The sequence below is a fragment of the Schistocerca piceifrons genome, chromosome 9 (assembly GCF_021461385.2).
Source record: "Schistocerca piceifrons isolate TAMUIC-IGC-003096 chromosome 9, iqSchPice1.1, whole genome shotgun sequence".
Taxonomy (NCBI): Eukaryota; Metazoa; Arthropoda; class Insecta; order Orthoptera; family Acrididae; genus Schistocerca; species Schistocerca piceifrons.
In genome coordinates, this window is record NC_060146.1 from 157,272,955 (window position 1) to 157,345,043 (window position 72,089).

A 72,089-nucleotide genomic window follows, 5' to 3' on the forward strand; every position below is an offset into this window, starting at 1 on the left:
TCTTTCAGGGCAAAGACAACTCATCAAATTTGGTTTCAAGACGAGACACATCTCAGACGTTGCAAACGCTGAACATCTGGTAGAGTATTCGACTATGAACTGTGATGTCGTCATAGTCATGGTGGTCCAATCATCACGCATCTACTACTCCTGAAAATTTTTTGGAAGCTAGGAAGTTTGAAAGTTTGTCGAGTCTGAATGAGTAAAGTCTGATTAGATTTATCTCTCATAGACGTAAACAGATTCAGCTCTTACCGGAAACTGTTACGAACCAGTGCTTCAGAAAAACTCCTTCACTGCAGAAGAGTTATCAGATGCTCGTCTTTATTGGATAAAAACTGCAGCAAGAAAGATTCTCCTCGTGATAGGTTGTAACATTTGCGACATAGTGTTTAGAGTTACTTCTTTAGTCGTTGTTCTCCCTAACAGAGCCAGTTTCCTCTGACACCATAGCCAGAGCTTCTGATTTTCACTACAGTGATACCTGTGCTGCAGTGTATCCATGTCACAGATGTTGCATTTGTCGGTGTCTGTCAGTTTCACTCTGTGAAGCTTTTCCTCCGAGGCAGTTATTTAATTCATGACCCTGTACCAAGTGAATCTGACTTCCGTATCCAGAAACTTATTGTTTACGTTTTTCCATACTGTGGGCCACCGTATATGTGGATACTTGGTTTGCGTCCTCTTTCTTCTCACATTGTCATTCATACACTAATACAACTCTACAGTGGTTATATTTCCTAAAGTGTTGACCTGCATACGAAGGATGTGGCTGAGCTATTGAGGGATGTTAGCCACGTTGATAGGGGTCTGTAAACTAATCGGTCTGTAGACATTTATAAACGGGCTATGTGGGTGTTCGCGATAAAATTTGTGTGTCCTTCTGATCAAGAGCGCTCTGCATTTACTGCCGACATCAACCACTTAACGTCCTGCTTTACTGAGTGGCAGTGTCGTTACATTTATTCCTATTTCAAAGATTCCCCCTTGCCAAAGGTTCCACCCCACAGCCCCCATAGTTCTGCTTGCTATTTTGTCGATTATCGATAGGATGCGGCGTACATACTACATTTCTCATAACATTTTAGTTTTGATGAAATTTGCTTTTTCTATTAAAATTTTTAGCCAGCTGTTGTTCTGATGTAGGCACGCTCTTGTCACTGTTAAAATATTCTTCCAGGCTGCAGCCGTTCTTTTCAGAGCACAGTTGTGTGTGTGTGTGTGTGAAATCTTATGGGACTTAACTGCTAATGTCATCAGTCCCTAAGCTTACGCACTACTTAACCTAAATGATCCTAAGGACAAACACACACACCCATGCCCGAGGGAGGACTCGAACCTCCGCCGGGACCAGCCGCACAGTCCATGACTGCAGCGCCCTAGACCGCTCAGCTAATCCCGCGCGGCAGAGCACAATTATACATGGTTATATTAAGGGGTCTCAGGGTGTCAGTTCGATACTATTCTTCGCGCTCATGTATGACGAATCCTTTCCGTAGTGGTATTAATTCTTTCCTGTATACAGAGTCTTGATCCCGACGCTTGTTCAGACTCGTGTCCTACAACCTTCACGTCATTTAGGTCCTGTGCAGAATTAAGCGCTACATCCACGTTGTCGTCATATGCGATGCATTTGATGGGACTGCCATCTATATTTATTCCAGGGAGTTTTTGGTTATGTCTCCTCACTAGTGGCTCTGGCAAGAACAAAAAGCGTCAGGGACATTGAACAGCCTTGACGAACAGATTTCTCTATAGGAACTGGTTTTGTGAGATATTCACTTACGCTGATCTTCGATGTACATTCTGGAGTAGATTTTTGATCATTTTCACGTATTTGACCCCAAATCCTAGATGGGTGATTACTTCAAACAGGTAATAGTGTCTGATCCTGTCAAAGTCCTTGTTAAGATGTGGCGTCAAGTGCTATGTTCACTGACTGTGGACAGAAAAAGAGAGTTCCAAGCCACTTACAAAGATTTTATTACAAGTCTAATTGCAGATCAAAACGATTCTTCAGACACACATAGGCATCGTTCTACTAGCCACTTCTGAGGCCCACAATAAAGAAATTAAGTCAAAAAATTGTTCCAGTTCAAATACGAGTTACGCAAGACGGAAATTCGACATTGCCGTAAGAGTTAATCAACAAAACAGTTGCTCGAGTAAGCCTGAATGGGCACCGTTTGGGATGCTGATGGCGTGAAGACTTCCAGGGGGTCGCCGTGACGGCGCCTCGGCTGCTACCAGAAGCGGCTCACTCGATGTGAACACTTCCCGTGTCTCGGTGCCGACCTGTATCATACACCCGCTCCAAGATACATTGCTGACTACGTCCCGTCACGCGGTGTGCCGAAGAAAGTAGAACCGTAGATACCACGACCTCTGGTGGTGCACGTGAAGCCGCGTAGTGGCCGCCGATGAGAGGTTGCGTACACCGGGGGAGCGGCAAAGCTAACCCCTACTTGGTCCGGGACCCGCTTAACAGGTCCGTTCCGCGGGTGGCGGGTATTGCAGGCGCTCGGCGTAGACACGTTACTGACAAGGGGAGGCCGCCAATTGTGAAATTCAGATTCGATTCATACTGCGCATAATAAAAGCTCATGGTCAGAGGTGTAATGTGGCAAACTACCAAGATGCACTTCTCAGCCGTTGTCGAGAAAATCGACAGTTAAAAGAAACCTTTGCGGTGAAATACTGTCTACGATTAACAATTTTCTGCAGCGTCGTGCGTCGTGGCGCAGCGGAAAGCGCTCGGGTTCTAATCCGAAGGTCGCCGGAACGAATCTCGCCCCATGCAACGTTTTTTTTTTTTTAGTATTTGTTTTTTGTAATTCAAATATATATATATATATATATATATATATATATATATATATATATATATATATATATAATTCCCGGCAATCAGTTGCAACAATTATGCATATAATAAGTTGTTGAAAGTCGTTTGTCGTGGAAAAACTGGCGACTTCGAACATCATTATGTTTTCCGCAAACAAAGTTGTATTTCACAAATGTTATTAATTATCTTCATAATGTTATCCACGTATAGTTAACGGAAGACGTAGAAACGGTATTCCGAAACGAATACGTATAGCGTAAGTCAAACGTTCGAATTAGAATAGAGACACCACGAACACAAATTTGCTGTGGCAGGTATGAAATATAAACTCCGTTACTCGCTCGTTACACTTGAAGGACAGATGTTGAATGGGCCGAAACGAGCCGCCGCATAACAGCGTAGTTGCGTGCTAACTTCGAAAGAAGGTAGATGCGATCCCTAGCGCAACTTATAACGTCGTCGAAAATCAGTGCGGACGGGAGAGTTTTGGTACACCCTGTTAAAAAAACGGAAAAATGGAGGCTGTACAATTGGAGAGCGATCCGCCTTCACCAACATGCATAAGCAATTCATTAATAGTATATATATATATAATTCCCGGCAATCAGTTGCAACAATTATGCATATAATATATATATATATATATATATATATATATATATATACTATTAATGAATTGCTTATGCTTATATATATATATATATATATATATATATATATATATATATATATATATATATATAATTACAAAAAACTGATAATAAAAAAAAAGTTGCATGGCGCGAGATTCGATCCGGCAACCTTCGGATTACGAACCCGAGCGCTTACCGCTGCGCCACGACGCTGTCGGAAATTATTAATCGTCGAGAGTATTTCACAGCAACGGTTTCTTTTAACTGTCGATTTTCTCGACAACGGCAGAGAAGTGCATCTTGGTAGTTTGCCACATTACACCTTTGGCTATGAGCTTTTATTATGCGCAGTATGAATCGAATCTGAATTTCACAATTGGCGGCCTCCCCTTGTGAGAGATCTACTTCTTCACTTATGGCAGAGCATAGCCTTTGATATCTCTGTAGTCGGTCAAGCTTTTAAGAATCGTGCGCCCGGGAACCGCCGCTGTCTGACTAGTGCGTGTTATTTTATGAAGCACTTGTCTGATTCTTGCTGCCGTGATGCAGACTACAGTCTCGCAATTTGTGCTGAGCAAGGAATTTTGACGGATTTCGTTCAAGTCATTAGAGGGTTATGTTTAGGGACGAAGACTATGATGTCTTGCTGAAAACTATCATTGTGTCCTTCTTTAACTTCGTTACATGTTTGGAGGAAACACGTTTCCAAAAAGTATCAAAACTGTCTGTAAAATTCTATTGGAAGTCCATCCGCCCCAGGTGATTTATTTCCCTGCGTAGCTTCGATCGCTGTTCTGATTTCTTGTGGGGTTACCTCCGCCACATCCTGTGTGTCCAGTCTATCAGATGGGCTATTTTGCATCTGTACCAGTGTAACAGACTCTGCATTGGTGGGTTACAAGGCACGGAGCTTTTTGTAGCATTCTGCTACATACATCTTTATTTCTCCTGGATCATTCAACTAATTCTCTGTCTGGATCACGAATCAATCTGCGCTGTGCGTGACGCTTCTCTTTCCCAAGATGCTATACCAAAGACGCTACTTCTGCCACGCGGTGATGGTCTCCTGGTTCAAATGGCTCTGAGCACTATGGGACTCAACTGCTGTGGTCGTAAGTCCCCTAGTCCCCTAGAACCTAAGGACATCACACACATCCATGCCCGAGGCAGGATTCGAACCTGCGACCGTACCGATCGTGCGATTCAGACTGTAGCGCCTTTAACCGCTCGGCCACTCCGGCCGGCGATGGTCTCCTGAGTGGATTAAAATACACTCTATTGTTCCCTAACTTCGCTTTGACTTTTTTAATTTTTTTAACGGTTTCTGCAGTCTAATTAGTGCTGTCATATAGTTCCCGGATTCGACGGTTTCGTTCATAGCAGTATCTTTTTAGGCAGCTGGCTGTTTTGGGTTTCACAGCTTTATGCCACCACGGGCACCTTCTATTTCTGTATTGTGCTAGGGTAGTTTCGGCAGCATCTGCTGCAGGTATCCCATAGGTCTTCCACTTGCATTCTCAGACTATCGTCTTTAAGAACCGTTAAATTGAGTTTCCACGTATTTCTAATATGAAAGACATTTTGTCTGGTCATTTTCAGTAGACAGTGAGAAGCCAGGTGGTCAGAGAAATACACAGGCCATGTTTCAGCACCGCTAACATTTGCATTTAAGAATTGCATGACATAAATCCTATCAACTTTACTAGATGATGTCGAGTTGTGGAATGTAAGATATCGATATTCTCTGTTAATAAGTTCCTATGTATCAACCAATCGCATCTCTCATACTGTGCGATCAAACTCCCCAATTTTATTAAAATTCCGGACTTGATCTTTTGGCTTGAGCACGCAAGTAAAATCTCCGGCCAAAACTATTTGGTCTCTGGCCCTTCGTATTAAATAGAATAAGTCGCGGTCGTAAAAATGAGAACATCCCTGCCCATTTTGGTGTCTTGAAGAGGCGTAGATTTTTACAAATGTTATTCCGCTGATTAAACAAGACATTCTTCGGCCATTTTACATCCGTTGAATGTTAGATGCTATGATTCCATCTTTAATTAACATTGTGGAGCCAGATGCGCCACTTAACGTTGTATTTAAGATCGATTCATAACGCGTGATATTTATCTGTAGCCCACTGTCAACCTGTTGTAACATAGCGATATCAGCCTCTGCACAGTGTGTATAATTTTTTAGACTATCAACCTTCTGTTTCGACGTGATTTTAAGTATGTTTAAAGCAGCTATCTTATAAGATTGAAGACTTGACATTTAAGGCGACATGATCCAATTCACTAACGACTGCTTCAACTTCATAAACTTCATCAGTGAGTCATTAATTGGAAACTCGTGTTACGGTAATTTGAAAATGAAAACCTCAGCAGTCAAGACTGTATTTCTATCTCAGATCTTACAGTGGTTTCTGTATCAGCCACAAACATGAAATGGAAGAAATTTCAAATAAAATTATTTGTTTGAAATAGAATTTTTTATTTCTTTTTTATGTTCCAGCTCTCTAACTTCTGCGGAGTTCCTCTTCTCAGTGCTTTGTTGCTTATGCTGTTTATTTCTCAATCTTTTGCAATTGTTGTCTACTTCCGTTTCACTAGCAGTTTTGTATAGTTTCGGCTTCTCTTAACTCTGACGGTGTTGGTCACAGAAAACACCATATTAATTTTTTTTTAGATATTGTATTGTGTATTTCATAAATGAGATAATAATTTCATTTCAATTTAAAATGGAAAATGCCTCTTCTATGACATCTGTTTAATTGCTCCATTCCTCATGAGCTTAAAATAAAAATTATCTTATAAACTAGAGATTAACCCTCTTAAATCACAATTACAATTTCACCATGTTCTTCTGTATGTTGTACTGAGTGAGACTTTTTTCACTTATTTATGTATACACAGTTGATTGCTACATTTAATTTCATTGTAAGGAAGAGTTATGTGTCGGCCTTTTTTCCTCTTTTTTGCCATTTTGCCGTTTCTGGGTTCTGTAGTTCTGCATGAATATCATGGTGACTGTGGGGGTGCACGAAGTCTCCACTGTATTTCATCCTCAAGAGTTGCCCCTACCTTAGCATGCATCAATTCTCAGCTATTCAACATTAGTTTAGGCAGTTTCTGGAACAGAATTTTTAATATGTTATCCAAAATTTTTGAAACATTCTTGTCTCAAGTATATCTTGTGACACTCTCCCCGTACATATTCATCATATTCGCATAGTCGATCGTTCCTTCTTTTGTTTATGACACAATTTCCTAGTAACTGTAACATGGCATTATTTTAGGACCAAAAAGAATGTTGCAACGTTCTTAAAGGAAAATCTTCTTTGAAATTCATTGAATGAATGCCTGAACTGGGAATGCATACAAAACTGGAGTTATCACGTAGCGTATTGTAGCTACAGGTGGTGTACTTACTCTGTGTTAATGTTAGCAAAACCTTTATATGTACTGACTGGGCAATGAAACTCCCAATACCAATAAAGAAATACGGTCACTGCAAAATGCATTCCGCCCCTTAAGCACTGAGTCCACTGGCCCTGTTCAAAACTGACAACTTCAGTCCCTGTGCACATAACAAATAAATTAAATTGTCTTACCTCTAAAGCAGCAATGGTGGATTGCAATATATTCTGCTCTCTCATGAAGAAGAATGACATATACTAGCTACAGGCTCAGTGGTGTGCAATCCTGGCCGTATTACTTTGAAATGAACATGAAATTCCTTTGGCTGATAAATGAAAACATTTAAGAAAAATTCAATGTCTTTGAAACATATATGACCTGGACAGGGAGGTGGGATACTGAATTGGGTGAATTTCTAAAACTAACATTTTCACTAGTTAAATTGAATTCGAAGTATGGCTTTCCAAAACATCTGGCTATTGAAATTACATTACTCAGGAAAATTACAACCTTTTTCCTAATTGAGTCACGAACAGTGACATTTATACAGTAAGTATTATCTAAGCTCACTAAAAAAAAAAGCGTAAAGACAACTCATCAAGTTACATATACCTGCGTTAACAAATCTTAGGAGCATTACAAAAGGGAAATATCTAACTAGCCTTTACATCAAATCCGTTTAGGTACATTCTGGGGTTACTCAACAATTGCCAATTATCAGCCAACTCTTCTACACTAATGTGCAGGCAAAACGAGAGTCACAAATATTTAACATCTTTACCTTGCTTGTGGGAAGTCTTCTGCTTCCACATTTGTATTTCCAATAATACATGTACTCATAATTCCTACATTATAATCCAACACTTGGTGGCTTCACAGAGCACACCACAAAAATTGCCTACTCGATCCTCCATCGCTCACAGCCAACTACCCATTGCTATGAGCCAAGTTCTCTGTTAGTCCAACACTACAACCTTAGACCAGAAACAGAATCTTTGGCTCTGCGGTTGTGCACAGTCAGCGATCCACTTTATAGAGACCATCAGAGACATACATCACTTATAATTAATGGTTTCATTTCAGTTTACATTAGTGTCATTACAATATTGAGGCGCCACATATAAGTGTATGTCACTAGACTCATTTTGATGTTAAGTTATTTAAGTTGATTTCCTTTCTGTTGCTTCTCTTGAGGAATGTAGCACGTTTCTTCACTGTGTTCCACCTATCTCAAAAGCACTTACAAGTGAAATTATGAGTTAACATATCGATTGCATTGCATTTGGGACAAGTAGCAGTGTCACTTAAGCCTATTGCCTGCAGCTTCCCAATAGTACTAACTATATTATTTATAACTTGGTACTGTGCCACTTTAACATCCATAAAAAGTAATCTGTTAGTTATATCCCTCCATATGAATTTCCAGTTTTTGCTTGGATACTTGATCTCCACCTTATTTCGGTTATCTTTTGATTTCAGTGCATCCATAAGCTGTCTGCTGTCCCTTCTGTTTCTTTCCTCTATAATAATTTCTAAGTAACCTCAGTCTACGAAAATGTGCTAATGTGTTTGACCTTATAACTTTCTCTGTTTACATTTGCGGGTGATACTATACTTTCAGGTTTAACTATTTCGGAAAGCTCTGCTGTTATACTATCCTGATACTTATCAATCACATGAGTAGATGGCTTAATGAATAAGGCTGCACTTTTGCTATGAATGTCAATAAGACCGAGACCTCTGTATTCAGGTAGTAAAGTAGCTCTACTCGTTGCCACTCTAAAAATTTGCCCTTACCTGATATATCTGCAAATTTAACTGATGATACTTCTATTTCTGACGGAATAGGTAGCGTGTGTCCTACATATACTGGTCTAGACAGAACTGTTCAGCTCATAATTTCAATCTTTACCGTAATATTCAGATTAAGAGTTTTATATAGTGTTAAAGCCCATTTAATTTGGTTCAACATTATCCTCCAGTGGATGGTGACTGTATTAAGTGGGAATCTACAGAACATCACTCCTAATGATGTATGGTGGTCCACATTATTTGCCCATTCCAAGTGTGCATCCCTGAAGCCATTGAAGCATAAGAAGGAACTCTTCAAATCGTTTATTTGAGTACCTGTCGCACTTCAGTAGAGTCATACAGTTGTAAGTCATTGAATGTCTTCCTCACTTCTTATAACAACTCCTACATCCTCAGTATACACATTGGTGACTCGACTAGCCACAGAAATCTTAATGCCCTCCAATTCTCAGTAGCACTTCCAGTGCGGTTACATAAAGTAACATTGATAATGGGTCTCCTTGTGGGATGGCGTTGTTAATATCAGCCGGTCGGGTATATTGCCCATTTATTAATAGTCTTGTTTTGATTTCCTTCACAATGTTAGTTAAAGCGCTCACAAAATGTTTGATCGTTTACGTGTGCTTTAAGAATCGAAATTAACATACACCACATTTTTCACTTGAACACACAGCTTTTTTAGGTTAAGATCTAGGCCTCAGATTTCCGATACAGATTTTGTTTGTGTTGCAGATGATATGCTGCATATAGACATGAGACTAAAATGGTTAAACAGCCACAGAACGTTCATAATGTAACAATGAGTAACGTTCAATTAATTACTATTAAACTTCTAACTTGTTCGAAGCTTTTGGTTTCCAGTACAGTTGTGGTTTCTGGCCACATATTCCGAGACGTATCCCTGTTATTATATTTCTTATCCTCACGATGCCACAAACTCTCTCTTTTTAGTAGTCAACTTAAAATTTATCACAGTTCACTTTTCGTTTGCGGGAACAATTTGAAAAGATTGGTCATCTTCCGCCGATGCTGGAAGTCTGTGGAGTTCCTCAGTACAGGTGCCATTGTGAACGCAGCCTAATGTGAAATTAAATTCGGTTATACCTTTTTTTAATTTCAGAATGTATTACGTTACCGGGATTAGAAGTTTTCTTTAAGAACTGAAACCACAACAGCCGAGAAAGTGATTACATGAGTAGCGTTAGACAGTTATGGTTACCACTGCTGCTCATAGGGTAACATAATACAGACAGCTGACACTTTCTCCACTCCGTATAAAACCATGTTTTCCTCACCCCCTTTGCGGAATTTATTTGAACTTATCGCTGTGATGAAGGCACTTAGCAAGGCATTACAGGCATATCGACTGTCGGTATTGTGGTACTGCACACGATCGAAGTATAAATAAATACAGCAACCGCGGATAAACACGTTTTATTAACACTATATTATAGAACAGAACGGGCACATTTAAAGCAAGTCAATAACAAACTTCTGAAAGCCATCAGCCTCGGAGAGATGCTCGAGTTGGTAAGGTCGATAGTCGATATAATGTCAATCGAGCCATAACACAAATATACACTATGTTTACTTACGTAATGTTACATTACATACACTGATATTGGCAGTCAGCTGTGTTGACCGGCAATTGTTCAAAAATAGATGTTAAATTGTGTTGTGTGAAGTTGTTGTGGGAGAATCGTCGAACAGATCCGAAGCGAAATGAATACAATTCTTCGTGCCACCCGTATTTCGAGACAAATTATTTTCAAACCAGCTTATTTTGCCACAAAACCGGCATCACAACCAGATATTGAAAAACTCGTAAAAAACAATAAAGTAGTTGTTTTTATGAAAGGCATACCAGAAGAACCGCGGTGTGGTTTCAGCAACGCTGTCGTCCAGATTTTGAGGATGCATGGCGTGAAATATGATGCTCATGACGTGCTTCAGAATGAAGATTTAAGACAAGGTAATGTAAAAAAAAAAGTAGTAGTTTATTCACGCGAAGAAGGTTATATGATATGGATGAAAACAACTTTATCAATAAGAAGCCAGTTGAACTATAGGTTGTCACACAATAGCAGCTTTTGAGGACTGCAAATGTTGTGTGCATTAATAACCGTTTTCATTAGAGATATACTACTTGACAGTCATTGCCATACTCTTTTTCGCACTTAAGAGACAACGCATTAGTTTTTGACATAATATAAAAAAACCACTGTGTTTCCAGAAAGGTTCTTTTTCTGTAATTATTCTATCCACTTTGACGCTATATGAATTTCGTGTCAGTTTCAACAATCTCTGTTCCTTTTCAGTGTCAAGGCCTTGATCCAATCCAGGTTAATATACTGAGGAATGTAAAAGTTAGTGCTACATTTTCCATTAAATTTCATAAGGATAATGGGCAGTTCAGAGCAGTCACTCTATACTATTTCCCGAAACTGCTCACAGCACCTGTGTTTAAAGTATTCAGATACCATAACACAAAGAAGTAATTTCTGTTATGGGAGTAAAGGTGTAACATCATACATTTTACTGGTGACAGTGTAGTTACTTCTAGTACAAAAACACCTTCACTGGAATCAACTAACAGAGGAAGTCTGAAAGTAGGCTGCAGCAGCAGTGTGAGGTAACCTTGTGTTACACATTGTGTCAACAAATAATATGCAAAGAATATCAAACTGTTTCAAATACGAAGTTTTTCTCACCTCTCATCAGGTGTTAGTACCCTTTCATTAGCTGTGTGGTGCAGATGAACTGCAGAGGGAAAGTGCCCCTGTTCTAAACTTTAGCTGCTCAAAAACCGGTAGGCATATCTGTTGAATACCTATTCCTCTAAAGTGATGTTAAAGTAAGAATTACGCATCTGTAGGCACACCATGTGTCTTGTCATTTTCAAGTGTTCACGATGAAGGCTCTTATCTTTTGTTTAAGGTTCTTTTGTATAAGATAGGATTGAAATAATGTTTGTTTACAAACTCAGTCCTGCCACACAGAGAGCTGGAGTATCAGTTCTGACATTGGCAGAGAGGGGACAAGGGTTCAAAACATGTCCTGGCCATCTGGGATCTAGGATTCATGTGGTTTCACTGAACCGCTTGAGGCAAATCCTTTGAAAATGACATGGCTTGTCTCCTTCCCCAAACAGTGTTCATTCAGAGTGTTGTGTGCAGTTGCTAAATTATTTACCTGAGTCAGAATGTCTACTAATAAGTAAAGGTCAATGCCACATACTAAATAGATGCGAACTGCTATCAAGAGTTGCTTGGAAACCCACTGTGTACACAGCTTATAAAAAGAGTAACAATGTAAAAATAATGTCACATAAAACATGAAATGCTAGACGGTAGATAAAAACATAATTAACAGAACAATGCACCCAGTAATGAAACATTAAGGACAGAGTAGCACACCCAGTTGTTCATCTGATTACACTGATAGGTTGACCTTTTAACAGCACCACGTACTGAAACCGTTAGTTGTTTGACAAATGAAAAGTGCGACAGTGGACTAATTTTTTTTTTCTCCATGCGTTTGTTTTACCAAGGACTGTGGGACAACAGCTGTTGCTATATCTTTATGTAGTAGGGATGATACCTTTAGCTGTAATTGTTGGTCATATTTTGAGTCAGTTTCAGTGTTACATTACACCATCTTCCGGTCTCTCTGTGATACCCATGTTTGTGTAGATACTGGATAATCGTCATCGTGCATCTTATGGTGGGTACAAAATAGCTATGTCTATGGTGCTGAACATTCTTTTGTGCCACACTGTGCCAGCACATCGGCAATCTCAAATGTTCGACGTAGCGTACTTAGATTTTTTATATCCTCTATGAAATGTATGGCAATGATTACTCGGTATCCACATGATCATCTGTTACTGTAAAGAGAACTGAATATGGTATAATATAACACCGAAATTGATTGCATGTAACATAAAAACTATGAATACAGGCAAAACTGTCATCCCTGCACACAAAAAGAAACCATTCCCCCACCACCACGCACCCCCCCCCTCCCATCTCTCTGATAGTGTTGTTCAATATTCCAGCCTTAACTATCTCGGGAATATAATCTACAGCATGTTTCCTTTCTGCCTTGTATTATGACTATTACTTTTTCATAATATACTACTAAAGGAATCTTTGTTTCTGTCTTTGTTCTATCGAGGCTGCCATTCGTTCATTCGGCATGCTTTGTATACTCCATAAAGAAGAAAGCACTTCAGGTGTGTGGATCAAGTCAAGATATAGAATACAAAGAGACAGGCAAATCATCAAAATTTAATCTGTATACTGTACTGATTATAAATCAGCACTGTACTGTTTAATACTTGTGCCTGCTAAATTTAATCAACCAAATTGGAAAAGAAAGCTGCTGATACTATGTCTTTAGTTTACCAAATAACTGCCCCAGAATGAATTTCCGCTGTGCAGTGAAGTGTGTACTAATATGAAACTTCCTGGAAGATTAAAACTGTATGTTGGACTGGAACTTGAATCTGGAACCTTTGCCTTTCACGGGCAAGTGCTCTACCAATTGAGATACCCAAGTACAACTCACAACCCATGCTCACAGCTTTACTTCCACAAGTATCACATCTCATACCTTCCAGACTTTACAGAAACTTGATGCAAGTTGCATAGGAAAATTTCTGTGGAATTTGGGAGGTAAGAAACAGGTACAAGTGAGAGTAAAGCTGTGAGGATGGGTTGTGAATTGTGCTTGGGTAGCTGAGTTGGTAGACCACTTGCCTGCAAAAGGCAAAGGTTCCAGGTTTGAGTTCCAGTCTGGCACAGAGTTTTAATGTTTTAATAGGTGCTGTTTACTTACAGCCCGTAGCTCAATACATTTTCTTGATTCCAATATTATTTTTCAAAGAAAGTCTCTAAGTATTATGTAGATTGGATTAGGAAATGAGACAGTAAAAGTAGTGGATGAGCTTTGCTATTTGGGTAGAAAAATGACTTATGATGGCTAAAGTAGATAGGATATAAAATGTAGACTGGCAATAACAAAAGATTAACACTTCTGAAAAAGAGGAATTTGTCAACATTTTATATAAATTGAAGTGTCACGAAGCCTTTTGTGGAGTTGTTTTGTACTTTAGTCTTGTAGTGGGGGGAGAGAGAGAAAGAGAGAGAGAGAGAGAGGAGGTGGGGAAAGTTAAGGTTGTAAAGGGTGACCAATGGTTGAATGCAAAAAAGTAAGCAGCTTCAAAACAATGTAGGTTGTGGTAATTGTGCAAAGATGAAGGCACATACACAGGATAGAGTTGCATCAAACCAGTCTTCGAGTGGAAGACCACATCTCTAAATAAATACTGAGGCATGTTTACACTACATAGTTGCATACTGTCCAGCTTTGAGTGAACACTGCTGCTTGCCTTGCAGCTAACTGGATATTACAATCTTAGAATCTTGATATTAAAACAGTTTATGAAATGAGTGGCTAATGAAGTATACTTTTAATTTTCTTTTGAATGGATAGGTATCCCCAATTTCATTTTACCTATTTCATCTTCTACTGCCTTCACTACTTTGTCTCTCAAAGGTATCCTTTCATCTGCTATTATGTTTCTTTCCCTTGTTTCAGTCAGTCATTGCCTAATACTTCCTTTGAAACTATCAACTCTGGTTCTTTCTGTTTATCAGGGTCCCATCTCCTAAATTTCCTACCTTTATGCAATTTCCTTAGTTTCAATCTATAGTCATAACCAATGTCCGTACCTGTCCCTAGAAATGTTTTGTAATTCAAAATCTGGTTTCAAAATCATTGTTGTACTATTATATAATCTGCCTCAAACCTACTGGTGTCTCCAGTCCCTTTCATGTATGCAGCCTACCCTTGTGATTCTTAAGCCAAGTGTTAGTGATGACAAAATTATGCTCTGTGCAACATTTTATCTGGCGGCTTCCTCTTTCATTCCTTTCTCTCGTCTGTGCCTCCTACTATTTTTCCTTCTCATCCTTTCCCTGCTATCAAATTCCAATCTCCCCATCATTTAAAAATTGGTTTCTTCTGAATATTAGAGTAACTTCTTTTCTCTCATCATACATTCCCTTAATCTCTTCATCTGCAGAACTAGTTGGTAGAAACTTGGGGACTAGTGTAGCAGGGGATACAACCCGTCGGCTTTGGACAATGACGTCACAAGTCGCCAAACGAGAAGCGATTCTTCTTAGTGTTGTAGCTCCCTTCAGTAGCTGATAAGTGTTTTTTGGCTTTAAAAAAAAAAATCTCACGAGATAGAATGAACAGATCCACTTTATTAAGCAATCAGTAAAAAAACGAAACTGAAACATTACAGCAAAAGCGAAAATGGTAAACTGCTTTCTGGCGACTTGTGACGTCATTGTCCAAAGCCGACGGGTTGTATCCCCTGCTACACTAGACCCGAAACTTGTATTACTGTGGTAGGTATCAGCTCCATAGAACTGTCTTTACTGTGCTGTCTATAGTCGCTTAACCACATTTCTGTTTCATTGTTCATTATTAGACCTACTTTGCTTTTATATCTATACCATGCACAGAAGTCCTGTTCTTCATGCTACCACAATTCACTAATTCCCACTGTATGTAACTTCATCCTATCTATTCTAGCTTTTAAATTCTGTAATGTACCTACTTGCTTGATGGGGCAAATATTTTATGCATCTCCAGGATATTTTATCTGAACGGAGGCCATCACCATTTAACAATAAAGTAGCACTGCATACCCTCAGGAAAAGTAACAGCTCTGTAGTTTACACTCACTTTCAGCTATTTGCAGTACCAGCATTGTGAGGCTGTATGGGGTAATGTTACGACGCCAGAGCAGTCAGTCATCCAGGCTGTTGGTCCTGCAACAACTGAAAAGACTGCTACCAAGAATAGATGGTGGTGGTCTTCATGCTACTGTGCAAGCCTCTTCATCTCCAATCCGAATAACCACTGCAACCTACAGCCTTCTGAATCTGCTTGCCGTATTCATGTCTTGGTCTCACTCTGTCGGGTGATAGTAGGTCTTTATTGTTTGTTTGAAATTGGATAGTGTGAGTCTTTGTGGGATTAATAACCATTTGTAGACCTGCTTAGCTATCATGGGTATGTTGCAGCTGAGTTTGATTAGTATGCATGTATCGTTATCAAACATTACATTTTTGAACTGCCGTTTGAAGTTACTGGAAGTTCAGTTATGTGGGTTGAGTTGACCCGATATCGATCTCTGAGGCATTCCACATTGTGCAATCCTCCATCTGAGATTGGTTTCATGATTGTGGCTCAGTCTGTTAATGAGACAATTTCTGTTATGAATTTAAGGCTTCCCATGCAAGAAGTATTCCATTAATGACCATAATGCTTTACTTTGCCAAGTAGAAATCTGTGAACCACACAATCAAAGGCACACAGGATACATCAGCATGGTATATTTTCTTTAGTTGTGCTAGCGCTTCGTCTGTGAGATCTTGCTGCGCTCTTTGTGTAGAGACATCTCTACAAAAGGCCAAACTGAGAATTGGTTAACAAGTTCTGCTCAGTTAAATGAGTCAGTATTATATCATACCTTTCTGAAACACTTTTGAAAGGATTGGAAGGTGTGAATATGATAAAATAATAGGACCAGTGTTCTCACAGAGTAAGTATACATGCGTCAAAGATGAATGGCCAGTAGCTGTGAAGCGTAAGCCTTCTCAGTAAAATGTGGTATCTCTGGTGCCTGTAGACTAATCATTGTTGCCCTAGCCTGCATTTAGAACTGTTTATGACGTTTTTCTGAAGGAATGATAAGTATAATAATAGAGAAACAAAATTATCATGGAGTTTCACATGGAACTTGGAAAAACTATTACTGAAACCTATCTTTTGCTAAAAGACTTGTATAGTGAAGATTGTTTAATGCAAACATTATCTTTTGAGTGCTTCAAGCATTTCCAAAATGGCTGAGGAGATGTTAAAGATGGTTCACGTCTGGGACATCTTTCAACATTAAAAATAGATGAAAATATCAGAAAAGTAGGTAATCCGATTTGATCTGACCATCAGTTTAGTATTCAATAGAGAGTGCAAGGCAAATTTTACACAACCAATTTAACACGAGGACAGTATGTCCAAAACTGGTACTGAAAATTCTCAAAATCGAACAAAAATAAGCTCATCAAAATGTGATTAATCTTGATTGTCCACTAAGCACCAGTCCATGTATTAGAAGGGCCCAACTTCACCGAGAGTGAATAAAGGTCACATGAGCAAATGAAGATTCACAGATATATATATTCACAGAATTGTGTATCTTCACCTGATTCCTGAAGGCCTAACTATTAATCAGCATTACTGCCTTGAGGTTCTTGCTCAACTCCATGAGAAAAAAAGATCCAAAATGAGGAAGAACAAATCATGGGTTCTGCATAAAGACAACACTGGGCTTATACCTCATTGTCTGTTACGAGGTTTCTAGTGAATTACAGAATCCTCCCCAGTAAAAGGAACAAGATTTCATTCTGTTGAAACAGTGAAAGACAAAGCCCTATGCATCATCCACGATCTCTCAGAGGTAGACTTCCAACACTATTTGCATCACATGTAGCATTGTAGGGGTATAGGAGGGAAGTATATGGGGAGTGCCAACAACTAAATATTTATGTTTTTGAATTAAAATGTTTTACAGTAATACAACAGCTATTTTATAGCCATACCCCATAAATCTATAATTAGAGGTAGTTTGCTTATCTCCAGTTTTATAGATAGATGCTACTCCAGCATATTTAAGGCTGTCAGGAAATACATTCTGATTCATTGACTCATTATAAAGAAAACATCAGGATAATTCTGTCAAGTCAGCAGAAGATTTTAATATTCTACTAGAAACATCATCATACTGAACACATTACTACTTTTTAGTGACATAGTGAATTCTGTAAACATATTAGCCATTGTGTTCTTGGAATTAGTGTCTGATGGTGGTGCACACAATGTCTGTGTCTGTATTTGGTTGTTTAGTACTGGGTGCAGTGTTTGCAGCCAGATTTGAAAATGTCCACCGTTTCTGCCAGAGTTATTTCCTGGGGGCTCAGTTGCATTTGTGTCACTATTTCTGCATGTTGTATGTTTAATAATATTCCAAATTGCTTTTGCTTAATTCTTGGAGTGTATTATTTCTGAAGCCTAGTGTGTGAGTGTGGCATCCCAGCCCTATGAGTTCAAAGGCCCCCAGAACGCATGGACCCAGAAGACAGCTGCTAGGCAGTGCTCCTGATATCTTCTGGCACTGCTGTCACCACCTCAGCAGTAGGCATGGGCCACATTCCATGCGCCTACCTATTGGCACCCATGGCCGTGCTATAAAGCTAGCAGTGCAGCGGCTCAGACCTCAGTCATGTTCTGACTGCCCTCTCATATTAATTGTTGTTTTGGTTCCCGATATTACTACGCACCTAGGCTCTTCATTTTATCTCTCTCTGGACTTGTCATTCTGCAATGTTATCTCGGTTGTCTATCCATTGCTATTGTTGTCTTTCTGTATTTATTGGCAACTCACCATCGACACTCTCATTTGGTCAGCCAGTGCCTCCTGGCCCTGTCCAATTTTGGTTAATGGGTGCAAAACTCGTGGAACAGCAATAGCAGCAACTGTTCCTGCAGCAACAGTCGCAGCAGCAAACCAACTTATTATGTCAGGAAATTCAGCTTTTATCTGAACATATGCAGGTTCAGGGTTCACAACTTATCCAGGCTGTGTTCGCTTGCCAGGCAGAGTCCTGCCCACCCACATTTGCACCATTTAATGACACAAAGAAGATTGGGTCACGTATTTTCAGCAACTGAGTAAGTTCATTTGAGGTTCCCATTTGATTCATCTCACATTTAGGCCTCAAAAGAGCCAGACATCTGACTTGACATAACCACAAGCAAAGATTGCAAATTCGTATTCCATCTGTACTGTCTGTTCAGAGGGGAATGGCTCACTACGGCTCACTTACTCTGGTGGCAGTATCGTACTTATGGTCATTCTGCTTGGCTCAGAAAAGTGGTATAACGTAAGGTACCGCACTCTCTAGAACAAACCTTTCTGTATTGTATCAGGTATGACGGCCGTGTCCTCGTCCCAGACATTAAGACAGTGGGCCTCATTGAGTGCAATTTTCTGTCCACTCCCTGAGTCAGGAAAAATCAGTAAACTTTTATGAGAAATCATAAACTTTTCCCATGACCTTATCAAAAATTTAAGTGATGAACTTGTGATTCTTCTTTTAAAAGATGGAAGTCGAACCTCACGTGACGCTTAAGAACTTAGCAAACATCTCAATGCATTGCAAATGGATAGATGACATTCTTTCACCAGAATTCCACATTCTAGACTCCCTGGTGCAGTTTTATAGTGAAGTATGTATGTATGTATGTATGTATGGGAGGGGTGGTGGTCTGTGTGTGGGGGGGGAGAGGGGGGGCAGTTGGCCTTCTATCAGTGGCACTCAGGTGTAGACTGTGTCATGAGTGATGTGAACAACAATGCTGATAATTCATTCTAGCACATTACTGCTCTGCCCCACCCCCAGACCAAACTACCGACTGGAAAGAGGGGGGAGGGGGGGAGATTGCCACATCGAAGCATTGCATTTCTGATCGCTGGCCAGCCATCCAAATTTACGTTTTCCTATATTTCCCTCAAGTGCTAGTGGCAAGTGCCAGGATTGTCACTTTCGTATGTATGTGGCAGTGGTAACAATGTGGAACCATCACTCTCAGCACGAATGTAACTGTACTATCCAGCTGGGCAGCTGATTCCCTGAAGAGGAATGAATCTCAATGCGTGAGTCAATCCACAGTGGAGTAGGGAGTCTGGACAGCACATAGAGAACATGCACAGAGGAAAACACAACACCCCAGTGACAACTTCTTAGCATATGTAATAAAGCACTGCACGAAGCTGGGGCTCAGTCAGCAGGCATCGACATCAACATCAGAACTGCAGTGCCGTGCCAGTCATTGCTGGCAGGTAAACACCCAGACCATTGGTTCTGGTTGTGCCACGGTTTGCTCGCATCTCGTGTGGCAGTATTATTCCACTGCAATAACTGCACCAGCTCCTGTGCACCCACCTCAATATTTGCTGGTGGGGATAGTGAAGTTTTCTGATCATAGTATGAAGGCTTTCATGACCGGATGACATATCTTCTGGTAAACCTTCCGGGATGTAAGGTCGTGGCCCATGAAACTCTTCAGCTCCTAACGTTTCGTCCAGAGCTGCGCTGGACATCTTCAGAGGGGTGTTTCTCCTCCGGTGAGTCTTGCCGACTGATGGGTCGGACGTCTGAGAGCGACTTATGTATCGTAGAAAGTGGGCGTGACCAGAGTTACACGTGATATGCAGAGATAACCTTTGTCAGAGATAAAACTTAACTGTCGATCGTAATCTCGACACGGATAAAACTGTCTAGCAATTCTGTAGTGCTACTGTCCAAATATCACTAAGTTTCATGGTCTCTTCTTTTCGATTAAAATTATCCTTATGTTTATATATTTCAATTGCTTCTCTACAAAGCCGTGGGTAATAGTTCGTCGTCGTAGATAAAATTTTTGTTTCGGAAAACTTCACTTGATGATTTCCTGGCTGAAAAGCGTGTTCTGCTACAGCCAGTTTATCTGTTTTTCCTAATCGGCAAAGACTTCTGTGTTCTTTTAACCGTGTATTTACGCTTCTTTTTGTTGTTCCAACATAAACTTTACCACATGTACACGGAATTTTATATACGCCACTGGCTGATAGAGGAGCGCGTTTATCTTTTACAGACCGAAGAACATGACAAATTTTCTTCGTTGGTCTAAAAACAGGTCTAATATCATGTTTACTTAAAATCTTTCCAATCTGATCCCTTACTTTCTTTATAAAAGGGAGAGAGACTGTATTCTTCCATCGTTTTTCGGACTTGTCCTTAAGCTTTTTGTTGTTTGGGTGCAGAATTCTGCTTACTTCTTTCTTTGAGTAGCCATTTTTCTCAAAAGCGTGCTTCAGATGTTTTAATTCATCGTCTAGATACTCCGGCGTGCAAATCCGTCTGGCTCTGTCAACGAGACTTGTAATCACACCTCTTTTCTGTTTTGGATGGTGGTTAGAGTTTTTATGTAAGTATCTGTCTGTGTGCGTTATTTTTCTAAAAATCTGTTGTTTCAAGCTTCCATCCGTCTGTCTCATAACTACAGAAGCAGCACTACTTCGAGAGAGGATACATTATACAAGACGAGAGATGGATTCTGTTGACCGTAAGTTACTGCAGTTACATTTATTCCTTGCTAGTAAGATACAGAGAGACCTATGGAATAAAATAGATTGCCTTACATTTCAATCTATGGAAACCATGATGGAAACGACTACTAGAAGGCATAAGAAGAAGTTCGAAAAGTTACAAACTTATGCAGAATCTACAAATAATATAGTGATGCCCGAAACTGTTATTAATAAGTCAGACAGAGTTTTATCTCAAGACAAAATTTCAGTTCTTGCAAAAGGAGGAAACTACTCTACAACACCTCCAAAAGTTCCTGTTGAGGATATTATTGCAAATGTAGAAGCAGGTATACGTACTCTCCCCAAAGAAACTGCAAATGCAATCCGGATCGAAACCACCAGAGTATTATGCCGCAGTAAACCTTTGGAAAGTAATTTAACCAATGGCGAAAGAAAGGCTCTGAGAGATTTAAATGCAGATGAAGACATAGTGATTGTTCCTGCTGATAAAGGGAATGCTATGGTCGTTTTAAATACAGAAGATTATCAAAGCAAAATTTTGAATCTTTTAACGGCAGGGCAATACAAAAAACTTAAGAAAGATCCTACAGCCAGCGTACTACGGAAAACAAATAATTTGATAAAATCGGCCACTTCTATTCAAAAAGAAAAAAAAAAAAGAGCTTTATTGAAGACTGAAGCTATGTGTCCTAGACTCTATGGCCTACCCAAGGTACATAAGAAGGACCTACCTCTGAGACCGATTGTTAGTACTATCAATTCTCCTACGTACGAAATAGCAAGATATCTAACAACTCGCTTACAACCATATTTTGGAAAAACGGACTCATATATAAAGGACTCACGTCATTTTATAGAGAAAATTGGAGGTTTAATTCTGACTCCTGAAGATATTTTAGTAAGTTTTGATGTAGTATCTTTATTTACTATGATTCCAGTTAATGAAGTTATGGATTTTATAACGGATATTTTTCCAGAAGATCTGACTGCTCTTTTCAGGCACTGTCTTACTTCCAGTCATTTCCAGTGGAATAATGAGTTTTACAAACAACTTAATGGCGTAGCAATGGGTAACCCATTGGGTCCTGCAGTAGCTAATTTCTACATGGAGAAATTCGAACAGTCAGCCTTGGAAAAAGCAGATAAGAAACCGTCTCGCTGGTATCGGTATGTAGACGATACATTTGTGGTCTGGCCACATGGTAGAGAAGCCTTAGGCGAATTTTTTGATTACCTTAATAATATAAATCCAAGAATCCAGTTTACCATGGAGAGAGAAAATGATAACAAAATACCGTTTTTGGATGTTTTAGTTATGAGACAGACGGATGGAAGCTTGAAACAACAGATTTTTAGAAAAATAACGCACACAGACAGATACTTACATAAAAACTCTAACCACCATCCAAAACAGAAAAGAGGTGTGATTACAAGTCTCGTTGACAGAGCCAGACGGATTTGCACGCCGGAGTATCTAGACGACGAATTAAAACATCTGAAGCACGCTTTTGAGAAAAATAGCTACTCAAAGAAAGAAGTAAGCAGAATTCTGCACCCAAACAACAAAAAGCTTAAGGACAAGTCCGAAAAATGATGGAAGAATACAGTCTCTCTCCCTTTTATAAGATTTTAAGTAAACATGATATTAGACCTGTTTTTAGACCAACGAAGAAAATTTGTCATGTTCTTCGGTCTGTAAAAGATAAACGCGCTCCTCTATCAGCCAGTGGCGTATATAAAATTCCGTGTACATGTGGTAAAGTTTATGTTGGAACAACAAAAAGAAGCGTAAATACACGGTTAAAAGAACACAGAAGCCTTTGCCGATGAGGAAAAACAGGTAAATCGGCTGTAGCAGAACACGCTTTTCAGCCAGGAAATCATCAAGTGAATTTTTCCGAAACAAAAATTTTATCCACGACGACGAACTATTACCCACGGCTTTGTAGAGAAGCAATTGAAATATATAAACATAAGGATAATTTTAATCGGAAAGAAGAGACCATGAAACTTAGTGATATTTGGACAGTAGCACTACAGAATTGCTAGACAGTTTTATCCGTGACGAGATTACGATCGATAGTTAAGTTTTATCTCTGACAAAGGTTATCTCTGCATATCACGTGTAACTCTGGTCACGCCCACTTTCTACGATACATAAGTCGCTCTCAGACGTCCGACCCGTCAGTCGGCAAGACTCACCGGAGGAGAAACACCCCTCTGAAGATGTCCAGCGCAGCTCTGGACGAAACGTTAGGAGCTGAAGAGTTTCATGGACCACGACCTTACATCCCGGAAGGTTTACCAGAAGATACTGAAGTTTCTTTGAAAAGGGCACAGCCAATTTTTTTCCCCATTCTTTCATAATCCGAGCTGTTACTCCATCTCTAATGACCACACTATCAATGGGACATTTAATTCAAATCTCCCTTCCATACTTCTTTCATTAAATTTTCATCTGGCATAAAGTACAACATTAGGGATGCAAAAATGTATAAAAACGTATATTATTATGCACTCTTCCTCCAAATTATTTGGTTATGCACAGAATTCCTGTCAGCTGCATGAATGATGTATTGCAACCGTCTATCTATTCTTACAATGAGAGGTCCCCAGCAGTGCAGTCGACTTTTTTGACACTATACGGTGATGCATCACACTTCGCAGCCTTTCACCCTGGTGCATCCTTGTTTGCGAGTAATTGACAAAAAAATTGGAATTTTACTTGACATTTAATAGACTTAAATAGTTGCACTAAATAGTCTGGTTATGTGGTGTAATGAATAGTGTAACAGCTTCACATGTAAGAGATTGGGGATTCGAATCCTATGAGATGCAAAGAATGTTCTTTTTAATTTTAAAATCTTTATCGAAATGACTTTACTTATCATTTTTATTCAATTAATTGATTTAAATATAATTTTTTTATTCCATTCCTTTGTCACATAATTTTAATTATAATATAAACTTCTTCATTTGCTCTCATTTTTTTCCTAACATTCTTTCTCGACTTGAAATCTTTTTTAATATGTTTTTAATTAATTTTATGTATTAATTCAATTTAATTTCTTTTGTTTTATCACCCTGTTTTTCCCGTCCATTTTATTGTGTTCATTATATCTACTTCTCATTTTGCTTGAATTCTGTTGTAATTATAAATATATAACTATATATAAATATATAATTTTAAATTTTCACCAGCATTATTTTGTCCGTAGTGCAGTAAGTATTTAGGTTATGCTTTAAATGATTTTATAATGATTACCATGCAAAAAATTTGCACATCTGGTAACAAAAAAACATTTTTCTCACCATTGCACAAATATAAATAGATTATTTCATCTTTTATTTTTTAATTGATAGATGGGAATTTTCAAATAATTGAATATTATAGAAGATAAACATAAGGAAATTCATATTCATAAAAATTCCGATTGGCAAAAGAATTATATAAAGAAAAAATGAGGCAAATGAAAAAATTCATACTGTGATTAAAGTGATGTGACAAAGGAATAGAAATGAAAAATTACATTTAAACCAATTAATTGAATAAAAATAATGATCAGAGTCATTTTGATAAAGATTTAAAAGTAAGAAAAGTCATTGCACCTCAGGAAATTCATACCCACAACCCCATGAATATCAAGCTGTTACACTATCCATTACACCACACAACCAGATGATATATAATGCAGCTTTCTTTAACACTGTTGAGTGTCACACAAAATTCTAAGGTTTTGTTTGTCAATTACTCACAAACGAGGGCCCACCCGTGTAAATGGCTGTGATACCTGGGATTGTAACCTATATCACCATATGCATGGTTTCAAAGAGTCGATCACACTGCTGGAGGCCTCTCCTTGTTAGAATGTGTAGGTAATTGTTATTTGTGATAAAAGATAATTGTATATGTAATAAATGAGCTTTCCAACCAGTTTCACTATGTTAAATTTAGCCTGAGCTCAAATAGTTTTTAGCAGTTGCATGCTAAATAATTATTAATGCAGTTAGTAGCAATTGACTCTGTTCGATGGAACCCCAAGAATCCAGTGGCTCACTATGCTGCGAGTTCACACAACAATGACTCTCCGATTCCTGCATGTCAAAAACAATGAAACTGACTGATTTTCATCTAAGTGACAGTTGTTTAAATTTATTTGACAGTGTAGCACCATCCACACATTGGAAAGCCCGTAAGTCATGAGAAACCCTTAATGTCTGCAGTCTTTTCAGTCAAAATCTTTTATCTTGTGAAAGTAGAAATGTAACTTTTGCAGCTTACGAGCTGTTGCTGCATCCAGACTGGAAGTTTGCTGAGCTGATCAAGTTGTGGCTGCCTTTCAGGCATTTCTGAGGACACAGCTGACAGAGACACTGGCATGTCCTTGTAATATTTGTGAGCGTCCCCTTTCTTGTGGAGAGATATCATCACTGAGTATTTAGCTCTGTCTGCAAAGAGAAACCTAAAATGGTGTGTTACATAAGGAACTCAGTACACTGACAACATCGTTTGTATCATCCCTTACACTGCATTGATTCAGTAACTGTTTCAATTTCTTTGCTTGTTGTCCAAAAAGACCCATCTGGGTGGTTTCTTTACAAACTGTTTAATAATAATAACAATAATTGTGAAAAAGAAACTGCGATCAGATTAACCGTCATTTAAAGGGTCTGTGCAAGATTTCACATGTTTCCGTAATTTAATTCACACCTTTATTTTTACATTTCATCCATTTGTTGCCCTGAAAAATTCATCATCTTATTTTATTCTGAGACTAGTATAGTGTTTTGCTGTGACTTGCTCTCTTAACCTTCTAATAACATTTGTTAGGGTTTTAACACTATTATCTATAGCTTTGCTACAATTCCTGCTTTATTTATTTATTCTCCATAGACAAATATGAAATATGTTTTGGATTGTGGATTCGTGTCATAATGCTTTGGGAATAATTACAAAACACACTACATCTCAATTGCTTATAAATAATATAGTGCATAAGGAGGTAATACACTCTTATAAGAGGTATTTTAATACTGCATAAACTCTTATTAAAAAAATACTCCCTCAAGCAGCTTCCCTCTCAGTGGTTATCATACATTTAATAAAGAAGTTGATCCTCATGTCATAGGGGCTGTTGCCTGCAGTTATGTCTTACCAGGTAATAGTCACAATCGTTTCTAGTGTTACAGACATGTACATCTTTCTTCAAGTTGTTGTACTTGTTGAATCAAATGATGGAAACTCAGTGTTGGAATATCAACAGTATAAAGAAAAGATAGATTGCTACTCACCATAAAAATGACTCACTGAGTTGCAGACAGGCACAACATGTGAGAAGGGTGTTTGCTTGTTTGTGTTTGTGTCATGGTCATGGTCATGGTTATCAGCTGAAATATTGAACGGTGATGTCTTGCTATCCCAGATGCACATGTGAAAGATGACATAATATACTGCTGTTGTGTTTTGAGCATCTCAGTGAAAATGACCCATCATAAATAATTGTATGTTACAGTATCAAATAAATACTTTGTTAACTTTCAGGCATCAAGGAATATTCAAACTGGCCGACTATTCCTCAAGTGTTCATAAATGGAGAATTTGTGGGAGGCTGCGACATAATGCTGCAGATGCACCAGAACGGCGAACTGGTGGAAGAACTGCGCAAGGCTGGAGTCAAGTCTGCCCTCCTCGAAAAAGCCCAGAAGGATGCCGCAGCATCTGACAGTGGGAAGGGTCACTCTGCCGACAAGTAGTTACTTAGCTTCCAGTATGGTGCAAACGTATTTATTTTGCATGCTTGTGCACACTTTCCCTGCTGTGATGTGACAGTTATTAAGAAACTTTGAATGTGTAGTCTTAGGGAAATTTAAGACTCAGAATGCATACATATTACTTTGATGGGAAGGATATTTTTCCCAGTCTTTCTAAACCAAGTAATGTGTATATTAACTCAAAAAGTCAGTATCATATTACCTTTTGCCAAACATGTCCTTCAGTTGGAGATTGGTGTGTACAAGCAGTGATGTGCGCAAAATGGGGTTCCTAATAAACTCTCCTCTACAGTTGTGGAAGCTATTGTGTTTTCTGAGACGTAAGGCTCTTTCTGATCTGGCTCAGTATGGGCACTGTAGTAAAATGTCATCAGAGTGCAGCTATTTTGTTTGATTAACAGATTTGTATAAGGATCTTGGAGTCACTGTTATTGTTGAAGACTGTATGAACTTAATATTTATTGCGTGAAATAAAAGCTGATAAACTATTGCATTTGTTCTCTTCAAAAGTTCATCACACTTTCACCTTCCAGACTCTTAATATATCAAAAAAAAATTATTGTGTTTTTCAGCCTCGAGTGGCAATGTAGGTATACATACTTTTGACTGAACTGTACAGGAACTGGAATGTAAGAAACCATTCATTAGTGTACAAATGTTCTAATTCATGAGTGTAATGTAGACACAAATAAAAAAGAGCCATACAGGTTATGTGGGTGAGCTGAGGAGGTCCATTACTCGGGTTACACCCACAGTATTTAATGTTAGCAGGTCACTAGGCACATTACAGTGAGGACTTAGCTGCTTAGTCCTCTCCCAGACAACCATTAACATGAAAACATTTTGTACACTGTTTCATTACCTCTGTAGAGATCTTTATGTGCAGAATTGGTACATTAAGTACCACATGAAAATCCTGATCTGATAGTAAATTTTTGCTGTTTAAAATATATTGTAATTAACTAGAGCTGGTGTGGGCAAATGTGCTAATGTGAGTGCAGGCGTTCTTTTGAACTTGTACTGCTTGCCAAGTGGCACTGTGAGCCAGCAGGTCCCCCTCCGCCTTGCTGCTAACATCACTTGTTTGTTAATGACACACGTGTGGCAAGGTGGGCCCCTTTCCTGCTTTGTGCCGTTAATGTCAAAGTCTCATTGGCATTTGTGGTAGAGCAAAATTAATGAGAAGAAAATGGCTGAGAGGGGCTTAGATCCTCAAAACGGAAATGATGACCCCCCAAGAGGCATTAGTCCTGCATTTACGACTGACCTTACAGTGTACCTGAATGTCAAGAGTACAATTTTGCAGGGTAGCCACCAAATGATCATAAGTGTTTTTGAGGCCATTTTGGGTTTTAAATGAAAACTGCTGTTGTGGATAAAGATACTTTCAGAAAGGTTGAGTGAATTGAAATTGATTTTAGTATTTTTACAGCTCTTCCTGCAATGGGCACTTGAAGCACACCTTTGATTTGCTTTCTTCACGACATAATTATCATTGATCACACAGCACAAGGTTGATCTTTAAGCCTGCATTTCCTCAAACAATATGCAGATGTAATGTTGCATCATACATATTCATTGCACTCTTCTATTGCAACAATTACAACAATGCAAAGAATACTTCTAGTGTGATTACAACCTTGAGTGTCAGCTGTTGATTGTCCATTATCGGCAGTCTTCAATCCTGTATGCGAGTAAGAGAATGCGAGCTTTGCACGCATGGTGCCTGCATGGCAATACGAATGCCACACGCCTGTGGACGGCCTTGCCAGGCAGCTCGTGTGCCTAGCCCTGAACTAGAGATTAAACGGGATGATTTTGAGCAATGTCTAATGACTGCAGGAAAATACTCTTGAATGGAAGAATCAGTGACCATGTGTCCAGAAATGCATTGTCTCTGTGTTACTTTATTTGTACTAAACATCGCAGTGTAAGTGTATTCTAATGGATCCACACTGCCGTGTGGCCCTCACACGTCTTGAGGCACCTGCGGCTGACATTTCGGCCAAATTCCTCGACTCCCCACTCTCTTATGATCTCTGTCAAGCTCTCCTCTCCCAGAACTGCCCCACAGATCACGCCTCCTCTCACACTCTGCCAAATACAGCTCCCACTAGTCAGGTAGCTGGTGTTACTGCACCTCAGTAAATTACTCCACTGAGGCCATGACTTTCCCACGGAACGAGATCCTCTCTCCTCGATGTTCTTCTCGCACTGTCCGGTCATCCTCCGTGACACCATAGTGAGATTTATGGCATTCTCAGACTGTTATCACTATTCCAAGGTTCCTGAGCCTGCAACTGTGCGCTACTGGTGTAAGTCCTACCTGTCCACTTGCTCACTGTCACTTTGGACCCAGCAGTGCCTAAGTCTACAACATCAACAGCAGAACAACAGATGAAACCACACATGTTGTTTAACCATTAAAATTCATTCACTTGGTGGCTTGTTATATTGGAACAACCTACACTAAGTACAGTGGAGACTGGATTAACCAGATTAATTATTATTGTAAGTCATTTGGACAATCGAAAATCCGTATACCAATTTATGTACAAAAGCGAGTTTTGTATTATTAAGTCTAGAAAGATAACCTAAGTCGTTTTATGTATGGTTATCTTTTAGGTATGTTGTAATAAGATTATCTTTCTAGGGTTAATACATAATGTTTATGCATTAATTCACGAAAAAATAAACTTATTAAAATCAACAAAAATCAATGTTTGTTAAGAGATTAGAGATGTTATCATAGATATGTATATATTTTCTTAAAATTACTGTGGTACAACAACCTAAATCAAGAAATACCTAAGAAAAGTCACACAGGACAGTCGATGTAGTTTAATTATGTTTAAAATATTTTATCATTTGATGTAAACAACTTTTTCTCTTCAAAAATCAAACAATGAAAAATCCAGAATGGAATGTAACAATATTATTAACAGGAAAGTTGCTGCTCACCATATAGCGGAGATGCTGAGTTGTAGATAGGCACAACAAAAAGACTGTCACAAATAAAGCTTTTGGCCATTAGGGCCTCCATCAACAATAGACGTACGTACACACACACACACACACACACACACACACACACACACACACACACACACACACACGCGCGCGCGCGATGTGACTTACCAAATGAAAGTGCTGGCAGGTCGACAGACACACAAACATACACACAAAATTCAATCTTTCGCAACAAACTGTTGCCTCATCAGGAAAGAGGGAAGGAGAGGGAAAGACAAAAGGATGTGGGTTTTAAGGGAGAGGGTAAGGAGTCATTCCAATCCCGGGAGCGGAAAGACTTACCTTAGGGGGGAAAAAAGGACGGGTATACACTCGCGCGCGCACACACACACATATATCCATCCGCACATATACAGACACACGATCTGAGCACCTTTAAATATGTCTGCTTGTGTCTGTATATGTGCGGATGGATATGTGTGGTGTGTGCGAGCGTATACCCGTCCTTTTTTCCCCCTAAGGTAAGTCTTTCCGCTCCCGAGATTGGAATGACTCCTTACCCTCTCCCTTAAAACCCACATCCTTTCGTCTTTCCCTCTCCTTCTCTCTTTCCTGATGAGGCAACAGTTTGTTGCGAAAGCTTGAATTTTGTGTGTATGTTTGTGTTTGTTTGTGTGTCTGTCGACCTGCCAGCACTTTCATTTGGTAAGTCACATCATCTTTGTTTTTAGATATATTTTTCCTGCGTGGAATGTTTTGATGGGAGTGCCGACTTGGTGGGGGTAAGGAGGTGGCTGGTGTGGTGAGGGGGAGGGATAGCATGGTTGGGGTGACCAACTGTGAAGTGCTGCAGTTTAGACGAAGGGCGGGAGAGATGGGGGGGGGGGGGGGGGGGAAGTAGCAGAAAAGGAGAGAAGTAAAAAGACTGAGTGTGATGGTGGAAAGACGGCTGTGTAGTGCCAGAATGGTAACAGGGAAGGGACTGGATGGGTGAGGACAGTGACTATCAAAGGTTGAGGCCAGGAGGATTATGGGAACATAGGATGTATTGCAGGGATAGTTCCCACCTGTGCAATTCAGAGAAACTGGTCCATATGGCATAGGCTGTGAAGCAGTCATTGAAATGAGGATGCCATGTCAGGCAGCCTGTTATGCAGCTTATCTTGTAGATCACATGAGTGATTTCACAGGTAGCCCTTCCTTTGATGGCATAGGTGATGTGACAGAACTGGAGTAGGTGGTGGTGAGAGGATATATGGGACGTCTTGCATCTAGATCTATTACAGGGGTATGAGCTGTGAGGTAAGGGGTTGGGAGCAGGGGTTGTGTAAGGATGGACAAGTATACTGTGTAGATTCTCTTTGTTGCTACATCTCGAATTTTTTATAGTTGTAGGAATCGGAGTGACAACACACTGTTTTTCAGACCTTTCCAGGGCTCTAAATGCTTCCACATTAAATGGCCCTACATCATTTTATGCATCTATGTTTTCTTCTGGTTTATCCTCTTGCATTTCCTACCGTTCATTTACCGTGCGGCGGATAGTACACAAAGTAAATAGTAGAAATACTTGCGCATGGTTGACACACTGGATAATCGCGAACCTGTACAACTGAGTTCTGGATACTCGAGTCTCCTTTGTACAACTGAACATGTGAGTGGGTGTAGAAGAACTATGCACCATGGTGATTCCAATACTCAGTTGTGGAGCTCGCTCTGTAGGCTCTGAGCACCTGCTGTGTGCTGCTGCTGTGCCATACGGGACATTTGGATTCTCTCACCCAATAGTAGTTTCCCTGAACACAGGAGGTGGTATCTGAACAAACTGATAATTTTCAGATACAGCAGCAGTAGGGTACTGCTAGACACAGTCACATCATTTAAATATCTGGGCATAACATTGCAATGTGATATGAAATGGAACGATCACAGTAGGTTTATTGTAGTAGGGAAGGCGAATGGTCAGCTTTGGTTTATTGGGAGAATTTTGGGAACGTGTGGTACATCTGTAAAGGAGACCTCATATAGGACACTGGTGCAACCTATTCTTGAGTTGTTGTGATCTGTACCAGGTCGGATCAAAGGAAGACGTCAAAGCAATTCACAGGCGCACTGCTAGATTTGTTAGTGGTAGTTTCAAACAATGCACAGTTGTTGCCAACATGCCTTAGAAAATCAAATAGGAATCGCTGAAGGGAAGACAACACTCTTTTCGAGGAACACCGTTGAGGAAATTTAGAGAACTGGCATCTGAAGCTGATTGCAGAACGATTCTGTTGCTTCCAACGTACATTGCGCGTAAGGACCATGAATGTAAGATACGACAATTTATGGCTCATACGGAGCATATAGAAAGTTTATCTCTTATTCAGAATTTGTGAGTGGAACAGGAAAGGAAATGACTAGTAGTGGTACAAGGTACCCTACACCACACACCATAAGATGGATTGTGGAATATCGATGTACATGCAGCTGTAGATACGTCTCCATTTTCTACATTACCACCCTACATTTTGTCAAAGGCTGCCTCTGACAACTTCTTGTTGTTGCCATTGTAAAAAAGGTGGCTTTTATAGAGCTCTCCACACTACTCTACCTGGTGCAAGCCTGTTCATCTCTGATGCAACCTGCATCCAATTGAGCTCATTTTTGCAGTCAAGCCTTCATCCTCCTCTACAGTTTCTACCCCCATACTCCTGTCCAATTGATGATTGATTATGCACCTCCTTTCATCAAGTTATGCCATAACTTTCTTTTCTCTTCAGTCTTGTTTAGTACCTCCTCATTAGTTATCTATATACTCATCCACCCCTCATTCAGCCAAGTTCTGCAATAATTTCTTTTCTCACCAATCTTACACAGTGCCTCCTCATTAGTTATCTGATGTACCCATTCAATTTTCAACTCTATTGTATAGCACCAAATTTAAAAAGCTTATTTTCTCTGCTCATCTGAACTGTTTATCATCCATGTCTCACTTCCGTACAAGGCTACACTTCAAATATCTTCAGAAAATACTTTGTACCACTTAAATTTATATTGGTACTAACAAATTTATCTTTTACAAACTCTTTTCCTGCTACTGCCAGTCTACTTTTTATATCCTCTCAACTTTGGCCAGCATCAGTTATTTTACTCCGCAAATAGCAAAACTCATCTACTACTTTCTTAATCTAATTCTCTCAGCATCACCTGTTTGATTTCGCTACATTTCAGAATATTTTTGTCTTCAAACACAATATGTGATTGTCATACGTTGGAACTGCAGTTTCTTGTTCGACGACCACAATGACATTGTTTGATCACTGCATCTGCTTCTGTTTCGTCAGTTAGCAGTAAATGAACATCACAGTTGTTAGTCTTTACATAGAAAAATGTCTCAAAGAAAATAACAAACTAAAACAAGGATTTTTTAGTTATTAGTTATTATTAGGTCATAAAACGTTCATCTGCTGCATTGGGGAAACAGTTCCATATTTGCACTTACACTTCAAATTGTGTTACATGTTTGTGGCTGTACTACATTATCCATGTGGCACATTTTAATTTGACATACTAGGATGTATTACGCAAGCAAACATCATATCATTGTTGTTTGCATAAAAGATGAAATGAAAGAAATTAAAGTAATTCAAGATAATGCCAGTTAAAAATTATTTTTGTATTCACTCCTTGCTTCATTCATTATGTTCTGTAGATCCCATCAATAAGAAGACCCTTCACAGACACGGAATGAGTCGTGTGTACATTACCATAAGATAGAGACATAACAGGAACTTAATCTGTGTAGCGCATTGACAGTAAATTATCACTTTAATGCTTCATGTTTTTCACACTTATGCGACCTAAAATTGAGTACACTGGTAAGAAATCTATACTATAGAGCTGCTGTTTAGGTGCCATTAGTAGCTTAATATTTACTCGAGTACAGTGGTATTTTTCAAGGAAAGGAACTTAATCTGTGTAGCGCATTGACAGTAAATTATCACTTTAATGCTTCATGTTTTTCACACTTATGCGACCTAAAATTGAGTACACTGGTAAGAAATCTATACTATAGAGCTGCTGTTTAGGTGCCATTAGTAGCTTAATATTTACTCGAGTACAGTGGTATTTTTCAAGGAAAATATTTTTACATGTGCAAGTACTGAGTCCTGTTTATAGTACGCAAGCAGCAGACGAGCCCAAAAGTAAACACAATAAGTGCTGATTAAAAACTAAGGAGAACTGCGAGAAAGAGAATGTAAGTATGGAAAAATAAGTTTTGTTGTACACAGCTTCAGCAGTACCCAAGAGCACTAACAAAGCAAAAAACAATAATATTCCTTAATATTTCATTACTAGCATAGTGCCTGCTGCATAGACTGTATGGTCAGTACATATTTACTTTGTTTTTTGTTAATAAAATTTTTATATTGTTCAAAAATTGCAACATCTAAACTTTCCATGCATATTAAAGCCATAGAAGCACGGTCTTTTGTGACTGTAATTGTGATAAAAATCGATTCTGGTAGCTGGGCTCTAGGGTTTTCATTAGTTGAGTTCTTGAGCTGATATTTCCATAGAAACTTTCATCCCCTAATTATATTTCTTTAGACCCAGCCAAGAAGTCAAATACCAGTTTTTGTGGATTTAGCTGTAAAAATGTTTTAATATAATGAAATATTTTCTTATTAATTTTCATACCCTATTACACCACCTTAGGGGTTGAATTTCCTAAAATAAATAAAAAGATATATGTTTCACTGTAACTGAGAAATCAAATACCTATTTTCATAGATATAGTTTGTAGTTCTTTAATAATGCGTGTGTGTGTGTGTGTGTGTGTGTGTGTGTGTACAGAGGGGCCCAAAGAAGTGTATCCACTGTTTAAAAGTCCATAACTTGCATACTAATTGATGGAGTTGTCTCATTTTTGGTGAAAGTGTAGCTTAAAGTCCAACTTAAAGATATCACTGTAGGTGTTCGAAATGGTCACCACTAACATCCACACACAAACGATGCCGCCGAACTGCAGCACGAAATACTGATTGCAACGTGTTCAGTTGGATATTTGCACATGAATGTACAATGGATTCCCATACATTGCTACACATTGCCATATTCGCTAGTCTACTACATAGTTTCCACAAAATGTTGGCTCATTTCAACTTCTGCCTTGTGTCCCATATTTTGATTGATAATGCATATAAAAGATGTAGCACATAACATCAGTTGCTCTGTGAGGCTGTACGCCGACAACCAATAAGATTACAAGACCATATGAAATGCATCGAGAGATGAAGAGGACTACCGATTGGAGCAGGAATTTTTTATTTATTTACTTATTTATTTATTTATTCATTGTAGTCTACTTTCTTCATAACCACAATCAACAATTGCATGTGAATCATAATGACAAATACCCCCCCCCCCCCCCTCCCAAATATGAAGCTAAATTTACACCTATTATATTACTTTTCTAAGACTCTTAATAATTATATGACTGTCAATACACTACTCTACATCCATCCAGTGACAGTTTCTTCCACCTTTAGGCCTGTTCTTACCATGTCCAGTGAGGTAAGAGTAAGAATTAACCTCCAATAAACTTTACGGTCAGAGTAAACTTACAGTAAATTCACTTTGATTCTTACCTTCTAAAGGTAGAGTTTTACTGAATAAACCTGTACAAAATTTGTAGCATTTAGTACAAATGTATATTATTGTGTACCAGTTGTTTTCATTGTTTTGAAAGTTTTGTGAAGGAAATATATCTCACAACTGTTCGATCCAATGGAAAACTGTGAAAAGAGGATAAGGCTGGCTAATTTTGCTCCTAAGGAAGAAGAAATTCTACTAAAAGTTATAGAAAAGAAATGTGACATCACCGAAAATAAGAAAATCATTGCTGTAGCGTGGCAGTAGAAACACTAACTCTGAGATGAAGTGTGTGAATTGTTTGAAGCTCTAAGTGGCCCAAAAAGACCTATAAAAATATAATAGATATATATGACAACACAAAGAAAAATGTTAGAAAGAAAATGGCAGGTAAAAAGAAAGAACTTTTTCTTTCGGGAGGGGTAGTAAACCAGCCACAAACATGACAAGATTACAAAAACGCTATAGGGCTTAACGAGTACTAGTGCTGTTGGACTGGACAATACATATGATGGAGGTGCAGTAGATAAGTTTATTGTTACAGTTTCATTCATTTTGGTCAGTATTTTATGTTTTTCTCATCACCTGTCACTTTAAAGAACTAATACCTCACACCACTGTCTTTTAAATATTTGTGTATAGTGTTAGCTAATTTTTTATTTTAATTTCAGATAGTGAAAAAGGAATGAGCGGTTGGTCTGCAAAAATCTTCAGCCCCACTGAGGTCAACAATAAGCCTATAAGTGAAGCTATTGTTATTGAAATGACATAGGAGCAGAGTGAACAACACGTGTGGTCACTCTGGTTACCTGCACACTTTAAGGCTGTTACAAGTCGCACACTAACAGTTGAGGGTAGCCTGAAAAAGTGAATATTGAGGAAGCTAATTAATAAAGATACTTTGCACAGCAGAAACGCATTTTATCAGAAGAAGAAAAGTGCGATAAAGAGAGACATTAATGGGAAAGGCAAAGACGCAAGTAGGAAAGAGAAAGCCATGAGTTGGCTTGGTTAGAATGTGAACAGAAAATGGAACTACTGAACATGAAAATAAATTTGAAAGAAAAGACAAGAATCTGTAAACAAATAATATAATTTACATTGTAATGGCACATCACTGTGCTATGGATAACTACAGATGTCAAACAATTTTATATATGTTCTAGCAAGATACGATTTTACAAAACTGAGTGGAATAGTCTTCAATCAGTGAAATCCTTGCCATATCTTGCTGAATGTCCTCTACAGTGAGTGGCAGAAGCATGAATATTGTATGTTTGTAAGGTGATATTTGGCTCTTAAGAGGCTCATCACCTACTTTTTTCTGAGCTATATTGTGTAACACAGCACAAGCAACAATAATAGTCACAATTGTTTGTAATTTAATTCTCAAGCCTAGTGATAATACCAGAAATCTTTGCTTTCAAACACCAAAATACCTTTCTATTACATTTCTGGTACAAATTTGAAGTTCATTATAGAGCCTTTCTGCTTCATTACTACAGACATCAAGTGGTGTCATTAAATAGGTTTTTAGTGGATACACAGTGTCACCTAATATCTGTTATAGTCTCTTCTTTCTAAGTGTACTTTTAACCTTTAAATAAAGTTGTGCGGTCCCTTGGACTTCACTGCTTTCCACACCCGTTTCTAGAAACGATATTGAGCTGGTCTGCCCAGTAGCTTCCATATTCTCAGTCTGCTGCTTCTTGCCACAGTAGTCATTGTTGAAAGTGCTCTGTTAGCTTTCGTTTCGTTGAAACGATGTCCAGGGGACGGCAAGACTGTGTTAGTGTAAGTCAGCGACAGACTGAATATTTTTTTGTTTGTTGTGTTTGTTTGTTTTGTTCTTCAAGTCTCTTGGTGACAATATCTCTGGAACTATGTCAGGTAACACTGGTCAATCATATGTGAGACCATGCGATCAATATTTTGAAGAAAAGCTTTCATGAATTATTGATGAAGTGGGGCATGACATTTCCATCTTTATGGTGATTTTATACACAGCAAACATGATTCAGATTCAGCGTGTATGGCAAAATACTTCTATGGCAGAAATAGGTTCAAGTGGTCAGCAGTAGAACCAAACAGGAACATCAGTACTCCAACTCGTAATATACTGAAGATACCAGCACGTCAATACACTCTCAGAAGATACAGGTCGACCCACTCACTTCTTGGAGCTATATTTTCAGTGATGATATGCTGAATGAAATACTCACATGGACAAATGAAAAACTGAAAAAAATTGGGGGAAAATACATGGATATGGAGAGAAAATGGCCTTCTAATGTACACTGCTGTATTCAAACCGAATAACAAAGACATACCATTCTCCCTTGGCCATGATATTTTCTGTGTAACTATGTCATCAGTAAGATTTACTGTAATTCCCAACTGCTTGAAATTTGACAAACATGATGATAGGGAGTTATGTAAGATTTCTGATACAGCGGCTGCTATAACAAACATTATACATAAATTCAATGAAAATCTGCAGTGGTCCTACATTCTTGGGGCTAAGCTATAGTTGATAAAATGCTCATCAGCCTTAGAGGATGCTGTAAGTTCAGAATGTGTATTCCATCTAAACCAATGAAGTATGGCCTGAAGTTTGAATGCCTTGCTGATTCCAGGAGTAATTATGTCTTCAACACCTATCTCTACTGTGAAAAGGATACCAATTGTGCAAGACGTTCTCCCGATGAGAAGAAATAAGCCATTCCCACTCAGGTTGTCCTCAGATTGCGCAAGCCGACAGCACGTAGTAACCAAAACATTAACATTGATAACTGGTATGTGTCAATCGAACTTGCAGATGTGCTGTGGCAAAATGGTTTGAACATAGTGGGAACAATGCAAAAGAACTGAAAGGAAACTGCAATATCTTCCCATGGACGTGAAGTTGCAACAAAGCTGTATGCACTTACCAAACACTTCATGCTGTGTCCCACATGGCTAATAAAGGAAGAGCAGTAATTCTTATATCAACAATGAGCCTTCTTTACGCAAAAGAATAATGAAGAAACACCTTGCACAAGAACTGAGATTTTCTATCGGTCGAGTTGTAGGAGCTGAGATACATCTCCATGAAGACATGTAAAACAAGGACAGACAACGTACGGATGGAAGGAAGACATGTCGCATTTGTCCACCATAAAAGAAGAGGAAGACAAGCTATTTTTGTTGCATATGCAATGTCCTGAATTGTTTGGAATTCTTAAGTAAGATGTGTCTGCAGTGCTGGTAAGATGATGCAAAATGTGGCCACTTTTAGTAATGCAGAGTTTTTTCTGTATAATTCACTGTGAAGAACACTGACTAATTTCAGCACTGATGGTACCTGTTTAACATTAACCTGCAACATCCAAGTTTCACGTAAGGAACTGCGATTAAATATTTCAAAATGTGTACATCACAGTAAATTTCAGTGAGAATACCAGTGCAATATGAATAGTTCTTGACCAAAGCACCAAAACTATATTTTGTACACGTGTTACCATTTATGTATAAGTGAAGAATAAATACGTAATACCAAATGCAAAAAGTAGTGGTAGATGGTGGTTTTTATGTATATTTCCAGTCTCCCTGAAAGCGGTCCACAGGACCGCACGAACCGTACGGTCCCCTTAAATGGGTCAGGTGTGCACTACACGTCAGAGGTTGCTCCTCAGGTACCTCACTGTGTGTTGGGTGCACACAAGAGTTTTTTAGATTAGGTGACTCCGCATCCAAACCAGATAACAATAGAGGTAGGAAACCCAAAGGAACAATGTAAGATTGAAAGAAATACCTCCCACAGGCAAGAGTATTAACATCCTAATGGTAAACTCCTGAAGCATTCGCAACAGAGTGCCAAAGTTTGAAGTTCTCATGAAAAGCAGTGAGGCTCACATAATGCTAGGTACGTAAAATTGGTTGAGACCTGAAATTCACGGCAGTGAGATTTTTGGTGATAATTTAAGCATATATCAAAAGGGCAGGCAAACAGTAAATGGGTTTGGTGTATTTGTGTCAGTAGACAAGAAAATCAAATCCATCAACGTCAAAACTGAGTATCAGTGGTGGGCATAAACTGATAACTGGATTCTTCTATCACCCACCAGACTCATCTCCTAATGTAACCAAAAACTTCAGAGAGAACCTCAGTTCACTTGTACATAAGTTCCCCAATCATACTGTAATCATCAGTACAGACGTTAATTGTCCAACAATTAATTGGGAAAATTACAGTTTTGTTAGTGGTGGGTGACTCCCTGTGACATCCTGTGAAATATAAACAAATACCTTCTTTGAAAACTACCTAGAACAGGTAGTTAGGAACCCCACTCATAATGGAAATGCATTCAATCCAATGGCATGACCTCTTTGAGGATGTCCACATCAAAACTGGTATCAGTGACTATGATGGGGTTCTGGTAACAATGATTACCAAAGTACAAAGGACAACTGAAACAAACAGAAAGATATATACTTTCAGTAGACTAGATAAAAATTCATAGTGACCTATCTTAATGAGGAACTTGAAACTTTCAGCACAGGTCAGGAGAAAATAGAGAAACTCTGGCCCAAGCTTAAAGGAATCATTGGCCACGAACTGGATACCTATGTACCCAGTAGAACAGTTCATAATGGGAGGGAACTTTCATGATATGTGGTCACTGTAAAGAAACCTCTACAGAAACAGAAATCACTGTATAATAGGTGCAAAACAAAGCATTGGACTATAGGTAGAGATAAGCTGAATGAAACGTGATTGGTTGTCAAGGGAGCAATGCATGATGCCTTCAATGACTGCAGTAGCAGAATACTGTCAAGTGATCTTTCACAGAAATTCTTGTCACATGTAAAGGCTGTTATTGGCACCTAAGTTAGTGTCCAGTCCTTAGTGAATGAGATATGAACTAAAATTGAGAGTACCAAACCAAACGCTGAAATGCTTAACTCTGTTTTCAAATGCTCCTATACAAAGGGAAACCCAGGAGAATTGTCCCAATTTAATTCCTGTACCATTGAAAAGATGAATGAAATAAATATTAAAGTCAGTGGTGTTGTGAAACAGTTGAAATCATTAAAACTGAACAAAGCTCCAGACCCTGATGAAATTCTTATCAGAGTCTATACTGAACCTGCGGTTGAGTTAAACCCTCTTTTAACTATAATCAATCATACATCCCTCAAACAAAAAACAATGCCCAGTTCCTGGGAAAAAGCACAGGTTACATCCATCTATAATAAGGGTCATAGAACTGATCCACAAAACTATGTCCAATATCCTTGACATCGATTTGTTGTAGAGGCCTAGAACGTATTCCAAGCTCAAGTATAATGAGGTATCTTGAACAGAATGAGCTCCTCAATGCCAACCAGCATGGATTTTGAAAATGTCAATCATGTGAAACCCAACACGCACTTTTCTCGCATGAAATACTGAAAGCTTTTGATCAAAGCATCAGGTAGATGCTGGCCATCACATCTGTAGTGGTGAGAGGTCCCTATCGAAATATACCGAACATCTCACTGAGGCCTTTACAGACCATAACTACCCGACCAACCTTGTACAGAAACAGATCTCCCACACCTTGTCTCTCCAGTCACCTCCCCCCCTCCTTCCAAAGTCCCACTCTCTGGCCACAGAGGAGCATTCCCCTCGTGAATCAGTACCACCCAGGACTGGAGCAGCTGAATCACATTTTCCACCAGGGTTTCAACTATCTCTGATTGTGGCCTGAAATGAGGAATGTCCTACCCACTATCCTATTCACCCCTCCCACAATGGTATTCTGCCACTGACCAAACCTACACAAGACCCTCACCCACCCCTACACAGCCCCTGCTCCCAACCCCTTGCCTCATGTCTCATATCCCTATAACAGATCTAAGTGCAGGACCTGTCCCACACATCCTCCCACCACCAGCTACTCCAGTCTGATCTAATTATCACCTATCCCATCAACAGCAGGGCTACCTATGAAACCTGATGTGATCTACAAGCTAAGCTGCAACTACTATGCTGCATTCTGTGTGGCCATGATAACCAACAAGCTGTATGTCCGCATGAATGGTAACTAACAAACTGTGCCCAAGAAACAGCTGGACTACCCTATTGCTCAGCATGCTGTCCACCACAACATTCCTCATTTCAATAACTGCTTCCAGTCTGTGTGACCTGGATCCTTCCCACCAACAGCAGCTTTTCTGAACTTTGCAGGTGGGAACTCCCCCTGCAATGTATCCTACATTCCTGGTACCATCCTGGCCTCAACCTTAGTCAGTCATTGACCTTACCCATCTTGCCCCTTCCCTTTTTGCATTCCAGCAGTGCAGTGCCTTCTGTTCCATCAACACACCAACAGTACAGTCTTTTTACTTCCCTCCTTTTCCGTTACTCCTGCCCCCCCCCCCCCCCCCCCCACCCTCCTGCCCTTCATCTAACATACTGACTGCACCTAGTTGCCCCACCTCCTCTCCACCTAATGCTCCAACAAGCAGCACTTTACCCTCCCCCACAAAAAAAACATCATGGGCTGCTGCTCCTCGCATCAGGCTTCAGCATCCAGAGACTGTGTTCATGTGTGTGTGTGTGTGTGTGTGTGTGAGTTGCATTTGTGTGTGTATGTGTGTGTGTGTGTGTGTGTGTGTGAATTGCATTTGTGTGTGTATGTGTGTGTGTTTCCATTCTTTGATTTTAACTGTGTGTTATGCAATTTACAGTCAAAAGTGTTCATGTGAAGGAATCTCAAAATACTGTCTCTTAAAGATTAAGCTTTGTGATAAATATGTTTATTTAGGTTAATAACAATATTATGAAAAGGCTACATTGCTACTCACCATATAGTGGCAATGCTGAGTCGCAGACAGGTATAACACACCTTGCATAACCACAGACAGACAGTGGTTGTGTGTGTGTGTGTGTGTTTTGTTTTTTATTATTATTATTATTATTTAGAAGAAAGACTTTTGACTTTTGGCCAAAAGCTGAGTTATTTAGCAACTTTTTTTTTTTCATCATATGCACTGTATGGTGAGTAGCAATCTATTCTTTTCATAATATTGTCAATATTCCAACCTGGATTTTCCACTGTTTATTTTATGCAGGTTTAAAAAAAAAAAAAAAAAAAAAAAAAAAAAAAAAAAAAAAAAAAAAAAAAAAAACCACACACACACACACACACAATTCAATTCTTGCAGTCTGTTTCTGCATAAAAATACGCCAAAAGAAGAGAAGCCTGCAAATGAGGAAAATACTAAATCACTCCATCCGAGCATTGACTGGAACAGACCAACAGAGCCTGGGTGGAATCCATTTTCCAATAACCTGCACAGGTGTTCCAAGAAGGCACGTTACAAAACTTCTGGATTTAGAATTTCCCCAGAGTTTTCCACAAGTTTCCAGGACTGCAGCCGCATGATGCCAACTTCTCAGCTCAAGATTTCAGTTGACAACTGGGCAGCCACATCAAGGTAAGTTTTATGTCTAGAGATTGCTGCATTGTGTTGCAGCACTTATACCAGGAATTGGCACATTGGTGCACCCTAGTTTGGCTTCATATGCACCTTCTATCAAAATTTTATGCATCTGATACATCACAATGCAAGCATAATAGTGATATCACACATATGCCATCTGTCAAATTATTCATTTTTATTCGATGTTAACAAGTTACTCCCTTTATCAGTTTGCATTTTATATTCTCCCCAATTTGGACATTGCCAATAAATTTTTTGCCCAAATAGCAAAACTTATCTACTACTTTTAGTGTCTCGTTCCCTAATACAATTCCCTCAGTACCGGTGATTTAATTCAGCTACATTACTTTACCCTAGTTTTACTTCTTCTGCTATAATCTCTTTGCAAGATGTTATCAGTTCCATTCACCTATTGTTCCCAATCCTTTGCTGTTTTTGGCAGAGTAACAATGTAACTGAAAAACCTCTGACTGTTTATTTCTTCTTCCTGAAATTTAATTAATTCCTCTTCCAAGTTTCTCCTTGGTTTCCTTTGCTGCTTGCTCAATGTGCAGAATGAATAACCCTGGGGGTGAGGGTACAACCCTATCTCACTTCCTTCTAAACTATAGCTTCCTTTTCATGTCCCTCAACTCTTTTAACTACAAAAGCTATCAGTTCAACTAAATACCTAGGAATTAAAATTACAAATAACTTAACCTGGAATTTTCACACAGAGAATGTCATGGGGAAGCAAACCAAAAACTGTGATTTATTGGCAGAACATTTAGAAGAGGCAACAGATCTACAAGAGACTGCTTATACTAGGCTTGTCCATCCTCTTCTAGAGTACTGCTGTGCAATACGAGGTCCTTACTAAATAGGATTGAGGGAGGACATCGAAAAAGGGCAGATTGTTTCATGTTATCGTGAAATAGCGGAGAGATTGTCATGGATATGATGGACAGGCTGGGGTAGCAACCATTAGAACAAAAGCATTTTTCAGTACAGCAAGATCTTTCCATGATATTTCAATCTTCAGTATCCACCTCCCATTGCAAAAATATTTTGTTGATACCCCCTCACATAAGGAGAAATAACCACTGTAGTGAAATAAGAGACATCAGATCTCCCCCCAGAAAAATACTGTTCCCACACCTGCCTCCCAACAGTTTCCACCCCCTCTGCCCTATCATCTTCTTCCGATTCTCATCTCCCACCCTCTTTGCTTGCTGCCCTCTGCCGATACACCCGCAAATCTTTCCCCGCTCCTCTTCTTTTCTGCTACTAGTTTCCCTAACTCACAACCTTCTGACGCCGTGCCTGTAGCATTCTAGTCCCTGCACGCTCTGCCAGACAGCATTTCTCTCTCCCCCCACCCATACACTACTATCCCCTCCCTATCCCTTCCAGATTGCTGCTTCTATCCCGTCACAGCTGCATTCTGGCCCGAGCTGCCAGAGTTGGCAGTCATGTGTGTGTGAGGTACTTGCTTGTATGTATTAGTGGTGTTTGTTTCTCTTTTGCTGATGAAGGCTGTGATCGAAAGCTTTGTGTAAATGTCTTTTAATTGTGACTGTCTGCAACTTAACGTGTCATCTTTACAATAAGTAGCAATCTTTTTTCTTCACTGTTAAAGTTTTGTTGTTGGGTAGTTCACATAGTAGACGTGTTGGCCAAATTTTGTAGGATAAACTAGGGTCAAGTTACCAGGTCACAAGTTTTTTTAAACCTAGTGCAAGTCTGGGTCAAGTGACAGAGGAAGTAGGTTCACTTTGCAAAGACTTCACAAAGGAAGACACTATGGTAATATCGGGTGGGGCAGATAACAGCATACACAGAAACACTAATTATTCAATCGAGGGTTACATGGTAAAGCTAGGGCTTCAGCAATTAGACATACTGGTGATGGGCTTATGGCTGTTCTGATGTGCCATGACCTGCCTCATTTAAACTCTTGTGTTAGGAGATTTAATTTAGAGGTGGAACGGCTGCTTGGATCAGGTATGGGGTCTCATATTGGTGTCACTCTTGTTCACTCTATCTGTAGGTGTGACTATACTAGGCATGGCCTTCCACCTCAACAGGAAAGGGACAGGAAAACAAAACAGTTAGGGCTAATAGCAAATTACTTAAGAGGTGCACTATCACACGTGGTAATGTACCAGTGGTTATGAGTGACAGAACAGCAGTTTTTGAAGGGTAGGGAGGACAAAAACAAAAATGTTCAGAGGCAGGTTGAAAATGACATTCACACTGATAAAACAGGCAGCAAGAAGCAAATTTTAATGTATACATTTCATGCAAATGGCCTCTAATTGAAACCAAAGATGTACAGCAACTGACAAAAAAAATTAGGTTCATCCAGTTATAATTCAGCCAGTGCACAAACTCAGTTACCTTCATTGCATCAGAATTATCCAAGGACTGATGGGGTAATGTTAATGAGCTGCTTACTTGTGTTGAAGAATTACAGTTGAGCAAACCAGTTGATATAATCTGCCTCTCTGAACATCATGTGCCACTGGTATAGATATGTTAAATGTTACAGAATTTAAGTTAGTTGGAGTAAATATGGAGAAAGGAGGCACTGCCACATCTGTCAGAAACTGTTTTAATTTCAAGAATACTGATATAAACAAATTTTGCTAAGAGCAGCACTTAGAAGCTTGTGAAATAAAAGTAGTACTTCATAGTAAGCCCTTTATAATAGTAACTAAATACAGAGCACCTTCTGCAAACTTTAACCTCTTCATAAAAAAAATCTGGAACCTCTGTTGTCCCATCTAACAGTAAAAAACAAGGAAACAGTGGTCACTGGTGATTTTAATGTGGATTTATTGAAAAGCTCTCAGTGAACAATTTAATTCCTACTGTGAACTTTGCAATTAGGGTATGTAAATGCTCTGAGACTGCTATTGATAATATCTTTGTACAAAAATCTAGGGGAAAAAGTCATATCACAAAACCAGTAGTAAATAGGCTATCTGATTTTGACAAGCAATATCTTATGTTAAATTTGTCAGAATATAAAATCTATTAAACCTGAGTGCAATAGGGTGATAAATCAGTCAAAAATTGAGAATTGCTCAAAGACATGAACTGGATAGATGTTTACAATACTTCTGACTCAGATGTAAAATACAAAGGATCCATTAACAACATTACTTTCTTATTTCAAAATTGTTTTCCCCTAAAGGTAACTCAAATCAAACAGAAGTAAAAAATAAACCATGGATTACATGAGGAATAAAGGTATCACATGGGACAAAGAGGAAACCGTGTCTACTATCTAGGAACAGCTCTGATGTTAGCATTACAATGCACTACAAAGAATACTGAAAAATATTGAAGCAAGTAATCCAAAACTCTAAACAACTTTATTATGAGAAAAAGATAATTACATCAGGCAACAAAATAAAAACTGTATGGGATATAGTGAAGATAGAGACAGGTGGGACCAGAAAAAAAAGAGAACCAGATAACTCTAAAAATAAATGAGATGTTGGTAACAAGAGCATGTAGTGTTGCAAACCTCTTAAACAAATACTTTGTTTCTGTTACTGACAACTTGGGGTTATCAGGTTCAGTAAACAGTGCAGTGGAATATCTGATTCCAGTCAATACAAATAACTTCAGTAAAATGGAAATGACACTCAGTTCTCCCAAAGAAGTAGCATCCACCATAAAAATCCTTGAAATCAAAGTATCCTAGTGCTTATTATAGCATATCAATGAAGTTAATCGAAGTTCGTGTGAAATGAGTTCCATCTTATTTACGTCCCTTTACAAGAAGAGGAATAAAAAGATACCATCAAACTATCAACCAATTTCACTTTTGCTGGGTTTTTCAAAAATATTTGGAAAGGGTGTGTTCAAGCATTTTCTGAAGCATCTGACTGCAAACAATATATTGTCCAAGTCACAGTTTGGGGTCCTCAACGGTTCTGATATAGAGAATGCTATTTACACGTACAGTGAGAATGAACTTAATTTACCAGATAACAAATTAGAGGCTTCTGGCATTTTCTGTGACCTGTCAGATGCCTTTCATGGTGTGAATCACAGCATTCTCTCAAGTAAACTATAATATTATGGTGTCATTGACAATGCAGGAAAATAGTTCAAGTCTTACCGAACTAACAGGAAGCAGAGAGTATCATTGAGAAATACCTGTGGAGTAAGCAATCATTCTTCATCTGATTGGGAATTAATTACATTTGGTGTTCTTCAAGGTTCCAGCTCGGTCCATCACTTTTTCTTGTGTCATTAATTATCTCCCATCTGTTACATTATCAGATGTTAAGTTTGTTTTCTTTGCAGGTGATACAAACATTTTAATAGATAGCATGTCAAGTACAGATTTATAAACGGCACTAATTAAATTTTCACTGACATTAATAAATGGGTTAAAGCTAATTTACAGTTATTAACCTATGAAATGACCTACTATATGCAGTCCAGAACTTGATTTTTCTTTCCAGCATGTGTATAATATATGAAGACATGCAGATAGAAGAGGTTGACAGCGTTAAATTTCTGTGATTACAACTCAATATTAAATTCATCAGTGTGAGAGATCAGATAGTGGAATTTGAGATTGCAGAGCATGAGAATTTTATGCACAGAGAAGAGGTATTGCAAGGAGGCTTGAGCCTGATTTACATGATTTTGCAGGACTAGGTCGTTGAGGGCTATGGACAGGAGTAATTTGACGAGATGGCTGTCACTGTTAAAGGATATGGGTAAATTGAAAGTAACGCCATTTTGAGGGATTCCATGAAGCAGGCAACAAGGCAGGAACAGTATGTTGGACTGAGTTCTGACTAACAATAAGGAAACTTTTCTGTATTGGCACAGGTAGACGGAGGGGGAACTATGGTGGAGGATAAAAATACATAAATTGCATAAAAATATGTGTGAAACACCTCACAAAAATACGTGAGAAACATCACAAAAAAGACAAACCGGATGCAGCATGTGGGAAAAGGGTGAAACCTGAGGGAGTTGACCCAATGGTGAAAGGCGAAAACCAACTGAAACCGACATGAAAACATAATGAGATCAAAGAGAAAAATAAATAAAAGGTGATAATGAAGGATGCAGGTCGATGGGAGGATATGTATGAAGAGAGAGAACAGATGTGACTCAATTAGGAGGTTACTAAGTGCATATTGGAATAAGAGAAGTTCATGTGCTACAGGAATGCATGGAAAATAGCATGCAAAAGAACGCAAGTGTGACGCATGAAGAGCGATCAATTTGAAAGTCTAGGATTAATTATATCAGCAGAAGTAATGTGGGACATGAGATGCTGAACCAACAATCAGTATGGTCTTATAGCCATTTGTTGTGCACAGATGAGACAATTGATACAGTGTTGCTCGTAAGTCAGAATGTGTGCAGTATTATTATTTATTCTGAAATAGCAAGCTAAAGTAAAATTAATTCCCCAGGTTTTCCTGGGTTTCCCGATTGACCCAGGGTGTATACACCCTGTCTATCCAACAAGCCACCTTCCTCAGCGTAGACCTCCACCTCAAAGATGGCTACATCAGTACCTCTGTCCATGCCAAACCTCCAAATCACAAGTAATACCTCCACTTCAATAGCCGCTCCCCATTCGATACCAAGAAGTCTCTTCAAAACAGCCTAACCAGCAGTTGTCATCGCATCTATACTGGTGAGTAGTCGCCTCCAAATATACCTAGATACCTAGGAAAGCCTTCACAGACTGAAATTACCCTCCCAACCTTGCACAAAAAAAGATCTCCAGTGCTTTGTCTCTCCAATTACCTACCACCTCCCACCATCTGACCACAAAGGAGCATTTTCCTCATAGCTCAGTATCACACAGGCCTAGAGCAGCTCAATCACGTTCTCTCCCAGAGTCTCGACTACCTCTTGTCATGCCCCAAAATGAGGAATATCCTACACACTGTCCTTCCTGCCCCTCCCACAGTCTCTACAATATTCTTGTCCATCCTTTCTCCACACCTGCTCCCCAACATCTTGTCTTTATGGTCCATAACCCTGTAATATGCCTATATTCACGACCTGTCCCATACATACTCCCACCACTACATCCTCCAATCTGGACACAAGCATCAACTATCCCACCAAAGGCAGCACTACCTGTGAAAGCAGTCATGTGATTTACAATCTAAGTTACAATCACTGTGATGTGTTCTATATGGGCACAACAACCAACAATCTACCTGTCTGTACAAATGACCACCGCCAGTCTGTGGCCTAGGAAACAGCTGGACCACCCATTTACTGAGCACGCTGACCAACATAATGTCCTTCATTTCAATGAGTGTTTCACAGCCTGTTCCATCTGGACCCTTCCTATCAACAGCAGCTTTTCTGAAGTGCACATGTCAGAACTCTCCCTGCAATACATCTTTCATTCCCATAACTCCACTGGCCTTCACTTCACTGTCCCTGTCCTTCACCCACATATCACCTTTCCTGCTCCAGCAGCACACAGCCTTCTATTCCACCAATGGGTTGTATGAATAAAACGGAGACTATACTGTATACTCAAAAGTTCGGAGAAAGTTCTCTGGTTGGCATGAATAAAGCGAGTCTGAGAATATACTTCACCCGAGTATGTTCTCAGTGTGGGATGAAGGGTGGGGAAAGTTCCTCAAAACAAAGAATATTCTTCGATGAAGAAAACCAGAGAAGTTTCTCACAAGCTGAGAACATTCTCTGTTTTTGTGAGTGCTCTCCATAGCTTACTTTGAGCTGAGTAAGTAGTGTTGTAGTTAAGTGTTACCAAGTGTTTTTAGTGAAAATGGCATAATTTATGTTTCTTGAAAGGCAAAAAAGATATACGGAGTATGCAGGAACACAGAAGAAAGGGACTGTAGGCGTTTATATAAGATTTAACACTGAATACATTATTTGGCTGGCAAATCACTTTCTTCCTGAAAATCACGAAAGAGGTGGCGGCACCCTTTCCAATGAATGCAAAATGAAAACATTTTTGCGCTATTTAGCAGATCCAAGCTTTCAGATTGGTGTAGTAGAAGACTTGGGAATACATCAGACAACAGTATCACTAACATTTTTATATGTTCTGTAACAGGTTAATAGAAAAGCACCGTTGTGGATCTGATTTCCGAGAAACGTTAACGAACTAGAAACAGCTAAAGTTAAATGGTAATCGAGATATGAGTCTCCATGTGCGGTAAGGGCCCTAGACTGCACTCACATACCTATAATGAAACCTTCTGCACATCGAGATGAATATGTTAATCAAAAGAGCCTTCCATCTATAAATGTGCAGGCCATGTGTTGTAAGGGTACAGTACCCATACATAGTATCAATTGTGCACTATGCAGCAATCATAAAATAAAGCAAAGACTGCAGTGCAGTCAACAATGTGCGAGTGGGTGAGTGGGAGTTGACTGTTGGAGTCCGTGAGTGGAATTCGGGTGTGTGAGAGGCTAGAGATAGCTGCACGTTAACGAGGCTGGAGATTAGTGGCAGAATGTAGGTGTAGTGGCACACAGTGTTTGATTTCTGTTGAGTGTTTATAAATGTTTGTTTACAAAAAGGATGTTTTAACTACTAAAATCCAGTATTTGTGAAAGGAGATGTTATCATTTAGTAGTTTTCCTTAGATGTCACAAGAACAGAAGGGCACGACAATGAGTTTCATGATGATGAGCTATTACATATTATGCTAAATTAATTAAATATAACTTCATCTTCAGCATATGTGAATAATAAAGTTCATTGGGAAACTGGGGGGAGGTTATAGTGTGATAACAGTGAAATGTTAACGAGTGTAGATGCTTCATGGCCTGGGTCTGTACATGACGCAAGGATATGAAGAAACTCGAATGTGTACAGTATATTGCGAGAGAACCAGTGCAATGCCTTAATTTTAGGAGATGTAGGATATGGCATTGCACTGTGGTTAATGATACCATTCCAAAATCCCAAAACACCCAATGAGAGGGCGTATAACAGACTTCACTCTAAGGAAAGGGTAATCGAATGGTGCTTTGGACATGCAAAAAAGCATTTCCCAATTCTGCAAAATAAAATACAGCTTGTCCAAACAAAAATCTCCAGTGTGATAATAGCCTGTTTTGTTTTGCACAATGTAGCAAAACATATAGAGAATAAGGATTTTGAGGCACCTGGTGAAGATGACAACAACCTTCTAGTATTGGGAGTAGAGGAAGCAGCAAACATACGTGTACGTGGAACAAACAGAAGACGGGAAATCGTTAATGTAATACGTCAACTGTAGTGTATGGGAGTCTGTCAAAACTTAGAATAATGAAACCCAATTTGTGTATTTTTTGTAACTACAATAATTTTTTCCCCGATGAAAATAAGAAACAGTGCCCTTTATTTATTTATTTATTTTATTTATCTAGCGTATGGCTATTACAGACATATCATACAATTAAATTACATATACATACTGACACACAAGGAACTTAGGTTTGTCTTTACAACTGAATATCCAGTCCTTCAATCCAGCGCACTGCATCTGGAGTTGCTAGCAGTAAGTCCCATTCAGCACCGTGATAGGTTCGAATCCTGCATTCACTGACAATGTGGTGAACAATCTGGTATGGAGCCCCGCAGTCACAGGCCAGTTTGGGCAGCTTCTTTCACTTAAAGAGAGAATCTCTGCATCAGCCATGGCCCGTACGGATTCTGTTGTAGTCCAGGTCTTGCGTGGTAGATCAAATCCACTTGGAAGTTTAGCACCTGAGAAGGTGATAAGCAGGTGTACATCTGTCACTGCTTCCCACTGACCTTTTCATTCTTTGAGAGGTTTGAAATCCTTATCAACCATGTCAGCAGCATCACACAGAGTTGGATGGCATAATTTCAGTCTCTTACGATTTAAAAGTGACAGGTCGCTATGCACGGGTGGTTAGAATTCCTGATCTTGTGGAATTCTCTCATAACAGACAGTACATCTGCATAGATCAGGAGACATTATACCAGTTACAGTGGAAGCCAATAAATTGGAGTAGATCTGATTGTGCCAGATATTATGCACATTGTCATGTTCAGCTGGGTGTCAACAAGCCTTGTATGATGACTGTTCATCCAAACAGGTGCACAATACTCAGCACTGGAGTACACCAAGCCCAGAGCTGAAGATCGCAGGGGGGTTGCTGAAGATTCCCAGGTAGTTCTGCATAGTGTATGGAGGATGATGTTTTGAGTCCTCAACTTTTGAGCTATGTTAAGAAGGTGTTGTCTGAAGCATAGTGTACGGTCCAGGATGGCACCAAGATATTTTGGGTTCCAATTATGATGAAGATTTCTGCCTCTGAAACTTACTTCCAGTTTTATGTTCGCCAACCGATTATTTAAATGGAAGCAACACACTTCTGTTTTACTCACACTGGGTTGGAGTCTCCAGATTTTGAAGTAATTATCAAGAGCAGACAGGTCATTGGTTAGAATATCTTCTGTTGTATTCATTTCCTTGTGTCGTATGGCTAGAGCCAGGTCATTGGCATATTGGTATTTTCTGGAAGAATTGTCAGGTAGATCACATAGATATAGGTTTAACAGTAGTGGTGATAGAACTGATCCTTGAGGCAATCCATTGTTCAGCTTCCTCTCCTTACTTATGTTGCTTCCAGTGATTACCCGGAACTTCCAATCACTTAGCATGCTGGTAATCAGTTGAGCCATTGCTCTGCAGGGTATGATGCAGAGAAATTTGATGTTACATAATAAAATGCAGTTTAGGCCTACTGTTTTTCTTCATTCTCTATCATCGATTTTTCTTTCAACAAAAATTGTTTAACATGTAACAATTCAGACTGGAACAGAATTTTCAGATACTACAGTAAACGCACAAACTGTCTAACCCGCACAATTTAAAATAGAAACAAGTTACTCTTGTTTTACTTCCCCAAAAATTTTTCAAGGATGTGGTGAAGGTATTTGCTAGGTACTACAGTAAATAAGTGCACAAACTCTGTAACCTGCATCATTTAAAATAGTAATAAGTTACTCTTTGTGCTTTACTTTACCAAAAATTGTTTCAAGGATGTGGTGAACCTATTTGCCTGACACAACAGTAAATAAGTGCAAATTGGGTTACTGGTATGTTATTCTTATTGTATCGTTGAAAAGAAATTTGTACTGAATAATTTCTGTAAGAGGATATGGAATTTGGTAAATGAGGAATATAAACGAACATTCACTTAAAAACAAAAGACATGTATCTATTCATAAAAATCAGTGCTGTAATACATTACATAATTTGTTTTATTGTTTATCTTTTTCTTCACGTATCAATTTCTGCTGCTTTCTTTGCAGTATATCTAACTAGTATAATAGCATCACCCTTTGCAGCTCTGAATTGGACAAATTCACAGTCTCATCAGTTTCCATACTCAATCTCCACTGTTTAGACACACTCTCATGCTGCATGACAGGTGATTTAGCGGTTATGACAACTTCGGGGCCCATCAAATCTGTATGGTCTGCTGTGACAATTTGCGGTAGCTGCAAAATTGATTCTGGTTCGAAGAATGTGCAATCTTTATCAGTTACCTCCGAACTCCCTTGGGGGGGGGCGGGGGGGGGGGGGGATGATAGAGGTTGTGGCACCTACTCCACAAGCTCCTAAAAAAAAAAGTAATAGTAGTGTGTGTCATGATTTGGTTTCTAGTTAGTATATACAGCAAGCAAGTTTACACAGAAATGTGGGCGGAGTTTTTCCAATTTCATGCATAGTACACTGTGATACTTTCACAGAAAAGTGGTCAAATATCAGACGAAATTTACCAAACATGGTTTCATTTTCATGCGTTAAAAATGAGTATTTTTCTGTGACTACATAGGCTTTCCCGGCGTAGTAAGTCTTGAAAGTCTCTTCGGGTTTGCTGCCGGATCCTAAAATCAACTTGACTCGATATTTCGGCGATCCAACTGTTCGCCGTCTTCAGGAAATGCTGCTTCTGCTGATGAGTCATGCTGAGAACTGACGCAAGATTGCAATTCAACGTCCTATATAGGCCACTGTTCAGTACACAGCATATGCGCCGCCCATCACGGTTTCTGCATTCCAACACAGGGGGGTGGCGCCGCCCTTAGTGAAACACTGCTGGCAACGATATATTGAAATCAAGGCCGCACCGAAGAACGTCCATATTTGATGCGAGATAATACAGGATTCCACGTTTTGCTAAGAGGAAACGGATACACCGAGAAACAGATTTGTTGGGCTATGGAATTTGGACCATCTCCGGAGGTGTTCGAAGAGGAACATAGATCTGTGGCCTTCCTTCCTTATGCTGGAGGTTTATCGTTTAAGATTGGATGAATTTTAAGGAATTTTAACATTAAGAGTGTGTTTCGTCCACCTTCTAAGATTAGGGCTCTGCTCGGCTCTGTGAAGGATGATTTGGGACTTAGGAAACCCGGGGTGTACAAAATCCCGTGTCAATGTGGGGAAAGCTTACGTTGGCTGTTCTATTCGCACAGTGAATGACAGGTGTGTGGAACATCGCCGTCACACAAGGCTACACCAGCCGGAAAAATCGGCCGTAGCGGAACACTGCCTAAATGAGGGACACAAAATGAAATTTGAGGAAACTGTTGTGATTGACAACATTTCCGGTTTTTGGAATAGTGTCTATAAAGAGGCGATTGAAATTAGGTTGGCTGATAATTTAATCAACAGAGCAAAACGTGGAATCCTGTATTATCTCGCATCAAATCTGAACGTTCTTCGGTGCGGCCTTGATTTCGATATATCGTTGCCAGCAGTGTTTCACTAAGGGCGGTGCCACCTCCCTGTTTTGGAAGGCAGAAACCGTGATGGGCGGCACATGCGCCGTGTACTGAACGGTGGTCTATATAGGACGTCGAATTGCAATCTTGCGTCAGTTCTCAGCGGGACTCATCAGCAGAAGCAGCATTTCCTGAAGATGGCGAACAGTTGGATCGCCGAAATATCGAGTCAAGTTGATTTTAGGATCCGGCAGCAAACCCGAAGAGACCTTCAAGAAGTATTTTTCTGATTCAAACTTTCAAAACATTAAGCACATAAAAAAAAAACAGAAAGTATGGGACATACCAGGAACTCTGTGGATAGTTGGGTTGCAGTCATCTCCGTCCAAAAACTTCAAAAAAATCTGTTTCCAATTTTTTAGGGAAACCTTAATGTTGCCTGTATTATTTACATCCGTCTTGGCCTTGATGCGTGATTTCATATTGTGCAGTTTTTTCATAATCTGCCCGTCTGAAATTTCTTTCCCAAAAGTAACCCTGTAACAGTGCTATATTTCCTTAATACAATCTGCCTTCTCCTTTCTTGCAGCTGGAGTTTCTGATTTGCTGATGACAGCTGGATAATCTTTTATAACATTCTTAATCTTCCATTTCGGCACAGAAATAATGTAAGAAAAATTTTTGGTATCACAAAACACACACAAAAGAAACAAACTAAGAACCAAAGATGTTGGGTTTTAATCCCTATGCTGAGAACTTACTCAATAAGGGAGGGGGGGGGGGGTGGTAGAGAGAAAGTACTCCTGGGTCAGAGATCATAGTTCCTAGTTTTTATTCACACGAAACTGAGAACTTTCTCTGAGAATGTGCTTTTGCTCTGAGTGTCCACTCTGGAGAATGTTCTTGTTTTTATTCATACAACTCAATGCACTCACTAGTCTTTCTCTCTCTCTTTGCCCCTCTTCTACTCCTTTTTTCCTCTCTCCTCTTCTACCATCCTCTCCATCCTCGGCCCCCTTCAAACCCCCCACAACAAACCCCCAACTGCACCTAGAATTCCTACCATATCTCCACCACATTCCCACATGCTCCCACAACAGGACAACACCCTCCCCTACCCCTGCCCCGTTATCCCTCCCTCTCCCCACCTCAGCCTCCTCCTTACCCCCACCATCCAGACTGCTGTTCCCATCAGGCTCAGTTGCCTGCAGTCCAACATTGTTGGGCAGACACAGTGGTCATGTGTGTGTTAGATGTGCTTGCGTGAATGTGTAATGTGTTTTCTACATTAGAAGGCATTTTTGCCAAAAGCTCACATGTTTAACAGTCTTTTTGTTGTGTCTGTATGCAACTCAACATCATCTCTATATGCCGAGTAGCAGTCTACCCCTTTCATAATAGTATCCTATGAATATAACATTAGTGAATCACAGTTGTAATCTGTAAACTCATACAAATACTTGGGAGTAACTTTTAGTAGGGATACCAAGTGGGACGATCAAACAGGCTCAGTTGTGTGCAAAGCAGGCAGCAGCTTTTGGTTAATTTGTCGAATACCAGGGAATGCAATCTGCCTACAAAGGAGATTGCTTACAAATCACTTGTGTGACCCATTCAAGTGTGTGATAGCCATACCAAGTAGGTCTAGCATGGGATATTGAATGTATGCAGAGAAGTGCGACACGAATGGTCACAGGTTTGCTTGACCCACAGGAGACTGTCACCTAGATGTTGAAAGAACTGAACTGGAAGATAGATAGAAGTAAATATCCTGAGAAAGTCTACTGAGTTTCAAGAACTGGCTTTAAATGATGACTCTAGGAATACACTAAATGCCCTACATATTGCTCCCATAGGGATAGTGAGGTCTAGATTACCTGCAGAATGTGCAGTGGCATTTAAACAATCATTCTTCCTGCGGTTGACATGTAAATGGAATGAGGAAAAAGCCCTAACTGGTACAGTGGAACACATCCTTTGCCATACACTTCACAGTGGTTCACAGATTATAAATGTACTACCAAGCTAACCTTGCTTGCTTCCTCTTTCTAGTCTGGATTTCGTATTATTCTTAGGAAGTCTAAGGGAGCTGTAGTACTGACACATATCTGCTTCAGTTTATCAACTGTATCGAAAGAAAAATTCTTTTCACAAATTTATAAAACTGTTATTGTACTGGGTCCGTTTGATGTAGCTCTCCACACTTGTCTATCATGTGCACACCTCTTCACCTTTGCATAACTTCTGCAACCTACACCCAGTTTATGCTACTTAGAGTATTCAAGGTTTCATATCCCTCTATAATGTTTAGCCAACACACTTTCCTCCATTGTCAATTCAATGATTCTTTGATGCCTTAGAATCTGCCCTATCAACTAAGCATCCCTTCTAGTCAAGTTGTATCATAATTTGTATCTCTACCCATTCTTTTACTTGGGACATAAATTTTCTTCTTCTTAGATTCCCTTCTTCTTTATTAATTACACAGTCTACCCATCTAATATTCACTTCTGTACTACACTCCAGACAAACATGTCCAGAAAAAACTTCCTAACACTTACATTTATATTTATATTCAGTGTTAACAAGCTCCTTGTACCAGAAATGCTTTCCTTGTAATTACCAGTCTGTGTGCTCTCTAGTTCATGCACTGTCATTTATTTCCCTGCCCTAATAGCAAAATTCATCTGTTTAAAAAGAGCAGCTACAGCATACTTCATAAGTAACACATGTTACGCAGTTAAGGATTGGTTAGAGGATCCAGAGAAGTGGATGACAATGAAAAGGAATAACTACAACACTCTGTCACATCACAATACATGATCACAATGCAATGCTTTTACAAGAAAATCACGTACCAAGAACTACAGTGCACAATAGTACAGTCTTATCATTTTTCTGATCCCAACATCTCATTCTTCATGAGGTGATGTGACATTACAAGTTGTCTGGAACAAATAGTTTGTAAATCAGAAAGAACTGTACAATAGGGGCCAACCAAATGAGACGGAGTTCTTAAAACACCAACCTCATACACAGGAGCATGGAGTTTGCCCTCTCCGTTCAATCTGACTAAAGTTTTCCTACAGCATTTCAGGCAAATGGAGCGCTGGTTCGTTCAGCAAGGTCACGGCTGATCTATCTGCATAAAATCATATTTATATATCTGCGTGTATGGGCATTTTGAGAGATCTATTTTAATTGCTCTGTGACAAATACCATATTACTGTGAGACAGCTGCTGGAAGAATAAATGAATCAAATCAAATAACTTTTAGTGTCTCACTTCCTACTGTTATTTCCCCTGAATCACCTGATTAAATTCAACTAAATTTCATTACCTTTGTTTCACTTTAGTTGATTTCATCTTATAACATTTGTCCAGTACTTATCCTGCTGCCAATAAACACACATAAATATACATATTATCCACCCTTTTGGAAGTAATAGTTCCTTCCTCGGCCAAGACAGAGGAATAGGTTGTGTAAGGTTGAAAATGAAAGGCAGGTCACTTACGCTCCAGAATGAGAGTTAATAACCTTTAGTGCTACCGTCCATTTTGAGCAACGTGAAAAGGTTGCAACATAACAAATATAACCTATAAATGATGGCATAATCTCACATTAGCTGAAGTATACAGTTCATAGAATAAAGATAGCTTTCACTGATGTGTTTGAAATCACTTTGCCAACTATAAAACCAAACTGTCACCTTCAATCTAAACTAGACCATGAACTACGCTACAGATCCGTATGTCAGCACATCTAAAATTTCGATTTGACATATGTTAGCTTCGCCAATTCACAGCTTATAGACGGTTGAAGCACGGGGCGTTGCAATGCGTATTTGACTAAGAAAGTCAGTAAATGTATGGGGAATAGACCAAGGTCCGTGCGCTTGACCAAATGTATGTGGTCAATTTTAAATGGCGAGTTGCTCAGCTTTTAAGTAACATACGTTTTTATTGACAAAACCCTGCCAAATATTCCCAAATTTTTCGATAACTAGAAAGTACATTGACTTCTTTTATAGCTCTTACTCTTGCCGTCCGTAATTTTTCTCATCGCTAATTGCTTTCCTGTTCACACTTGAAATTTACCAGAAACATATTCCGACTACAACTCTTTTCCCACGAACCATATTGTTGTCGGGTCTCTACCACTCTGCGTCTGTGAGCTGGGAGCTCACTACCTTAAGCCTGTGTTATTAAGCCCACTGCTACCACCATAAGGCATAAACGTAAACACACGCAACATTGGCAACAACTTCAAAACAAAACAAAGTACTCAAGATATAAAGATAAAACTATATCCAAACTAAGTCGAAATCTTCAATTTGCGAATAAATCTTCATGATTAATTACAAAAAAGTATTATTACGCTAATATTACCAATGCTCTGTTATGGGATAACCAGTAATACTAATAGCTACAAATTGTTCAGTTTGGTAGTTCATCCAGCAAAACGTCTTCCAGCGCGTAATAGCATTTCTCCCACACAATGTCATGCAAATTTAATCATAAAGTTTCAGGTACACATGGAACCGAGTTTGCCCATTCTTTTACTATAGATTTTCATTCCATATACTGTAAAGTCTAAGTGATCAATTTTTATTCATTAGGCTCTGTATTTTACAAGACAGTCTAATTCCACTTGCTGTGTGGGAAGATTACAGGTATCTTTATTTCTTGTGTTTGCATCCAAAATTATTTTAGTCAAGTAATTTTACTTTACTGTATTAGAAAAGGATAATTTCGTAAATATATGAGTATAGGACACTTGGGAGTTGTAGTTATTGCAATAGTTTTGCAGCACTTTTCCTTTAGCAAGCGAAAATTATGTATCTGACAATTTCATTAATCAGGCTTCTCTAGAAGATAATACTAGTCCTAACGATAAGTCCAAACTAATTGTGGTACGCTATTTTCCGAGCACTGCGGTCAATAGATTTGTAGTATTTCCGATTCAAGGTCAAAAATGATAAATTTATTTGAAAGAAATTCAACTTACGTTAAAATTCCTGTCTCAGTTTAACTCAAAAAATATACCTGCAATGAAATTTCACAATTTTATTGCTACAATACTTTTTTTAATATTTTGGTGTTTTTCAGTATTTGCTTCTTTAATGTATTACATCGCTTTGTTGTGATGGTGGTTTTAATCAAATTTTCTTGGAAGCGGTTTTTTAGGATATTGATGGTGTTCAGAATAGAACCAGGATGTTTCCGGTGTTACTGCCTTTAATTAATACAAATGTATCACCTGCAAACAGAAATGATGATCGATTTCTGTATATGGTCACTTGACTTACACACAATATAAAGTTCGTCCTTTAATCGCTATGCAGACTTTGGATATGATCACCTAACTGCTAGAAACTGATTCCTTTCAAAAGTACTGTGGAATCTGAATTTCATGTGTGTCTCGACAGTTTGCACTGCATATCTGGATTGAACTTGAATTAGTGCTCTGAAGAGGTATATGCAAGAACTGATTACTACATGCAAGAAAAATGCCATCATTTAACTGACAAGACTCCGACAATAATGATATCATTTTGCACAACAGCCTAACAAAACAGAGACATCTTTAGTCAGAATGGAGTATTTTATTCAGAATCATAGTGTCCACTCAGTATTAGAGAGTACATGGATGCTATATATTGAACCATTAGAATAAAATTATATAACGTGCATAAATCACCGTAAGCAACCATTTATTACACGTTTCTACTTCTGTTTGAAAGTATTTCTGCTGTTTCTTTTTTTCTTTCGTCATGTACCTACGGAAGAAACGTCCTGAGGGAGATAGAAACGTAGACCAAGAGAAGGACTAAGAGTTTAGAAGAACAGAATGTATCGTTAGAGCGCAAAATTGCGTTTCTGGTGTGGTGTATTAGTGTCAATTCACATAAAAAATAGCGTTTTCATTTTACAAAAAAATGTTTGTTAGTGTTTCAGTAGTGTGTTATCCTAGCATAGCTTTTTATATACTTTGCTTATATCTGTAAGGTTATTAGTACTGTCATCTGCCATTTTTTTCTCATTAAAATTTTCTTCACGTATCTCTATACCTTGTTGGTAATTTATAAAGTGACTACATATTTTGTTTAAATGCGTGTTAACCATGGAGCTAAAAATAAGAGGAGTTGTCATGACGTCACAAACTTGAAGTCGACCCAAATGAAGGTCCACCATGTTAGCTATACCAAAACATTCGCTTCTGGTCGTTTGATTCCGTGTAGTCGTGAAGTGTTTTGATAAAAAATGCCGGCTAGCGACGTTTACGGGTGTACTAATCGTTCTGACTGTAGTCTTAAGTTTAAACAGATCACATTTCATTCGTAAGTGGACTTATTTAAGTGCTATTTTCTTATATACAGGGTGGTCCATTGATCGTGACCGGGCCAAATATCTCACGAAATAAGCGTCAAACGAAAAAACTTCAAAGAACGAAACTTGTCTAACTTGAAGGGGAAAAACAGATGGCGCTATGGTTGGCCTGCTAGATGGCGTTTCCATAGGTCAAACAGATATCAACTGCGTTTTTTTAAATAGGAACCCCCATTTTTTATTACATATTCGTGTAGTACGTAAAGAAATATGAATGTTTCAGTTGGACCACTGTTTTCGCTTTGTGATGGATGGCGCTGTAATAGTCACAAACGTATAAGTACGTGGTATCACGTAACATTCCGCCAGTGCGGACGGTATTTGCTTCGTGATACATTACCCGTGTTAAAATGGACCATTTACCAATTGCGGGAAAGGTCGATGTTGTGTTGAAATATGGATATTGTGATCAAAATGCCCAATGGGCATGTGCTATGTATGCTGGTCGGTATCCTGGACATCATCCAAGTGTCCGGACCGTCCGCCGGATAGTTACGTTATTTAAGGATAACAGGAAATGTTCAGCCACATGTGAAACATCAACCATGAGTTGCAACAAATGATGATGCCCAAGTAGATGTTTTAGCTGCTATCGCGGCTAATCCGCACATCAGTAGCAGACAAACTGCGCGAGAATCAGGAATCTCATAAACGTCGGTGCTGAGAATGCTACACCAACAGCGATTGCATCCGTACCATATTTCTATGCACCTGGAATTGCATGGCGACGACTTTGAACGTCGTGTACAGTTCTGCCACTGGGCACAAGAGAAATTACGGGATTTTTTGCACGCATTCTGTTTAACGACGAAGCGTCATTCCCCAACAGCGGTAATGTAAACTGGCATAATATGCACGATTGAGCAACGAAAAATCCACGATGGCTGCCACAAGTGGAACATCAGCGACCTTGGCGGGTTAATTTATGGTGCGGCATTATGGGGCGAAGGATAATTGGCCCCCATTTTATCGATGGCAATCTAAATGGTGCACTGTATGCTGATTTCCTACCTAATGTTCTACCGATGTTACTACAAGATGGTTCACTGCATGACACAATGGCGATGTACTTCCAGCATGATGGATGTCCGGCACGATGGATGTCCGGCACATAGCTCGCGTTCAGTTGAAGCGGTATTGAATAGCATATTTCATGACAGGTAGATTGGTCGTTGAAGCACCATACCATGGCCTGCACATTCACCGGATCTGACGTCCCCGGATTTCTTTCTGTGGGGAAATTTGAAGGATATTTGCTATCGTGATCCACCGACAACGCCTGACAACATGCGTCAGCGCGTTGTCAATGCATGTGCGAACATTACGGAAGGCGAACTACTCGTTGTTGAGAGGAATGTCGTTACACATATTGCCAAATGCACTAAGGTTGACAGGCATCGTTTTGAGCATTTATCGCATTGATGTGGTATTTACAGGTAATCATGCTGTAACAGCATGCGTTCACAGAAATGATAAGTTCACAAAAGTACATGTATCACATTGGAACAACCGAAATTAAATGTTCAAACGTACCTAAGTTCTGTATTTTAATTTAAAAAACCTACCTGTTACCAAGTGTTCGTCTACAATTGTGAGCCTTATGTTTGTGACTATTACAGCGCCATCTATCACAAAGCGAAAACAATGGTCCAACTAAAACATTCATTTTTCTTTATGGACTACGCGAATATGTAATAAAAAATGGGGGTTCCTACTTTAAAAAACGCAGTTGATATGCGTTTGACCTATGGCAGCGCCATCTAGCCAGCCAACCATAGCGCCATCTGAATTTCCCCGCTCAAGCTAGACAAGTTTCGCTCTTTGTAGTTTTTACGTTTGACGCTTATTTCGTGTCATATTTGGCCCGGTCACAATCAATGGACCACCCTGTATACTTGAAATTTTGACTCACTGTCAAGTTTTACTGTATGGTTTTATTTCGATGATTTGACTTTAGATTTCCTATCAATCCAACGTGAAGAGCTCTCTGGTTGACTGCTTTGAGAAGGAAAGATTGGAAACCAACCAAGTGCAGTAAAATATGTTCGTAGCACTTCAGGTGGAAGATATTGATCGAACATTAGTTTCGTCAGTTAATTAAATCTTCCGTAAAATGTGGGGAACGCCTGTCACAGTGGTTAAATTATAAGTACTTAAAGGGTTACATATTTGTCAAAGCAAAGTTACCTCTCTTAGTCCAGGCTATTTATATCATTACATCAATCACTGTGCTGTCGTGTTACCCAGTAAACTGCTGTTATTTGGCACACTGAATGTCACTTGGTAGGTACAATTTCAAAACAAAGCATATCGTCGCTAGGCAATGAAAACCTCGTAACTCCATCTGACAATGAAATCCACCAAATGTAGAAAATTATGCCACATAGGCTGCTGAAACCTTCCATCTTCGAGTTGAACGGTGTTGCCATCTAGCGGCAATAATGAAAACCTCACATCTCCAGTGATATGTAGTTTGTGCTGTAAACCTCGTATCTCCGATAATCGCCATTGTTAGTGTGCAGGGCGAACACATACTCCGAGATTTAAACGTTTTTTGACGTGATAGTAACGTTTTTGACTGACAGACCCAACACCGCTTTATTGCTACAGGTACGTGTTAGTATTTCTAGGTATTTATGTATTATATTTTCATATACAGAATTAATAATGACCTCGTTAAATACAATGTTGACTTACGAGTTTTTCATCGCGCGTAAAGCAGACTGCGCTCGGTACATAGGAGGTTCTAATTTTAGAACTGAACAGAATCCTATACATTCTACAGTAACTACTTTGTTTTCAGCTATGGGTAAAAAGAGTAAATTCACTCTTCACCTTGTGAAACTAGCCGACAACGCATCATATAGTATAAAATCACCGGAAGACGATTCTAGTCAGGTTCCTCCTTGTCCTACACCAAAAGAAAGGGTAGACCTACAAAATGATGGTAAACCGTAGTTTATATTGTTGTAACTGGAAGTAAGATCCTTGTTTGGAAGTTGGGGTGATTAAATTATTTAAATGTTATTGATGACTTTATGGTTTACACTACAGATAATGCGGAAAAAGAAGCCAATACAGAGGCGAATTCCACTTCTGAGTTTGAAAGTCTTTTCGAACACAGCAGCGAGGATGATATCTCCAGTGGCAGTAGTGATGCGTACGATCCAGATAAAAACAAAAATGACCATAGCAGTAACAAGAGCAAGGAAGACGACGATGACGAAGTTGATGTGGGAGTGAAGAGTACTAAGCAGCGCTGTAAAAGGAAAAGCAATCAATCACTTCAAAGTTTGCAGAAAGAAAAATGTATGAGGGGACAGGATTATTTAGGAATGCAAAAAGATGAGTTTGGCAAAAAGAGACCAACAATAAGCAGGAGCAGGAGGGAAATGAAACCACGATGTACTTGTAAACATTCTTCCTTAAAGTGGAACAGGAATTGCAAGGATATTACAGAAGAGCAGAGACAGCGAATATTTAATCATTTCTGGCAGGATATGTCTTCGGGTGAAAGAAAAATTTTTGTTAGAAGCCATGTCTACTACGTTCCAGTTAAAAGACGCAGAAATAATTCAGAATCTAATAAATCTCACCGTTCTAACACACTATATTACAATTTTGTAGTAGAAGGACAGAGAAAAACTGTCTGCAAGACTATGTTTCTGAATACTTTGTGCTTAGGCGAATGGAGTGTCAGAACATGGGCATCTAGTGCACCAGGAAGAACGCTTGCAGAAGGGCCTCAAATGCAGGAGAGACCAACGAAAGTTTCAGGTGGACGACAATCAGCATCAGATTTTTTTGCAGAGTTGCCGAAACTGGAATCGCATTACTGCCGTCGTTCTTCCACAAAACTCTACTTGGAACCTAACTGGCAGAGTAAATCAGAACTACATAGGGAATATATACAATTTTGCAAGAAAAGAGGACAAATCCCAGCTGCTTACAAACAGTTCTGCGAGGTATTCGATGAAAATATTCTTAACTTATTTTCGCCTAAAAAGGACCAGTGCGATCTTTGTTGTTCTCACCAGACAGGCAATCTCTCAGACAATGAATACTCTTTGCATATGGCCCGAAAAACTGAGTCAAGGGAAGCGAAAAATAGTGATAAATTAGGATCAGCTAGAGTGTTTACAATGGACCTTCAAGCACTTCTCCTTTCTCCCAGACTAAAAGCATCTGCACTGTACTATAAAAGCAAACTGAAGGTCCACAACTTTACCATATATGATTTAAAAAGTAACGATGGTTATTGTTACCTTTGGCACGAGAGTGAAGGTGGACTAACAGCTTCGGAATTTGCCAGTATATGCGTGCATTTTATAGAAACGTATGTCCAAAATGATTCAGAAGCTATTTTCTATAGCGACAGATGCACGTACCAGAGTCGAAACTCAGTCATGAGTAATGCACTGGCTTATCTCGCCAATCAGAAAGGCATTACAATAGTGCAAAAATTTCTGGAGAAAGGTCACACTCAAATGGAGTGTGATTCTATGCACTCCACCATAGAAAGGAAGTTAAAAAACACACATTTATACTCCTGCTGCCTATGTAGAAGTTTGTGCTACCGCAAGACAAAGTCCTAGACCTTATGTTGTCAATTATTTGGACCACACGATGTTCAAGTCCTATGATAAACTCTCATTGTATTCATCTATTCGGCCAGGATCCAAAATTGGGGATCCAACAGTGACTGATATCCGGTGTCTGAAGTATGATCCCTCCGGAAAAATGGAATATAAATTGAAATTCAGTGATACATGGGAACCACTTCCAAGAAGGATGTCAAACATACCCAGCTCACTTACAGTGCCCCCTCTCTACAGTTCACCACTAAAGATCAGCGCAAATAAGTTTACGCATTCGCAACAACTAAAGCTGGTCCTTCCTAAGGACGTGCATTCATTTTATGACACATTTGTAATGAGAGAACATGTCCGTGCATAAAAAAATGCAGCCGAAATTAAACTTGTTTACAGCCACCTATGACTGTCAGTGTAGCAGCAATAGTAACAATAATAAATGTTAATAAACTGCACAAATGTTTACAGTAAGAAAAGGTTAATTAAAGCTAACAACATTGTTTCTATGTTTTTTAAACACTGCAATTTATTGACATCCAGATTCCAATATTTTGATCAAAGTGAAATTATTCATTTCACTTTATATCTGTAACAATGTATCGTTACAGACGTTTCATAATACACAAATAATGTAAAATTTAAGTAAGTTTTTTTTAAAACAAATTCATTTCAATTCTTAACCGTGCACTCGTTACATGCCTCTTATCTCCATCACTACCAAAAACATAACTGTGAAAACCTCGTAACTCCAAAAACCAGCAGACAATTTGAAGTGCATAATAAAGTCTTATGTACCAATGACCGGATCCATATGGTGTTAGCAGAAACCACTACATTTAACTAATCAGGTCCTCATGTGATTTCTATAATTAGTTTTTTGTTTCTCCTGTAAAATTTGACCAATTTGAGTTACGAGGTTTTCATTGCCTAGCGACGATATATGTAAACAACAATGGGCATGACAATCTTAAATTCCGTTCTTTTCCTTCATAATTTAACGAATCTTTCACTTTCTTGTGATGACATCTGGCTTATTTATATCATCCCTGCATATGTCTATGGGAGACCATATGAAATAAGGTAAGTTTCTTGCAAACTTGAACCTTTAAAATTTGCATTTGACTTGAAAGTGCAACGAATACAAATCGGTGCCTCTAACCTATCAATCATTGCTTTTGGAGTTCTGGCTTTATCAATTATCGACACAAACACAATGAAAGTGAATAGAAATGGATTATGAAAGCATGCTTTTCATGGCACATACTTCACTTCTCCATTATTCGAAGTGTATAAAGGAAGAGGAATCACAGTACTGAGGCCAGAAGCGTCATATTTTCGTGTAGTATTATTGTATCGAATACACGTCTAAGACCAGAAAAACGTGTGAAGTTGCGTTCCTTAAGCTGTCTTGTTCACTAAAACAGTGTGACATTTACTATGTAAAACAAATATCAAGTCCACACGACAGAAATAACGAACAAGAAGTAATTGTAAACACTAGTCTGCTAATGTTTTGGGTAATCCAAGATGGCGACAGGCTCCGCCCACTGGCTTCAAAACAAGGTAGTCAGTAGCACCATCTCCCCTTATTCTACCTCCATGGTAGTAACATTACGTGTCTAATGTCAACATAAAACATGATCTGTAGATAAAGAAACTACAAGCATTTACATCTACATCATACTCCGCAAGTCACCTAATGGTGCGTGGTGAAGTGTATTTTCGGTACCACTATCTGATCCCTCCAACCCTGTTCCACTCGTGAATAGTGCGTGGGAACAATTATTTCGGTAAGCCCCTGTATTGGCTCTAATTTCTTGAATTTTCTCCTTGTGTTCAATATGCAAGATGTATGTGTGGGGGTGGGGGGAAGTAATATGTTGTCCGACTCCTCCTAAAAAGTGCTGTCCCAAAATTTCAATAGTAAATCTCTCCGTGATGCACAACGCCCCTCTTGTAACGTCCACCTGCGGAGTTTGTTTAGCATCTCCGTAACGCTCTCCCGCCAGCTAAACGATCCATTGGTGAAAAGCGCCGCTCTTCGTTGGATCTTCTCTGTCTCCTCTAACAGTCCTACCTGATGGGGATCCCAGACAGATGAACAAACTCAAGAATAGGGCGAACAAGCACCTTATAAGCCACTTTTTTCGTGGATGAGTAACGTTTCCTGAAGATTCTTCTGTCAAATCTGACTCTGGTGTTTGCTTTTCCCACTATCTGTTTTATATTGTCATTCCATTTAAGGTCGTTCTGGATGGTAACGCCTAGGTATTTTCTGGCAGAAGCTGTCTCCAGCTGTTTGTCATCGATATTGTAGCTATGGATTTTCTTTTCCTATGTATGCACAGCATGTTACAATTATTTATTTTCAGGGTCAACTGCCGGAGGCTGCACCATTTATCGTTTTTCTGCAGGTCGTTCTGCAAATTCTTACTGTCTTTTGGCGTTGCTACTTTGATATAAACAACTGCATCATCTGCAAATACCTTGAAGAGTATCCAGCGCTTTCTACTAAATCATTTATATATATATAGTAAACAGCAACAGGCCTCTAACACTTCCCTGTGGTACTCTGGATATTACCTGTATATCTGTCGATTTAGTTCTGGTAAGAGCGACGTGTTGAAATCTATCTGCAAGAATGTCTTGAATCCAATCGCAGTTCTGCTCCGATACTTCGTAATCTCGTTTTTTTTTTTTCATTAAACGGCAATGCGGGACAGTGTCAAATGCCTTACTGAAACCAAGGTACGCGGTATCAACCTGAGCGCCGTTGTCCACTGCGCTGTGGACCTCATGGAGGCCAGGGTGAGCTGAGTTTCGCAGCATTTCTGTTTGCGAAATCCATCTTGGTTTTTATAGAGAAAATGTTCATTTTCCAAAAACGTGATAATTTATAATTCATAATTCTAGAACAAATTGACATCAATGATATAGGTTTATAATTGTGTGGATCTGTCTTACGACCTTTCTTAAAAACTGGAAGGATCTGCGCCTTTTCCCAGTCGTTATGTACCTTTCGTTGCTCAAGCGGTCTAAGATAAATTACTGCTAGAAGGGGAGCAAGTTCTTTCACATAATCTTTATAGATCCTTATAGGTATTTCATCTGGTCCTGGAGCCCTTCCACTACTAAGCGATTGTAGTCGCTTTTCAATTCCGCGATCGGTTATCTCAATATCTGCCATTTCGATGTTCGTACGACGACTGACAGGAGGCACTGTGTTACGATCTTCCACACTGAAACAACTTCAGAAGACTGATTTCAGTATTTCGGCCTGAAAGAATGAATAGTTGATTTTGACCAATTTACTGATTTTACATACGACCAAAATCTGTTAGGATTTTTCTCAGGTCGGTTGACAACGTCTTACTTTCAAAATCATTGCCTTACTTACACTTATTTTCTCTTCGTTCAGCTTTTGCTTGTCAGCTAGGTTTTTTCTTCTTTTGTATCTGAGATGAAGTGCTCTTTGTTTATGTATGGCTTTTCTAGCATGGCTATTAAACCATGGTCGATCTTTCCCACCCCTTTAAACCTTACTCAGAACATATTTGTCTAGGGCATATTGAACCATGCCTTTGAATTTTTTTTTCCATTTGTTCTCCACATCGACGTCATCACCGAATATTTGGTGCTGACCGCTGAGATATTTGAAATTTGTATCTGGTCACCTTTGCTGAGCAAATAGATCATCTTACCTTTCTTAACATTCCTTGTAGGACCTGTCATCATAGATGCTGTCATAGCCTTGTGATCACTGATACCTTCCACTATGTTAACTGATTCGATAAGTGCAGAGCTGTTTGTTGCCAGGAGGTCTAAGACGTTACCTTCATATGTTGGTTCTCTAACTGTCTGCTCAAGGTAATTTTCAGACAAGACATCCAGAACAATGCCACGGGATTCCCTGCCTCTGGCACTAGTTTTGATGGCATAACACTCTCAGTCTATACCTGGCAAGTTGAAGTCACCCCTTATTACAAAGGCATGATCAGGAAAATTATTAACGATGATTTGCAAGTTCTCTCTGAAGCGCTCTACAACTACAGGTCCTTACCCAGGTGGTCTATAAGAGCGCTTGATCGCCATTCTTGACCGTTCTTTGATACTTAATTTCACCCAGAAAACTTCTCATTCGGAATCCGTGACAACCTCGCTAGATTTTATTGAATTGTTTGCTGCAATAAGCACACCGCCACCATTATCGACTAACCTATCCTTACGATAATCATTCCATTCTGAGTTCAGGATTTCGTTGTCATTGACATCTGGTTTCAACCAGCTTTCTGTTCCCAATACCATCTGTGCATTTTAAATTTCAGTAAGCAATACTAATACTGGGACCTTTCCTTGGATGCTCCTGCAGTTTACTAAAATCATATTAATCTTTTATAACTCTGATCTGCGAGGGCCAAGATTCTCTGAGTTCACTATGGCTGATTTAACAGGCAAAACGTCTTTGATCCCAATGGAGCGTTTCCCTAACCTAAAAAATTCCCATGGGCATACCACACGTACTCCGCTACCCTAGTAGCCACTTCCTGCATGTATAGCACACCTGACCTATTAAGGGAAACCTTACAGTTCTGTACCCGATACCAGAGATCGAGCAATTCGCATCCAATACCGTCACAGAGTCGTCTGAGCATCTGGTTTAGAACTTCCACTCCGTTCCAAACCAGAGAACCGCGATCAACCCTGGATACGATGCTACAAATAGACAGCTTAGCCAGCACCACGCTTGAGTTGCTAGTTGCCTTCACCATATCAGCGAACCACCGAAAGGAGCCGAGGATGGCCTCAGAACTCAAGCGGCAGGTGTCATTCGCGCTGACATGTGCCACTACATGCAGCCAGTTGCACCCAGTGCGATTGATAACTGCCGACAGTGCGTCTTCCACATCACAGATGAGACCTCCCAGCAAACATACCGAATGCACACTGGAATTCTTTCCCACCTTGCCTGCTATCTCCCTGAGGGGCTCCATTAGCAGCCTAACATTGGAGCTCCCAATGACCAGCATACCCACCCTCTGTACTTGTCCAAACTGGACAGGAAAATCGACCGCTGGCCCAACAGGAGAGGCATCCTGTGCTGACTCAGAATTATATTCAACAGTGGGTAGCACCTCATACCTGTTGGTAAAACGTAGGGAGCTAGCCACATGGCCTGCTCCCTCTTTCGTCTTCCACCCAGTGACACACGAACCCACCACTGTCTGCCACCTGCCCTGGAGTGTGGACAGACTGGTCAGATGCATATCAGACGCCGCTGCGACGTCTGGGCCACCAGGGTGTTCCAGTGGCACCAAAGGCGTTGTAGGTCTCGTCACTGGCGCCCCGACATCAACACAACTTTGAGCATTAGCTAGAAGCCTGTCGACGGTAGCCAACGCAGCCTCCTGCTGTTTACAGACACCAGCCAACTCTTCTTGTATCCGCTCACAACATGCACGGTCCCTAGACGCATCGTGCTGTGTATAAATAGATATAAGGTCTCAAATGGCGGTACTGAGTTTGAAAATATACCATAGGAGGATAACGTAACACTAAAAGTTGCAGTGTAGATTTCTCAGTGTACTCTGAGACCGCCAGCTATTAAACAGAAATAAATTTCTCTACTGTAGTTCATGTATTTAAAGATACCTGTTATTAGAAATGCTGTTTGCCGACAAGTTACTGCACGAGATAAATATTCAAACTAGAATGCACTGATCTAAACTGTGTGCTGTCTACTAGCAGAAAATTAAAACTTAGTGGCGTGACGGAGTTTCTGGCGATGGGAAAATTTACACTATGGAGCTGCACTACACAAGGACATTCACAAGACTTACGCAAAAACAAAAACTACGATTAATTTTCTAACCACTAGTCTACACAGTAAAATACACACATACAGTTCACTACTTTGCAGAAGCACATGGACAAAAAACAAAGACTAAATAAATTCACAGTTTACCTGACAAGTGCTGCTGCTGCGCATATTTTCGGCTTGGCGAATGCCGCTATACCATTAGGGTATTTTGCTTGTTTGTGATGAGGACTGCAGCTCATATAACTCCATATTGTATTATGGGAAAAGAATGGATAACCAAATACATATTTGATGCTTTATACAATACTTGAACATGTATCATTGTTTAGTTCTTTGTTTTTAAGTGTAAGTTTTGTTATTGCTGTTGGCATCGTTGTGATTTAAAATGCAGTCAGCAGTGAGTATCTTGCTAATATAAGGTCCATTCACTCTTGACAAAACAGAAAAAAATAGTACACAATGAATTTTAAATGGCAGCTTTCTCTCAGATCATAAAAGGAACAGAATGGAATGGAACGAGATGCCACCATCAACATTTCTGGGAAGAAAGTTACGTCTTCGAAGGTGATGAGTGGGAGAGTGGCATTATTTGCTAATGTTAGGAGATAAAGAAAGAAATTAGTTTCCCGTATTGATTGTTGTTTTTATCAGAAATGTCATTGCATAAAAGATAAAATAGCTATAAAAAACAGCCACTGCAAGAGACTGCCTTCTTTTAGGAAGTTTATCATGGCTGAGGACTCTATTTTAGCTACATTTAAGAGCTAATCAATTCTCGCAA

At 39.3% G+C, this 72,089-nt stretch overlaps 1 protein-coding gene and 1 long non-coding RNA gene across 3 annotated transcripts; one reads left to right on the top strand and one right to left on the bottom strand.

Moving 5' to 3' along the window:
* Positions 1-10,304: 10,304 nt before the first annotated feature.
* On the top strand, positions 10,305-27,197 carry LOC124717310 (glutaredoxin-related protein 5, mitochondrial). Its single transcript, XM_047244136.1, has 2 exons — positions 10,305-10,677; positions 26,480-27,197. The coding sequence occupies exons 1-2, from the start codon at positions 10,428-10,430 to the stop codon at positions 26,689-26,691; spliced, it is 462 nt and encodes a 153-aa protein (XP_047100092.1). The 5' UTR covers positions 10,305-10,427; the 3' UTR covers positions 26,692-27,197.
* Positions 27,198-57,366: 30,169 nt separating this feature from the next.
* On the bottom strand, positions 57,367-58,657 carry LOC124717359. Of its 2 annotated transcripts, none has more exons than XR_007005742.1 (3): positions 58,547-58,657; positions 57,537-57,650; positions 57,367-57,456 (listed from the first exon to the last, which is right to left on the bottom strand). It is a non-coding gene; the product is annotated as an uncharacterized LOC124717359 (long non-coding RNA). The 2 variants fall into 2 exon arrangements; XR_007005743.1 differs by lacking the exon at positions 58,547-58,657 and adding an exon at positions 57,849-58,495 and having other exon boundaries at positions 57,537-57,745.
* Positions 58,658-72,089: the final 13,432 nt, after the last annotated feature.

Bases quoted from the DNA above. Each gene is read 5' to 3' on its own strand.
- LOC124717310 (XM_047244136.1), top strand. From the start codon at position 10,428: ATGAATACAATTCTTCGTGCCACCCGTATTTCGAGACAAATTATTTTC. The intron at 10,678-26,479 runs GTAATGTAAAAA...GTTAACTTTCAG, and splicing joins GAATGAAGATTTAAGACAAG to GCATCAAGGAATATTCAAAC.